The sequence below is a fragment of the Crocuta crocuta genome, unplaced genomic scaffold, assembly GCF_008692635.1.
Source record: "Crocuta crocuta isolate KB4526 unplaced genomic scaffold, BGI_CrCroc_1.0 scaffold118, whole genome shotgun sequence".
Taxonomy (NCBI): Eukaryota; Metazoa; Chordata; class Mammalia; order Carnivora; family Hyaenidae; genus Crocuta; species Crocuta crocuta.
Genome location: NW_027551558.1, coordinates 3,975,072 through 4,047,160, shown reverse-complemented (window position 1 = coordinate 4,047,160; position 72,089 = coordinate 3,975,072).

The following is a 72,089-nucleotide window of genomic DNA, read 5'->3' as shown; positions in this document are numbered from 1 at the left end:
TCTGGGATGCACTTGGTAAACTGTTTCATTATTATGGTTACATATAACTACATGCTGATAAGGAATGCTGGGATTTGGAAGCTGTTTGCCCACCAGAAGCAATAAATACAGAAATAATCAACTTTTGTACAAACATACCCATGGTATAAATAAATTGCTACCATGTATGCAGATATAATATTTCGTATCTTTATAAAATCCATTGAGATAAAAAAAAACTTGAAAATTTCCCATTATGCACATTCATTTTTATCATGCCTATAGAACTTGGCAATTTCGAAACAATGCAGGGCCGTGTTTTATTTATTCCGTGGAAAGTATCTAAAGTAAAAAAAAATGCAAACTTGCAGTAGATAGTAAACTGTTTAATTATTCGCCTCAAGAAAATGTTGGAAGTTTGGAAGCAGGGGTGGAGAAGAAAGGTACTCCGATTCTGTGAAGTTAGCAGCTATCACTTAATACATTCCTTGCGCCCAATAAGTCTGTCCCTTTATGAGTTATTATTGCAATTGTGAAAAGCCTTTATTACTGTTCTCTGAATTTTATTCCACTTGTCAACTCTGACTGCATCGTGGGATACTTGGGGCTCACATATCGAAGTTATGTGTCTTTAATAAGTATCAGTAGAAGGACATAAAGGAAATGGGATAGACTTGCTCTGAGAAGTCCTGCCCCTGATATTTTAGTATCTGTTTTTACAAGGTGTAAATTTCATGACTACAGATCATGGGACTTCTCAGCCTCTAACCATGGAACCAATTCCTATAATAAATTTCCTTATATCTATCTGTCTGTCTATTATCTATCTATCATCTATCTATCTATCTATCTATCTATCTATCTATCTATCTATCTATCTATTTGTTCTGTTTCTCTGGAGAACCCTGACTAATACAGAAAATTGGTATCAAGATGTAGGGGTGCTGCTGTAACACATATGTAAAAATGTAGAAGCAGTTGGAATTTACAATTGGGTAATGTGTAGAAGCTAGGAAAGTTTGGAGGTGCGTGCTAGAAAAAGCTACAATCTTCTTAATACCTAAGTGGTCATGAACAGTACGTTGGTAGAAATCTGGATGATAAATATCATTCAGAGGATCCTTGGTTCAATGGCAAGCTTTCTGGACCCACTAGCATGAGAGCTGGGCTCTCAAGGCTCAAGGAAGTCCTGCCCTATGACTCTGCTGGGTGCAGCCCACACAGCTGTGCCCAAGCAGTGGTGTGCCTACATCTCTCCTACGCAAGAATCTCATGCCTTGACTCTGCAGGTCTGGGTGAGGTTGGCCTGGTCTTGGACATCGCTGGGCTTTGCTTAGTGGAGGATATCTGCAATAGACTCACCCCATGAGCAACCCTCTGCCTGGGTGACATACCTGCCAGTTGGGACAGCCCTGGGTGGCTCCAGGATGCTACATCCTCCAAATTCTAGATGGAGGTAGCTATGCTTCCTGTGTTTTAATAGACTCAGTTATGCCACTCTGGGGGCTTGCTGTAGTCCTACCTGGGGTGGCTGAGGAGCATGGCACTAGAATCCAGAGAGCAGAGCCCACAATGTAAGGAGGTGACCTGCAGAGTCAGCTTCCCTTTGAAATTGTTCTGATTCTCAGACCCTTGTACTCTGGGCCTTGATGAGAGAGACAACCCCACCACTCTCAAGTGCCTTGGGGGTCATTCTTCCATTGTTTTGGACACCAGTGGTTGGTCCTGGCTGAGTAATCTTCCCATTGTTTTGTTGAATAGCTTCTAGCTTCTATTGAGAAATCATACTCATATTCTTATCAAATTTGGCCACACCCTTTCTGTTCTCTTGAAAACAAGCTTTTATGTGACTTTCCATATGGTTAGGCTGATAATTTTGCAAACTCAAATTCTGCTTCCTTTTTGATAAACAATTTCATCTTTAAATTATTTCTCTCTGGTCACATTTTGTGATAGGCATTTGAGAGAACCCAGGTTGTACCTTCAACAATTTGTTTAAATATTTGCTCAGCCAAATAAACAATTTTATTGCCTGCAAGTTTTACTTTTCACAAAAACACTGGACATGAACATAATTCAGCCTAGCTGCTTTCTACTTTTTAATAAGGATCGCGTTTCCTTCAATTTTCAATGACATTTTTCTCATTTCCAAGTCCTCATTAGAACAGGCTTTACCATCCAGATTTCCACCACATTCTGTTCATGGTCACTTAGGTGTTCTCCAAGAAGATTGTAGCGTTTTCTAACATGCACTTCCAAACTCTCCTAGCTTCTACTCATTACCATACAGTATGCATGTGAGGGTATCTTCTGAATTTGAATTGGTGAATTGAGCAAAGCAGTTGGAATTTACAATTCGGTTCTTGAGACTGGGGTTTAGGGTTTGTCCTGTAGGTTTTCGACTTACCTTGGACCCATTGCTAGGTTTTTTTTTTTAATTTACTCCCTTTATTTTTTTTATTTGTCTTTCCTATGCCTACCATTGTATTTTAGAAACACATAACATGTTGGATTTCACAGGTTGGCAACTGGAATGTCACTTATGTCTTAATAATTTTTTTAAAAAATTTTGATGTTTTATTTATTTCTGAGAGAGAGAGAGAGAGACAGCATGAGCAGGGGAGGGTCAGAGAGAGAGAGGGAGATACAGAATCCGAAACAAGCTCCAGGCTCTGAGCTAGCTGTCAGCACAGAGCCCAATGCAGGGCTGGAACCCATGAACCGTGAGATCATGACCTGAGCGGAAGTGGGAGGCTTAACCTACTGAGCCACCCAGGCGTCCCACCTATGTCTTATTTTGATGATATTTAGATGAGGTTTTGGACTTAGACTTTTGAGTTGATGACATGGGAGTAGAACGTGAATTTTGAGGGGCCAGGGGTAGAATGCTGTAGTTTGAATGTCCCGTCCCCCAAATTTATGTGTTTAAATCCAATGCCCAGTGTGATAGTATTAGGAGATAGAGCTCTCAAGGAATGATTAGGTCCTGAGGATGGAGCCCCGGTGAATACTGTTAGTGCCATTGTAAAAAAACAAAAAGGCCCTGCAGAGCTCCCTGACCTCTTCCACCATGTTGAGGGCACAGCAAGAAGGCCCCGTTTATGAACCAGGAAACCCTCACTAAATACCAAATCTTGCGAGTGCAACGATCCTGGACTTCTCAGTCTCTGTGCTATGAGAAAGACATGCTTGCTGTTTATAAGACACCAGTCTGTAATGTTTTGTTATAGTACTCCTGATGCACTCAGGCAGCCCTGTTCCATATGTCCATACTGGCAATGTCTCTACAGCAAAAGGGACTACTTCTGTTTTTGTGCTATCGGTTACAATAACTGACTATAATAATATTTCTTCTTTTCGTCCATTCTTTTCCACTTTCACCATCACCATTGAAGTCCAAAGCCCTATTACTTGGTGAACCATTGCCTCAGATCTATCTGATCTATTACTTTCAGCTTCCTTCCAATCCAATCCAGCTGATCCACTGCAACTAGATTAAAATTTGGAGCAAGTTCTCTCCCACATTTGACTCTATTGTCCGCTGAGGCCTGTCCTTAATTTGGAATGCACACGGAAATAGAGCAGTGAAGGATTCTTCTAAGTGTTTTCATCTAGATTTGAGTTGAAGGAAACCAAGTAGTTCACCTGCATTGTTCTTATTCATCATTTTTATTATTAATTAAATTCGAAAACATATCTCTTAATATACACAACATATGCCGTGCAATAAATTAATTCATGATTAAATCCTCAAATTTTACATTTATTGCCTTGTATATAAAATGACCTTTGAAGCATTAATGTAGCACTAATTATGTTTTTCATTTGATGTAAAGTGCTTATAAACTACCTTACATCACTACAAATTAAACTACATAGTAATACGTTGTATGGTGTATTCTTCTTTCCAAAAGCTCAGGGACCTTTACAGAAATCATTTTATTAATCTTCACACATCTCTGAGATAAGATGGTTGGTTTTAATTATCCTTCCTTATGCGTTTGGAAAAGCTGAACGGATGCCATTTATCATTGAAGTATACAGGCATCGTACCAAGCATGCTATGTTAATACAGAGTCGCATAAAGGCCGAAAAACCATCTCTTTCATCAAATATACATTATTGTTGAAATTTTCAGAAGTTCTGTGCCAGTAGGAAGTGAGCTGCCTTCTGTTATGTTCAGGAGTACCAAACACCTTACCTTTTTTCTGTTCAGTGGTATGATACAGTGATCAGATCTCCAGTGACATAAGTCAGGGAGTTTGGTCATAGGACCAAACTTAAAAGGACTTCTTCTTAAAGTCCTATGACTTTAAGTCATAGGACTTAAGGAAGAATCACCCTTGTGTATCTCTGCTCTTGAGTCCTTAGGTCTATCTTACTTTTACTCAGGTTCAAATTAACATCACAAGCCATCTCTCTGCCATAATTGTAAATTTAGGGCAAAAATGCTACCAACACAAATTCCATAACCATCTTCCACATTTATTTTTCCACAGGCCTTAACAGGAGTAGGAAAGAGCAGAAATGCATTTAAAATTTGATTAGCTGAATTAATAAAGGGATATACCCCCAGAGCAGACATTGAAGAAGCATTTTTATATTTTTCCAGGGAATACACTAAATGAGCACAGATTTTCATCATATTTACACTCCTCCTGTTATTTTATTATGGATCCTATCAAAATGAAGATGTGAATACTCACAGGTACAAAATCACCAGGTTGGAGAAAGAGAGCTGATTGACAACAGGTTGAACAGAGGCAGAAACTCCAGACAATTTTAAATTCATCATTCAATCCACTAAAACTGTGCAGATAATTGACAATTTGTGGCATTTCCAAAGACAAAGGCATAAATGTGTATAAAATAAAGAATAATCAATGAGTTGACTTTAGCAACTGAGGAACAGAGACAAAATGTATATCCTAAACTAAATTGGCTCTAAGTATTATTAGCAATGACCACATAAAAGCATGTAGCAATTAGGAGGCAATTAAGCCTTAGGTGGAGATCAGTTGAAACCATCAGAAGTCATCACTATGCCGAGGAAAGGTATGAGATCTTAAGCCGGTACTTGAGTGAGCCCCCCAAAACTTTAGCATTGGGAAACAACACACATTTATTATTTCCTAGTGGGTCAGGAATCCAGGAGTGGATTAGTTGCATTGTTCTGGCTTAGGGTCTCTTTCTAGGTGTTAATCAAACATGTTGGCCACAGCTGCACCAATTTCAAGGCTCCACTGGTGGAGGCTCTGCTTCAAGCTCACTCACGCCACTGCTGGAGGCTCCCGACTCATGCATGAGGATGTGCCCACAAGGCTACTTCACATGACAGTTGTGTTCCTCCAAAGCGAGTGACCCAAGAGAAAGCATCCATTCCCAAGAGAACAAAACACAAGAAGCCATTGTGTTTTTATAACTACATAGTAAAGGTGACTTCCTATCTCTCCTGCCATGTTCTAATCATGAGACTTGATTTAATATATTTAGCCCACACTTCAGGGAAGAGGATTACATGACAATATGGGTATTGGGGGTACAAGTCATCGGGCATTTTGGACGCTGACTATGGCAAGCCTACTGTTTTCACTTTTGTATATTTTGCCTCTGATAGCTCAAAATTGTCAAAGACCTCAAAACACATTTTCTCATTTGAACTTTTTATAGCAACATTTTGAGGTCATTGGGGTGATGCTTGGAACTTGACCCTTTTCTATCCAAGTGAATGGGATGTGACATTAAGTAGTCTTGTCTTAATGATAACCAGTAGAAAATAAAACTGGATTCAGGTCTTCTAATTCCTAGTCTTTACATGGTTTGAGATAAAGGTCGATGGCCTCCCATCAGGACTTTCAATCTAACGGGAAACAGAATATGAAAATGAAGGTGCCCAGGTGGATGGTGGTGGCTCAGGACTGGGGGACAGGGAGATGGACAAAAGGATCTAAGAGATGGAAATGGAGATTGGTTATTTGATTAGTTTGAGTAAATTGGAAGAGAAAATAATTTCAAATCTATTCTTAGAAAGTTCACATAATTAGATGAAAATGTCAGGCTAAAAATCTTTAATACAATTAGATAATTTGGGGATTATAATGAAGAACCATTTATACAAAGTAGTCAATCAGATGTGTGGACTGGTGGATGATGGTTTTGGTATTTTTTTGCAATTACATTTGTAGGATGTTGTATTGATGTTATGGATTTGGAGTTGAACAATGGAGGTCAAATGGCAGCAGGGGACTCACAAGTATCCTCTCAACTCAGTTTTCTAAATGCCTTTCTAAATATGATACATCCCATGGTGGGTTTGTATAGCACCAAATAACTGGCTGCTTTGGGTAGGGAAAGCTGCCATGATGCTTTGTGATGTGACGTTAGGTCAGGATTTCTCAACCTTGGTACAATTAACATTAATGGACCAGATGATTCTTCATTGTGAGGGACTGTTCTGTGCATTACAAGATGTTTAGCAGTATCCCTTGCTTTTACTCATTAGGATCCTAGGAACACGCCCCTACCCCACGTACACATAACAAAGAAAATCCTTTTCCATGTTGCCAAATGTCACTGAGGAAAGGGGGAGGCAAAAATAATTTCCGGCTGAGAACTACTGGGCTAGGTAAACATAAGGCCAGATAAAAAAAACTGTATGTGATGTCCCATTCATTTAAAACAATCAGATAAAATAATGCTGCCATGTTAAGAATATATTTCTGAATAGTGGAATTTATGAATGATTTAATTTTTTCTCTTGTGCTAAATTTCTTGTATTTGTTTTATAATGAGAAGAATTTAAAAATTGTCAAATTATTTTTATTAGAATTTAAATAATGAACTAAATATAATTTTATTAACCTGAGGTATTAATTCTCAAGTATTTAGAATACTGTTCATAATAACATATCCTTTCATCTTATTAGTTCTGCAGATGTTTACAATAGGCTAGCTGTTTTCTCCATTTGAGTGTTAATTAAATACCTTAAAGAGAGGAGTAGCTTCTATAAGATCCCTCAGCTGGAAGAAGAAGAAGAAGAAGAAGAAGAAGAAGAAGAAGAAGAAGAAGAAGAAGAAGAAGCAGCAGCAGCAGCAGCAGCAGCAGCAGAAGCAGCAGCAGCAGAAGCCGCCGCCGAGATCTGAACTCTGGCTTTCTGCTGTTAGACTTTGTTAAAAAGGAGACTGATAGCAGGTCCAAAATGGAATCACTTAGGCTAAACCCCATGTCAGCAAACCAAGACTTAATACCTCAAACTACTGCAGTTTCAGCCCACTTCCCCCTTCACTCCGAAATGTAAACTTTAACCAGTCAACATGGATCCACTTAATCAGCACAAGTGAGATAACCCACCCAACAGACCCCTTTGGTTCCCCTTAGGGAGGACATCTTTCCTGAAACAATGAATTCTTTGCAATAATTTTCTTTCTCTGGCCCCTTTCCACCTTTAAAAACCTTTCCTTTTCTACAGCTTGGCAGTTTCTCTCTACTTGCTAGATGGGATGCTGCGTGAATCATGAATTGTTCAATAAAGCCAATTAGATCTTCAAACATACTCAGCTGAATTTATTTATTTTTATTTTTTAATGTTTATTTATTTTGAGAGAGTGGGGGAGAGAGGAAGAGGGGCAGAAAGAGGGAGACAGAGGATCCAAAGTGGGATCTGTGCTGAGAGCAGAGGGCCTCACATAAGGTACATAATCATTGTTTCATTCTTGTAAATTTGTCAAATGTTTTCTGTGCTGAGAACTCCGAGCTTTTTACTTACCTTACCTTCATTCACTACCCTAGCAATAGAAGGGAATATGTGTTAGAAGTGGGAAGTATTGTAAAAGCTGGAACCATTTATAACCCCAAGCAACTGCAGATGAGTGCTTTGGGTCCAGACCTGGGTTGTGGGTTGGGAAGGCAATAAGAATTGAGAGGAGGAAGACACCAGCAGATCTCTAATTATGTGTGCATGTTTTGGATCTGGGCAGCATATTATGAGGGAGAGGGCTCTCATGGAGTCCATAATTAGATTCCTTTTTTTTGTTATAAAGCTGATTTTGGAGAACATGCCTTGGGTGTACAGCAAAGTGGGCTTCCCGCTGGGAACTCCAGCAATCACAGGTGGCATGGGTCCCTGCTGGGGATCTGCTCCTGTAAAACAAATGACAGAGGAGAGCCAAGGAGAATGACTGCTTCCTGTGGGGACTTGACTCCAGAAAGGGAAGAGAGAGGGCCAGCCACATCAATGGCACATCTCCAGTCTTGAGTCAGGTAACTCCCTTCATCTCTAGGAGGAGGGGCAGTGGGTGAGGCAAAGGCCAGGAGTGTTTAAGGGCCTTAGCCCTCATGGAAGCAAGAGGGATGGAGAAGCAGCATGTCCTTTCATGTATATTTCATTCTTACTCTCTTTCATGGAGATTTAGCCAATCAATGTAATTTCCAAAATAAATTATATTTTCTTTCTTTCTTTCTTTCTTTCTTTCTTTCTTTCTTTCTTTCTTTCTTTCTTTCCTTCCTTCCTTCCTTCCTTCCTTCCTTCCTTCCTTCCTTCCTTCCTTCCTTCTTTCTTTCTTTCTTTCTTTCTTTCTTTCTTTCTTTCTTTCTTTCTTTCTTTCTTTCTTTCTTCTTTCTTTCTTTCTTTCTTTCTTTCTATTCTTAAGTCCTAGAGTCAATCTCATGGGATTCTTTTAAATAGTATCAGGGCAGCAGTAACCTGGGATAGTGATTCTGTGAGATAAATCATGGTCCTGAAGTTCTTTGGTGAGATATAAAGGAAATGGATAATTAAACATGTCTTTAACCTAAATAGGAGTAATAGCCCAGTGCCATTGGATTTTAGATGATTTTCAGTGAAATATGCACTTTTTAAAGAAATGCTCCTAAGGACCTAAGACCCAATCATGTTAAAGCATTGGGAAAATATAATTTTTAAGATAAAATTATTTACCTCTCCTATTCAGAAAAAAAAAATGGTGAGGAGGTCCTTATAAATAAAAATATGACATCCTCTTTGTGAAGCTGGAAGGACACAGTTAAAGGAAGAACCTGTGATTTGGGTCACAGAAAATCCCTTTGAACAAAAGAAACTCTTCGTGAACACACATACCCTAAACTCAGAATGAACTGAATTATTAAAGCCATGGACAGATGTAGACCAGATAAAACGCCCCAGAATCTGCATCAAAAACATGAACTCCTTGCTATATTAGATGATACTTCAAACTCAGAGCCACTTTTTCCACCTACTATGTCCCAAATGTTTAACAAGGCAATGATTAGAAATTAAATCTGCACTTTAACATTTGTGGTCTTTATTCATCTTGCTAAATTTGGAGGAAGCACGAAACCTTTTCCAAATGCAGTGAGTTGGAAGCCAGGGAGCAAAATTTCTTCTTTTTTTTTCTTCACAACTTCCTCCTCCCCCCACCTAAAATTTTATATGAGGTACAGTGAAATGACAGAAGGTGATAAACCAACTAGAAACAAACATGCCATGGAGAAAATAAAATTTCTTGAATCTGATTAAATGAGACCATGTCTTAAAATGTTATAATTGGTGTTCAACAGTCTTTTGAAGTGGATCAGAGCATGGAGTATCACTGCCATGGTATGCTGTGGCTTTTATGGTAACTAAGGAAATAGAGAGAGAAACTGTGGTGTCCTCTAAATATTTTTAAAACTGAAAGAAAAAACCTAAAGGTGAGGCCAAAAAACAAAAACACAAACACAAAAAGTCCAAAAAACAAAAAGTAAAAAAGAAACAGCAAGTAAGGGTCTAGCAATAGCATAAAGAGTTGAATAGAGCTAAAGTTCTAAGATGTATCCAAGGAACTTTTATTACAAACTAAATAAAATACAGAAAGAATCAAGAAGAGAAGAGGATTCCAAGTGTGGCAAGATAGTCGGAAGCTCACCATGCTGGATTTTTGGCCAACAAGTAGATCCAAAAATTCTATTTACACAATGGTGAACCAGAAGGTGAAGGATGGAGAGACAAGTGATCTCCTGGAGATGGAACAATCTATAGAATAACTACACTTTTAGTACAAAGGTGGCAAGTTGTTGTATCCACCCCGTCTACTCAGAATGCTATGGGGGAAAAAAATCCCTTTACTTTCTACCACATGTAACTCATAGTTCGGTCGAATATCAAATGTGCTCTCTGGCAAACAGCCTGGGAAGTTGTTTTGAAATAAGGTGAAGACTTAGACCTCTGTGACAGGCCTCCTTGCCTTCTGGATTGAGTTTTTCACATGGAGTGGAACTGGATTCTTTTATCCCTCCTCTCGACTTCTTTCTTCCTTGGAAAATTGGCTAGACTATCGTGTATGTCATCTTGCAGGGATTGCTGGCGTTCCAAAAATGATATCCCTTATTTTCTGGACACCACCTGGCTGGGGTGCTCCTTGGACTTTAGCTCACGAACTCTTCACAACAACATCATGAAGTATGTTGTTTTATCCCTCGTATGTATGTGTTTTATCCCTCGTTTACAGAGGAAGGAGTTAAAGATCAGAGACGTTGGGTGAGTTGGCTGACCATTTACAGTTAATTAGTGTCTAAGCCAGGCCTATCTGGCTGCAAAGCTTAGGCCTTAAATGTCATTCATTCCACATAGTTGCTACCTCGAGAAAGGAATTCCTCCCATTCCTGGTCTGGAGGTGTTAGCAATTTATAATTCACCCACAGGGGTTGGAATGCAAGATTTCACCCTGTGTGAGTGTGTGAGAATGTGAATGTGCATGTGTGTGTGCACGTACATATGTTCATTCATGCACATGTGAGTGCAATAGGTTCTGTTCAAATAGCCTCTTACTATGGAGAGATTCACAGCATCATTTCCTCTATGGAACTTCTCTTTACATGTCTAAAACACTCATGTTGGAATTAGCACTTGAAAATAGTTTATGTGCCAGAGATGTACTTTTTTTGTAACCAGATCCACCAAATTCTGTTTCCAAATTAGTCTATGAGAAAGCTTTTAGAAGTTATGGAGGCATGAGACAAAAAGTGAGCTGTGCTGATTCCCGGACTTTTATAGACACTCTGAGTTCAGACCAGCTTACTATCAGCCAATTTGTTATTCTGGCATCGCAATGGAACATTTCTTATTCACCAAGCTAATATGAATTCTCCCCCTTGTTGCTATATACAATCCAGCCACAAATAACTAGATGGCAATACCACCCGAATTAACTTATAAGCAAAGCGATTCCTGCCAAAGAAGAATGTATTGCAAAAATTTCTGGTTTTGCTCCAAAATCTACCCTAATGATTTACAGATGAGATCTAATTTTAGGGTAGCTAAAGTTGTTAGCAACCTGAGTTTGCTAAAGATTGAATCAAAGTTACTTGAAAAAAAAAAAAAAACGGGTTTTTTATTCCCATACTTCTGAGATTTGTTAAGGCAAACATGAATTACTTAGGTCCTATAGTAAACAGGCAACATCTGGTATAACGTGAGGTAATATGTGCAGATCAAGAACACCAAAGTTTAACGGCAGGTATATATACCTTCACATGTGTTCTTTTTGTGTGTGTGAGACTCATCTGACTTAATACTTGGTGCAGGACTTTAAAAATGTAGAAGAGGATAAAGAGAGCAATAGAAACCTTTCTCAATATAAATTGAAATCTTTTGCACAACAGCTTGGCCTGGGCTGATTTTTTAAGAACGACAACAGAAGAGACCAGTGCCCCTGCATATTACCACTTTCCCCATGGATGATGAAGATGAGGAGGAGGGTGGCTGGAGTGACAGGGGTGATGACAACCTGTGACCACAATGATCGTGCTACATTATCTGCTAATTCATGGCTTGTCATTTGCATTATGATTAATTGCCTAGCATGGGTTACCAGTAGGCTGTCTTCAAATGACTCCTTGTGAATTTCAGGATCTTCTCCTGCGAACAGGTATAAAATAACTATAGCTAAGTGTCTTTCTTTATCCTTTAGAAAATGCGTGAAATTGTACATGCGTACTGCAGCTTACCCACACACAATAAAACTGGAGACAGAATTTGCTAATCAAAATCACACCGGAAACCTGGGTTGTATTACTCCAGAAAGCCCATGACCCCATTACTTGCTTTCTCACTTGGAAAAAAATCCTGTGAAAGATGATCGTGAGGTATTTTCACATATGCTGCATTTGACACAAAGATGGGATGCTCTCCATTTAGCAGTAAGAAAAGGACTAAGAAAACTGGGAATTTATACTTAGAATACTTTTTCCTGGTCAAACAACAAAGTGGTATCTACTAGTCTGTGTGTTGCATTTCTAAAGCACATTAGATTTTCACCATTGCAGCGAGTCTGATACCCTGTTACATTTATAAATTGCTTTACTTTTTTTTTAATTTTATTTTTAAGTAATCTCTACAGCCAGCATGGGGCTCGAACTTACAACCCCGAGATCATGCATGCTTTACTGACTGAGCCAGCCACACACCCCAAAATTACTTTACCTTATAAAATCTCTTTGCATACCCTTCCTTGTTTATCTAACAACATCACAATCCTAAGAGATTTGTTTTCATGTTATTTCCATTTTGGAGGTGAGGACAGTGGCTCAGAGTTGGAAGGGCTTGTCCCAGGCATGGCTGGTAAAGGTGTTTTCAAGCTCAGAGGCAGAATTGATGCTTAGTGCTTTTTCTACCCACAGGATCTCATGCCTTGTCTTTGGGTATCTCATTATAGCCTGGAATTGTGTTGCTCCTTCCCTCGACATGGGGGAAATTTCTAGGACAAACATAGCATTAAAAAATACAAGACTTAGGTCTGAAATTCATAAGCTAGATTGGCACTTTAGCTTTTGAACCACCCTTTAAGACTTGGTGTTTTAAAAGAGTTCTCAGGAAGCATGTATTTATGATTATTCAATTAATGCTGACCTCTCAACAAAAGCAAATGGTACCCACTGCGAGATCACACTTACAGTGATTATACTGAGAAAATGTGTGAGAAAACATGGAGTTTGAATTTACCCTCGGCCTACAGTACATTGAACGTGTCAAGTCTGAATTTAAAGATACATAGGGTATAGCACAAAAAATAATGCAATCCACTGGACATGACCTCTAATGAACTTCGGAGATTTTAGAAGTAATCAGAGGAACGTAAGGACCACTGGGGTCTACTTTTATTAAAGTACTGCGTAGTTTTCTATGTTTCCATTTCTTTATTTTGTTTTCTATATGATGCAGTGTGAGTTATTACATTTCCTGTGGGGAAACAGTCACTGTATTAATCATTTCTTATAAAGCCCAAGAATAGTAATCAAAGAAATACTCAAGGAAAGGAAAAATTGGATTATTTTTGTCACACAGCCAATGAGAATTGACAAATAGAGTGATATTGGATGTAAACTTTCTTTGAAAAGAACTGCTAATTTCCATAGCTCCTCAAACTTCCGTTGGCTGGGAGGATTTGGATTTAGGGGAAAAAAACAGTAGAATTTAATATAACCAAGTCTTTGATGTATAAAATCTTTTCCAAAAATGATACACAAATTGAGTACTATTAACCATATTAATAGTTGCAGAATACGTAGGGAAAATACGTAGGGAAAATAAAGAGACGCCTGGGATGGAAGATTGTAAGATCAATAGATCTGAGTTCTACAGAGCATTCTTAGAAGGATTCTTAAATGTCTTAAAAGGCTTTGAGTTCAATACACTAACTGCTTGAGACTTAGGGGGCAGGTTGTATCTCTGGCAGGGTGTGGTGTCCACCCCAGAGCACCAAAATGTCACCAAGGTACTACTCCCTGAAGTAGCTCAATTACAGGCACGTGTGTGCCATTAGTCCAGGGATTCCTTATCATAATTTAAGAATTAGAGCTTGTGTTCCATGGTGGTCTCAAGAGCTGAGAAAAGCCTCGTGGATCTTCAGGGCACACCCAGGGACGTCATGTCAAGACTTCCTTATGGAGCAGCAGTCCTACTGAGAATTTCCATTTGTCACTCTCAGGTCAGAGAAGGAAACCTGAGGCAGTTGGCTCTTGCTAGAATAAGGGCCTTCTTCATTTCTCCATCTTGGGAAGGTGTAACTACATTCTTTTTACCTTTATGCCCTCGGGCAGAGGCTCTCAAAGGGTGGTCCCTGGACGGACAGCAGCACCCAAGAACTTGATGGAAATGCAAATTCTTGGGCTAACTCCAGACCAATTGAGCAGGGAACTCTAGAGCCAGCTGCTTCTGTGTCTTCACAAGCCTTCCAGGTGATTCTGATGCATGCCAACGTCTGAGAACCTCCGATCAAGTACTACCATCTAATGGGTAGCTCTGTCCAATTCTTACCCCCATGCTGTTCTGTGCCTCCATCAGCTTGCTCAGAATCCCCCCTCCTGGATCACCCTCCTTCTCCTACTCACTTAGATCGCTCTCATGCACCCATCAAATCTCAGCGTGTAAGCCATCCGGTAAAACCTGGTAGTGCCCAGGGCCCTTCTCTGCTTCAGTATCACCCTGAGCCACTTGGCAGTTAATATATAGCATCACCTGCACATATTGTCTGTCTTCCCAAGGATCACACTTCATTCAGACAGGCCTGGGTTTAATTCCCTTCCTTGCTGTTCACTAGCTATGTGACCCTGGGCCAGTTGTTTGCACCACCCACGCCATTTTCTCATTCCTTACCTCTCAGCCTGGCTCCAGCGCCAGGATTTCTGATCCCAGCTGAGGTTTGTTCAAAGGAACTCAAATAAAGCAAAGCTAATGGAAATGCATATTGACTGGCAGACCTTAAATGCAAAACTGAGACAGAAGCCAGAGCTCCCAGGGAGCCATGTGACCATGGAGGTGGGTAGAATGTGGAGCATGCACCCAAAGTCAGATGACGATCAGAAAGCAGCGGAGGGACAGCAGCATGTCGTCTGGGCGAGAAAGAGCACTGAATGGAGACTCGTGGGACCAGTGTTCATGCTACCTCTCCAGCATTACTGCTGCATTTAATTCTTATCTGTAGAGTGGAAGATGGAGAGTCCTGCTCTCTGTGACCCTATAGGGCTGAGACCAGAGTGTGGAAGGGCTGTGGAAACTGGAAGGGCTGAAATAGGTAAAAATATGACAGCCAGAGACCACTGTCACATGTGTGCCACACGCTTCACATGGACAGTCCTTCTCAGGACTCAGGAGGCTGGGGCTGTTCCTCTCCCCGCACTGGGAGTTTCAAGGGGGCACTTGGAGGTCCCATACCTGGGAAAGGGCAACAACAGGACTTGAACCCAGAGCCATTCCCCACCAAAGAGGAGATTTTTTTTTTTTACATTAAAAAATATATTTATTTATTTAGAGAGAGAGGGAGACAGAGAATCTCAGGCCGACTCCGCGCCGGCAGCATAGAGTGCAATGCGGGGCTCGACCCCACGAACCGCAAGATCCTGACTTGAGACCCAAATCAAGAGCCACCCAGATGCCCCCAAAGAGGAGCTTTTAACCAGCGTGCTTTACGGCTCCCTTGCGCTCAGGGGGAAGTCTGATTATGCTGGTGTCTGTGCCTGCCGGCAGTGTAGGCGTGGCCCAGGCACGGGGGTAAATAAGCTGACCTCAGTTCCGTTGCTTGGTGATCTGGTGAGGGGCACACGGGCTAGTCCACAGAGGAGCTCACGCCTGCACACCGCACGTGCCACAGCGAGCCGGGGCGTCCTGGCCTCACGGGAGCCCCCCTTCCGGCGAGGGGTGCCTTGTGTCAGCCCAGCGGTAGGAACCAGGACTCCTAACGCCCCAGGCAGGCAGGCCAATCACAAAGTGCCAGGGGGGCGAGCACGCTGCATTGCAATGATGAGATCGAGGGGTGGAAAGGGAAGAAACAATTAAGATGGAGTTTCTGTTTTGAAATTGCATCTCAGACCAAGAATCACACGACACTTGCCGCTGAGGCACCTCCAGGTTAAATGATTTGCCCAAGGTCATACAGAAAGTCAGCGGGGAGAATAGGTTCAACTCAGAATCCTGAAAGTCCTACTTCTTTAAACGCAGCCCACGGTGGCTCAATTTCCGGAATAATTCCTTGCGGGCGAATTCAGCCGCTCACTTGCCCGCAAGGCCAGTCCCAATGGCATGTAGGCCCGTGAACTCGGGATATGGGAAGTTGCCTATTAGGTGGAGGGTATTTTTGAATCCCAAATTTTCTCCGAACTCCACTTTGATAAGAGGATCAGATCTTTGAAATATGCTGTGTTCTCGTGTGTGAGGATTTGCTCTTACTTGGGCCATATGTTAAGGAAGCAACAGCTTAAAAAGAGAATCCCCTTCCCCCAAAACTCCCCCATCCTCACTCAGCCAGTAAAAAAATGGTGGAGTGCCTTATACCTCTCCAGGCTAAAAGAGAGTCGCTCATACAAACCCCATGCGCTGAGCTGATGAAGAAAGGTAAAGTGTGTATTCAGGAATTGTGTCACTGCCTTCCAGAAACCAGAAGGGGCAGTGAGGGAGCCCTGCTGGGAACTAGAGGTGTTGAGCTTCCTGTGTCCTGCAGGCAGGACCCCCGAGGATAGCTGGCTTTCCATAAAATGACTACTTAAACTGTCTTGATTTCTTGGGTCCAAAAATGTATGTCATTGCAAAACGTCCTAGATGGATTTCAAAAGGAAAGTGACAGACACTTCATTCGGGATGGCTCTTTGAATGGTGGTGTCTTTGCTACTTCCGTCTGCGGCTGCCCTTGCGTACATTATTATTACAATGATATTCTGACTGACCTAAACCCCTTGGTCTTGGCTTTGTGCACCTGTGTAAATCTATAAAATATCTGTACAGCTTTAGTCGTCCTTTCTTATTACCTACAGAGGATGGTGTTTCTAAAGTGGCTTTATTTTACATTATCCTTAATTTTTTTGGAAAGAAGTAAGGGAGTCCAGCCGTCTGTAGGAATTGGAGACCCAGGAGCTCTCTGTGGACCAGCTTCTATTTCTGAATCGACAGGGTCATTATGGTTAGGTGGGCTTCATTTCTGAATATAATTGTGTGTGTGTGTATTTGTATCTGTAATAAGTATATAACCATAGAAAGCATATTACTCAGGCAATTATTTAAATAGATTTACATCAGAACACGTTTGTGGCATTTCTAGCCTGCTTAGCATTCAGAGTGATACGGACTATAAAATTATTTAAATCTAATGATTAGTTGTTGCAAAAAGTCAATGTTATTGGGCTGATAATGTCTCCTGAAACAAATAACAGAAGCAGGCAAGCGTATCTATTTCCCTTCCCTCCCCTTGTTGTTTAAGGCTAAGTTTTGTTTTAGGCTTGTGAAGATTTTCTAGGTTTCAAATTCTGCTGCTTCTTTCTCACCATGGACACAAATTATAAATCTGTCATCCTTGGCGTAATTATCAACAGTGGCCACGTTTATTAATTGGCTTTTTTCGGTTCTCTGAACCTGCCCTGGAAATCTTTATTACCTAAAACGTATACACAGATACAGTGAAGATATATACAGGCTAACACAAATTACAGAAACACATCCCAAGTGAAATTAATATGGCAAGGTGGCTTTTTGAATAAGAGAAGAGAGAAACCCTTTAAAGTGCATATACAGGCCTGGAGATCCTCTCATCAAAAGAGTAAATGTAGTTCAGACTCTTCCATCACCATGTTATTGCCATGTTTTTAAAATACGGGAGAAGCACATCGCGGCTTAATGATAGACACGGAGTTCAACCTCACAGGGAAGTCAGCCTCTTCTTGGCAGGGCTGAATTAGGCTCCTTCGCTCTCTCTTTTCGTTTGCATTATTCAGTGGAAAAATACAAAGTGGCATAATGATGGGAATAAGTTATCTTTTATCAAATCTGACTTTAAAATTCAGGTTATGTAAAACATAGAAACTCATAGGAAATTCAATCAGAACCTCAAATCACATTATGTACTCTCTGTTCTTGGGCAGCTGAACACTCCGTGGAGCCCCTTCCTGGGAGCAAGTCCCAGACTCTCCATTCTTGGCTAGAACACCTTTTGCCAGCAACTTCCACCAGGGGAAGCTCTGAGCACGTCAGTGCTTCTCAGGGAACCGGCGAGATTCAGGCAAGACAGGGCCGCAGGGGAAGCTAAGGAAATGTTCTGCAATCGCTTCCTACAGATTAATGAGACTGGATTTCTTGAGGATCATTACGCCATAATTTAACTACTAGTGGTGAATGCGGAGCCTAGTAAATATGTAAACACCGTTTGGAACTAACACCTTCCAGAACCCAACTTCTTTAAAACCCACTTGCTGTTTGCAAACTCCAGTCCTTCAAAGCGCTGAAATCCCCGTTTCACTTCCTCGTCCCTTATCTGTCGGCTATTGAAAATTACTCTCACTCATTTTTCTAGTTCACCTTGGTTTTAAACACACACACACATACATACTCTCTCTCTCTCACACACACACATACACACAATCCCATAAATGATAAATTCGACGTCTGTAGAAAGACAGTCACCTAATTGCACAGTGAAGCAGAAGAAAGCCTTGCAAATGGTATACAATTTTCAAAGTGTTCCAAGCCTTAGGCAAAAGCCTTTCAACTGTGTCTAAAACTGAATGATAAAATATGTTGTACAAATTATCTGTGAACAGGAAACATGTGGTAGTGGCAAGGGACTGAAATGTAACACTTGTAAAGAAATGGGAACTGCCAGTCATTTAGACCTCTCTATCTCTCTCTCTTTCTTTCTTTCTTTCTCTTTCTTCCTTTCTTTTTCTTTCCTTCTTTCTGTTTTTTAGGTGCAAGTTTCATCTTTTTTTTTTCTTTTTCCGTTTCTCATCCGTTGATGTTCAAGTTTATAATCAGACACTTAACAGATCGCACCAGGCCAATGGCAGCTTTATTTAAAAAAACAACAACAAAAAGAAACAGATGAGGCTCAAGCTTTGGTTTTGCACTCCCCCTTCCCCCCACCCCCCAATCAGTAGGACTCCTTAAAATTTCTCATCTCTGTTGTTTGGAGGCCTGGTGGCTTGTGTGTGGAATTTTGAAAAGAACTGAAAATGTTCCGAAATAGAAAACATGCGAACGCTCAGGCAGTCACAAGTGGAGTGAACATTTCTTTAGCCTTCATTTTCACAAGGGAAGGGCACAGCTCGATCACTGCTAAACGCGAGGCAGAAAGGCTTCCACTGGGAAGTGATGTTTCTCTTCCCTCGCTCACTCTCCATGTTGATCTTGGAAAGGCCGGTTGAAATTTCTCTCTTTCAGAGAAGCATCCTCTCCCCCTCAAGGAAACCAATCACAATCGCCTGTGATCCTTACCGATGGGACTGTGATTAGCCCCTAGTGTCTTCAATTCTTGATGAGCTCCCAGCAACCATATACATGGATATTTCAAGCCTTAGGCAGCTATCTGAGGAAAGCTGAAGTGTTAGTAAATTTTATATTTACAGAAAGAGGAAAAGGGAGGGAAGTCTGTTTTGCTACTTTTGTTTTCTATCATGAAGTTACTCAGCTTCCACCTCATTGCTCAGTTACACTCTTATTTTAGCTCACCACTTGGCACGTAACTGTTTAATGACATTAAAAATAGCATACTTAATATTCGGCCTGGTGCGCAGACCCACCTCCTTACGGTTGGGGCTGCTCCCGAATGGAATGCCCTGGGATAGTCATCAAAAATGAAAGAAGAACAAATTGTTTAATTTGCAACCCAAGCTCCATCAGCAACAAGAACAAAGAGTTGGAAGAGTATACTCCTAGTGAAAACTGACAGATACCATTAGGCGTATTTGTCCAGTCAGATACATGCCCTCCATTCCTGGACTGACATCTGCTCTGACAGTGAAAGTTGCCTTTCTTCTTCCTTCCTCCCTTCCCTCGCTTCTTCCCTTCTTTCCTCTGTCTCTTTTAATTCTGCAATTTATTGGACACTTCCGTTGTGTCAGTCATAGCGAGGAGCGCTGGTTTTGACGCAGAGTAAGGTATGGTCTGTCTCAGGAGTTTGTGATGTGCCGAGAAAACTGGAGGAAGTTCATAGACAGAATCACAGCACCAGACTTCTCTTTCCCAACATGCCAGAGTGTGTGTCTTGCACTCACCAAGACACAGTTATCACATTTTGGTGTTCTTGCAATATTGCTTTGGAATGCCAATCTTTCCATCCAATTTCCCTGAATTTCAGCATGTTGCTTAGAGGGCATATGGTTCTCCTTCTCTCCCTCTGCCTTATACAATCATTCCTATCTTTATGCCTTCTTGGTCTATTTTTTTTTAAATCCTTTTCTGAAATGTCCCCTTTTCTCATTTTTATTTAGCTGAGCCCTTCCACTTCTTGTTAGTTCATAGCATACAGCTATTTTATGCGTAACCTCTAACACGGATTGTTTCTCACGCTGATTGCTTACATACTGCCCTATATATCTTACCTGTTTGGTTTCACTTATGCTGTATCATTCTCTTGTCAGCCCAAACAAAAGTGAGAGCAAGGATATATATTATATATTATATTGTATGCTATGCTTTTAAAAACCTGGATAGCATTAATGATAGCACACATTGGCTGAGTATTCATTGCATGCCAGGTGGTATGCTAAGCTCTTTTCACATTTATTTATTTATTTATTTAGCCCATGGGAGCGGGAGAGAGTGGTAGAGGGACAGAGAGAGAGAATCTTAAGCAGACTCCATGCTCATTGCTGAGCCCAGTGTTGGATTTGACCCCACGACCCTGAGATCATGACCTGAGCAAAAATCAAGAGTCACACTCTTAACTGAGCCACCCAGGTGCCCTCCACATATCATCTTATACTCACAATGATCTTATCATGTAGGGTGTTACTGTTCTCCACATTTTCTCTTGAGGAAACTAAGGAAGAGATTTTTAAAGTTAACTTGTCAAACTGGCAAAGTCTAAATTTGAACTCACAGATCTTGGCTCTAGAGCCCATGCTCTTTTATGCTGAGCACCTAGGAAATTTTCAATAAACATCTGCTCAAAGGAACTGAATTGGAGACAATTTGCAAATCGGAGAACCATAGAGAAGCCTGTTACAGAAATGTCTTGGGTGAGTGAAGGGGGCAGGTGGTGAACACTTTTTTTTTTTTTTTTTTTGCCATATTTTGGATTTGGAGGTTTGCATGTATTTAACCTTCACACCTCACAGGTATCTTTTGTCATGTGGATATGCGGAGGAGTCTGGGGAAGATGGGGTAGGTGAGTTAGCAAATAGGATTGGCTGTGTGTGTTGTGACTCAAAAAGAACAAAGAAATATAATGAATAGCCCATTTTTGTGCCAGTGATTTTTCACATTTATTTAATATGGGTCAGGAGCTTCATAAATTCGGTTAACTTGTTGCTTAGATATTTTCCCCTGGCATCCCTCCCTCCTTTCTTCTTTGTCTTCCCATGTCCTTCCTCATTGTGGCCACAGGTGTGAAGGTACATTGTGGCATCCTGGGGATTCTACCAAAATCAGAAATGGAACACAGCCCCATTACTATAATAATGTCACACAGAATCATCTGTTGTTGTAAACGCTCAAGCACTGCCACTGATTTCACAGGCAGATATAGAGAATGCTGCTATCCATGAACATGGGACTTCAGGGGCTCAGTAATAGGGCAGGACATGCTATAACTTTGCACATACTTTCCTGCAGATGCACACTGGTCTCTATGGGAGAAGCCAAACATGAAAACTGTGCCCTTTGTGAGCAGATAATCTAGAGAAGAGTTTAGCACTTGCCCAGTGGTCATTATATAGCCCATCATGTGAAATTTCCACCCAGTCTGCATTTTCATCTTGTGAATAGCTGCTGGTATTCTGAGCAGCAAAGCAATGGATGGGGTATGATTAATCACTGAATTATACAACATGATCACATTACAAATGCCAGTAGTGAAAGGTCCAGGTGCTTGCGCCACCCAATGATATATCCAACAACCTGGTGCACACACTGTGAAGGGCTCCCCCTGTCTCTTGTTCCTCTCCATTTTAGCTCCAGCCATTACTGTTTGTGTGATCAGTCTATTTTCTGGGCCACATTCAGTAGGGTTTGTTTCTGCTTTACTTAACCATTGCTCACCTTAACCTTTTATTGTCTGTAATTACTCCCCTATCATGCCTTTACCTTCTCCACCTGTGCTCTGTTTTTTCACAAGTACTTGACTCCTACGCTGTTTTCTCTTGACCCCCATCTATCAGACTTCTCCTCTTAGCTTTTCTACTCCGTCACCCAGCCTGATCCCCACGATCTACTCCAGCTGCATCCACGGCCATAATGTCCCTGCTGTTTTCTAATAGGATGTACACTCTCCACCCCCCAGACCAGATCATTCAAGGGCTGATTTGGACAACTTTGACCTGCACACACACACCATTTTCAGCCCTACATGTCTCTGATGAACTTTATTTCCCATTTCAAGCCTCTGTATTTCCTCTTGGACATCTTTCCCCCATCTCCCTTCTCATTCTCAAGTAAGGTCAGCCTTGACCCTTCTCTCCTTGACCTTTCTCTGCCTCCTATTTTTTCCCTCTCCCTCTCCCTTGCTCTTTACCTGTCTTGTTTCTCCAATGAGACAGAGGAAAAAGTGCTTCCTATGCTTCTACAAGTCCATCCCCATCTCTTCTCAAGAGCCCACATTTTCATGTCTCCCTTCATGCCTCTCTCTACCAGTTAGCTCCTCTATTTGAAAGACTTTTCACTTCCTCTTTTCTGCTAATTTCCATCGGTTTGCAAACATGCTCAAGCATCTCCCATCATTAAAAATATTATTCATCTTGTATCTTTCATAGCCACTAAACCCCTTCCCTCTCCTTCACTTTGTAACCAGACCTCCTAGGTGGGTAGCCTACACTATCAGTTGCTACTGTCACTTCTTTAATTCACTGAAATCTGCCTCTTGCCCCTATCCTCCTCTGGGACTGCCCTTTTTAATGTCAATAATAATTTCCAGATGCAGAATCCAGTGGACACTTTTAAGTCCTCATGCTTGCCTGATTGCCTAGCAACATTTGGCGTCATTAGCTACTTTCTTCTTGAATTTCACTGCTCTTTTTGCTTCTAAGACACCAAGGCTTTCCTCTTTCCTCTCTGGTACTTCTCATTTCCTTTATTGGCCACAATTCCTCCTACCATCACCAAATACAGGACGCCACAAATATTTCCCTTACATTTCTTTTTATACAGACCCTGAGGAGGCCATTTCATCTACTATCTGTCACTTAAACACCAACGAATTCCATGTTTGTATTTCAAGCCAGATTGCTCTACTATTATTAACACAATGGCTTTGACCACTTACTTTATATTTTCACAGATAAGCAAAGTTACCTCAACACAACACACTAAAGTGTAGTTCAGTGTCCTCCCACACAAACATGGAATCCTTCTATTCCTTCCCTCTCTAAGCAGTTCCCGCACCTGCCCAGCTGTCTGATGTAGACATAAAGGAAACACCTTGGATTCCAGCTCTTCCTCATATCCCAGAACTACATCATTGCCAAGTCTTATGACCTCTAGTTCCTTTGTTTTCATGAATGCACCTTCTCCACCTCCATAGCCATTGACTTCCTTTGAGTGAGTTGCTCACGGAGTGGGAATGAGCAAATGCTTCTCCTCTGGGTGCATTAATGTCAACCAGACCATGAGCTTGCCATATCCCTATTCCCCTTTGTCCATCTTTCCTCCATTGCAACCACCTTCTTCCTCTCTCCTCCCTATCACATTCCTGCTCATGCATCACCTTCTTTGTAATTCTTATCCTGACTCACTCAGGTTGCCATTTCCTTCTGTGTATTTCTGTGATATTTCTTGGTCTTCCAGTGGAGCACTTTTATCATGTTGTGTTATAAATACCTATTTACTTCCTTCAAAATTAGACTGTGAGCTCCCCCAAGACAAGATTTTTTTGTGGCTATTGTTAGATTTTATTTAATATTTTTAGCACCTGTCATAGTGCTGGGCACATGTTTATTGAATGAATATAATGAAGAATAAATAGATTAACATTTCCAAAGAAATTAAACCCTTCATCATAGCTATCTGCCACCCTTGTATTTCAGTTATTTAGTTGGCAAAGAAAGTTAGCGAATCATTGCATACTTTAGTGGAAAGAGCACTGATTACCCTTGAGCAGAACTAGGCTAATCCTGGTAATTAGGTATATGTTTTGGGCAGGGAATAGCCTCTCTGGATTTCTGTTGTCTTATCTTTAATAATAGAAAATAGAACTAGCTGATTTTAAAAAGTACTTCGAACTCTAAAATATTTTAATCTAAAATGCTATCTTCTAAGATTCTATACAAGATGGTTCTTAGACTTAGATCCTTGGTTAGGATTCTTCAGTTCCCATAAATCATGTGAAATTGCATTTAAGTTTATGTTGTTGTTGTTACTCGCTGTGGAAGGGGTTACTCATTGATAACTAATATGTACACACTTCCATGAATACGGTATACAGAGTTTTATTTGGTCACATTCAGATGAGTGGATTCCCAGTCTCCCTTGTGACTGGATGTGACACAGTCACTAGGTTCTGTGTGACAAAAAGACTAAATGAGTACAAGCAAAAGTGATACAGACAACGTATTGTCACATGTGCCTGTCCTCCACTCTTCCCTCTCTTTCCTCAGAATGGAATGTAAATATGATTTTGAACAAGTTTTGGCCAAGAAGGACAATACCTTAGGAGCTGACCGAATATTAAATCAGAATGAATTTGGGTCCTTGAATGACCATATGTAGCTAAAACTATACCCCTGTCATCCTTGACTTCTGTGTAAGAGAGATTCAAACCGTTTATCTTATTTAAACCACTGTTGTTTTTAGTGCTTAATAAAATAGTAAGCTAATGTCCAGCTTGGTACATTTGCATGTGTTTATTTCTAGAAAGAGGGCTTATAGATAACAGTAAATTTGCAAAGGACTCACTGGCCCGAATAGAGTGGCAAATTAAAGATTGTCACAAAGAGGTGGGGGGGGGGTGGTAGGGAGGTGCAGAGAGAGAAGGAGACACAGAATTCAAAACAGGCTTCAGGCCCTGAGCTGTCAGCACAGAGCCCTATGTGGGGCTCAAACCCACAAGCTGTGAGATAATTACCTGAGCTGAACTTGGACGCTTAACTGACTGAGCCACCCACATGCCCCGCCACAAATATTTTGATAGACTTCCCAATTGAGAGGTGGGTTTATGTTCCTTTTCCTTAAATCTGTTACTGATTTGCCAAAATTAATATACTGTGCATAAAGGTGCCAATTTTCAGTCTAGGGCCTTAAAAGAATGGTAGCTTCTTCTTGTCTTTTGGAAAGCTGCCTTTTGGAACCTTACCACCATACTATCAGGAAGCCTCCAGGGTGGATGTGTGGAAAGGCTCCAAGAGCTCTTCTTCTTCTTCTTCTTCTTTTTTTAAATTTTTTTGATGTTTATTTATTATTGAGACAGAGAGAAACAGAGCATGAATAGGGGAGGGGCAGAGAGAGAGGGAGACACAGAATCTGAAGCAGGCTCCAGGCTCTGAGCTGTCAGCACAGAGCCCGATGTGGGGCTCGAACCCACAAACTGCGAGATCATGACCTGAGCTGAAGTTGGATGCTTAACCGACTGAGCCACCCAGGTGCCCCTACAAGAGCTCTTCTTTATCTCCTTTAAAACTCACAACAACACTGTGAAGAATATAATATGATCCTGGAGCACCTAGGTGGCTCAGTTAGTTAAGCATCTGACTTCAGCTCAGGTCATGATCTCGCGTTCTGTGAGTTCAAGCCTCACATCGGGTCTGTGCTGACACCTCAGAGCCTGGAGCCTGCTTTGAATTTTGTGTCTCCCTCTCTCTCTGCCTGTCCCCTGCTTGTGCTCTGTCTGTCTGTCTCTGTCTCTCAAAAATAAATAGAAAACATTTTTTTTAAAAAAAGGAATGTATTATGACCCTGTACTATAGGTGAGAACAATGAAGAAGAAGGACTTTACGTAACTTACCTAAGGCTACTATTAGGAAGTGGTAGATTTCAGCTTTGAACCCTAGCCGTCTAACTCTGAAGGCTGCATGCTTTATCCCCAAACTTTGCTATTCAATAAGACACTAATATATATTTAAAAAGTTATAAAAATATGACTAAATTTGTTATTTGTTAAATAACAAATCTAATGGACCTTTTAGATATTACTATGGTAAGCTAGCCTTCATAGAATTCATTTCTATTTTGTGGATTTCCATGGAGACTCACAATAAAATTTAAAAATATTTTATTGTGATCTTGTTAGCTATTCATCCTTCCCAAGAAAGCCCTGAGAAATAGAACTTTGTAATCTTGCTAACATTAACAGGTCCCAATCATTTCCCCTTCTTTCTTTTCCCAAGTACATATACTTTAAAGTATCTTGGCATTTGAATCACATTCTACAACATGCACCTCATGTTCTAGATTCCTTAGAGGTCATGTCTGACATTCATGTCCCTAAGTTAGCACTGCTTTTTCTGCACAAGAATCCAAGTTCAATCTCTGCTTATGAGTCTCCTTAAGATTCTTTTGGAGCAAGCCCAATTAATGCCTGAGCATGACCCCTTTGTGTGGATTCATGCACAGTTATATGCACAGCCAATCTGCCAGTCTGGACCGACAGCCTCACACCAAAGCCTCCATTTCTCAGCAGGAATCCAGCAAACCAGATGTCAAGTGCATATTTCCCGAGTATTTTATGGGATCCACAGAGAGGCTCTCACAGTATGGTTCAGGCCTCAGTTTAGTGCAACTTGTCAAAATGAATTGTTTCATTTCTGTACCACAAATGCCAGGTTGAAGGGAAAGTTTTTTTAAAACAGAAATTCTGCATTGGAGTTTAGGCTTTCATGTTCTTAATGAAAATCCCATGGACTTGTGATTGGGATAAGGTCCTGAGGCTGGGGGTGGGGAGTGTGAGAGTCTGCTTCCTAAACAAGGTGGAGGGTAGGCCAATGTCATCTGTCTCGGCTTACTCAACTCTAAGGAAGAGGAGATAAAAACTCCTCCCATCAGTTCCATCACACCCCCAAGGGGGCTGGGCAGACGTGTGACATTAGGGCACAAGGCAGAGTTTTAAAGAACTCTCCCTCCTAACCTTGAGAAATGCAAACATTAGGAACAGGTCATGAGATAAATTCCCATTTTCCCTCGGGGGTTTTCTAACCTGGTGTCTACCACCAGGTCCCAAATGGTGGTTCGCCCGTTTCATAAATGCACAGGGAACTCTTTTTCCTGAAGCCCTTGGCATTTACAAGTTAATCTTTCATGAGAAGATGGCTTATGTCACACAATGGTTAAGAAGCTGGCATCTGTATTAGGCAGAGCAGGGCAAAAACACTGATTGCACACTTCTTAGTGAAGAATCTGGGCAAATCAAGGCATAGATTTTCAGATGTGTACATTGTGGACGAGCACTGTACATTCAGTTGTACTGCCACTTAGCTGGGATGTGGTGTGTGCTGTGTTTAGCCCAGTACATGCAGAGTCAGTGCTCCATAAATATGATTATGCATTGCAAATTCTACTATTGATATTGTAATACTAATTATACTTATCGATTCTGATCCATTATGATCCTATATCTTTAATCAACTATCTTATAAGAGTGAGAGAGATCTTCTGGTGACATAGAAATTGTCTGTAGGGGCTCCTGGATGGCTCAGTTGGTTAAGCGTCTGACTTGGACTCAGGTCATGATCTCACCGTTTATGGGTTGGAGCCCCACATCAGCTTCAGACTCTGTGTCTCCTTTTCTGCCCCTCCCCCGCCTGCCCCTCCCCTGCTCATGCTCTCTCTCTCTTTTTCTAAAATAAATAAACATTAAAAAATTGTTTGTAAATTCTCCTTTCTAAATTAATAGTGTCATATTATAGGTACCCCCCCATCCCTCTCAGCTGCATTACATGTAAATTCTGTATTTTCCATCACCAGTGACTTTTTTTGTTGTGCCTAATTTTCTCAGTTATCCAGCAGTTTGCCACACCCTTCCTTTCTCACCAAACTGAGCTGTTGGTGCTGAGTGACACCCCGTCTAACTTGTACTTTTGAGCTGAGCTTGAACAGGCACACTATTTCAGGAGGCTCAGAGCCAGCACCCCACTGGTAGCATATAGACTGAGTGTGGCTACTGTAGATTGGGCATCTGTACTTGGATTATTCTAAGTGTGCACAAGGTCACCATCTTCCCTTAAACCCACCAAGCCACTGTTTTTGCTTTTCCTGTTTAAACCCCTGGGAACCTTGTCTTTATTGTGGGCTTGTCTCAAACTCCAGTTTGTGTAGAATTGGTACTTACTTACTCAATCCCCACTGTCCTATGGACTGATTTCCAAGACCTGTATAAAATTCTAAGAGTCCACTTGATTTCAGGTAGCATTTACCACCTTCTATACATATTCACTCTATCCTTCCTTTGAAGCTTTTTGGCCAAGTCCATATCAAGCCCAACCTATTTCTTCAGCCTTTCCTTACTATTGGAATCATCATTGATCTTTTGCCTCTTAGCATTTCACTTAACTAGGGACTATATTTTCCTTTATGTGTTAACTTGTCTCCTTTATAAGGAGGGACTAATCTCTGAGATTTCTCTGAATCCTCGACTGGTCAGTCCTATGCACAATCTCTGTTAATGGATAGATGGATTAAATTGCAGAATAAAGAAAGGGGTTTCTATGTTCTCATAACTAAAAGTCTTTGGATATTGTCAAAAAGTGAATATTTTAGAGAATGAATATGTTTCAGCTGAAGGAATGCTAACATTAGAATCCTAGGACCCTGGGGGAGCCTGGGTGGCTCAGTCATTTAAGCCTCCAACTTCAGCTCAGGTCATGATCTCAGTTCATGGGTTCGAGCCCCACGTCGGGCTCTGTGCTGACAGCTAACTCAGAGCCTGGAACCTGTTTCAGATTCTGTATCTCCCTCTCTCTCTGACCCTCCCCTGCTCATGCTGTCTCTCTCTCTCAGGAAAAAAAAAAAAAGAATCCTAGGTTCAAGTCCTAGGCCTTCCATCCACTCATGTGTTACAGAAATTCAAATATTCTGACTCTATGTTCACTCATATTTAAACTAGAGATAATGTATCTACCTAATATTTTTTCCGTGAGGATTAAATTCAATGATTTGTGTGAAAATGCTTTGGAAAGCATGACGTTATCATTACTGGAAATCCTATATTTTACAAATAACAGCATCAAGATGAATTTCTGGTATACCCTTATTATGATTCTATTACCAACATCCTATATCGTAACCAGGTCATGTTTAGTTTTGAACAAATGGTTTTGCTTCCAACATTTGGGTACATTTACGGTCGTCATCTGCAGATGTATTATTGGCTTGATGCTGTTCACCATCGGTTGGCTGTCATTTGAGAAAGTGATCAAGACTGTCTTACTCATATGGCCGGATTCAGATCCCACAGGGAAAGAGAAGATAACTTCTAGAAATTTCTGACCTCAAACACTAGGTCAGGAAAAGGGAAAATTCTTTTAAAAAAATAAAAATAAAGAGACAAGTGCAATTCATTGGTTCTACTTGGACCAAACCTTCACTGTCATCAATGCTTAAGTTGAGCTCATGTCCCCTATTCACCATGGGTGGGCTCTGAGAGGAAGAGAGCACTGGTGTTTAGAAACCCCTCAATGGTGTTGTAAACAAAAAGGAAAGAGGCTGGATTTGACTTGGTTTTTCTCTTGAACCAGTTACTTTATCAAAGCCAATTACTTCCAGTGACTATTTGTCTTTCCCCTCCCACAAATTTTTATTTAGATAGACTTCATAAACAGTTCTTTGGAATTCTGGTCAGGAGGATGCTTTGAACATCCAGGGTACAAAATTCCTTTATTAGTCGTACCCTGCACATCTCTAATCAGATCCCATTACACAGAGTCCTGCAGGCTCTGAGCTCAGGCAGCGCTCCTGTAAGAAATGATGAGCTGTGTGGCAAGGTTAGAAGCAGTGTGCCACTTAAGTGGCTTCTTTTAAATACATTGAGCAAAGCCTTTAGTTAACATGGTTGCTCAAGTACAAGTGATGTTGCATTTCTCAGACTTCGTAAAGAAGAGACGTTGGGCTGGCAAACAGAGCTGGTGGGATTTACCTATTGACATAGACAGCTATTTGAAGACATGGCAATGTCATATGCATCATATCACAGCGTCTGGCAGAAGGTATACGGTAAATGTCGCTAAAATAATGATTCCATGGAGAGAGTCCAGCCTCACATGTGATATTTACATCCTGTCCATGGCATCCTTGCCAGATAAATAGTTGTTCGGCCTTTCTAGAATGCTTCCACTGACAAGAAGCTCCCCGATTCTGGACATAGCAAACAGGATTGAACCAAATCAGAATTCAAGTACTAGTTTTTATCTTCTCATTCTGCTGCTTGCTTCCATGATTTTCCCTCCTTCCTAAACCAACTTGGTCTAAATTCTCACAGCATGCCTTCTACCCTATCAACATTTACTCGTAAGAAAGGCTTTGATGAATCCTTCACCCAAAGGTATATACAAGCAGTAGTAGCTCAGAATATTACTTCCTTAGGGACAATTTGCATTTCATCAGAGCCTAGATCTTTACATTTAAACAAGTAAATCTCTAAGAGTAAAATTTCAGGCTTCTATCAATGGCTGGAAGAGAATTCCTCCATTCTTTATTTGCCAGCCACCAGGCCTTGCAGGACCCTGAAATCTTTGTGCAGAATCTAAGAAGAAGCATAAGCAAGCATCACAGAGTGTTATGGCCTCAAGGTTAGCAAACTCCCATTTATTTTTTCCCAGGAATTTGCATTATCCTTTCTGTTTCATCAGTGGCAAAATATTTTCAATCTCAGCATACTGGTGTATTTTATTATTTTCTTAGCAAGTAACTTTCTATGATTTTGGAAATAAAAAAGAACTGTCCTGTTGCTAAAATTTCCCATCTGTTTTTTTGATACTTTCATTTCCCTAAGAAAATAGAAACATTTTTGCATTAAGGGAACTATTTTGTGGACACTCTAACCGATCTTAAAGAAAGACCCCTCAGATTGAGGGGGCAGCCAGAACACCAAACTGGAAAGCAGTCTTAGCACCAACCCCAGACCCGGGGCTGGCAATTAGCAGCAGCCCTGAGCATACGCCTGGACAATGAAGATTTGTAAACCAGGTCCTACTGGCTCCCCAGTCCTCGTGAGGCCCATTCCAGTCTGGGGAGGGCTTGCAGTGATTTTCTTCCCTGCTCAAAGATCTGTAGAATCTGCCAACAGACTGAGAGAATGGTAGAATTAAAACAAAAGAACATGTACATCTCTCTTGTTGCCAAATTGGTCCCAGTACATGGACCTTTCCCTTTGAAATCATGACAAGGAACCATCCTTCTTAAATGGAGGTCTTGCATGAGACTGGAGGGTGACCTGCTACCATTTCCATGAGGGGAGATGCTGAAGGGATATATTCTATTTACAGCTCATTGCTCCCAATCAGGATACAAATACACAGAGTGCAAGGTAACAGTGGGAACAGCAAAACAAAAGCATGAAGGTGGCAGTTTGGGTATAAAGAACAGAGATTATTCCAAAGGAGTAAAGACAGGCTGCTGACTATCAGGGCGCTTAGAGAGATACAGATAATAGCAAGAACATAGTTCCAAATATGAATAGAGGACAAGGATGATTGCTGTTCATCTGAGCTGAGCATACTGAGCCTGAAAGCCCTTTCTTACTTGCCATGGCAAATATTTAAGGGGAGGGAAGCAGGCAACATATTTCCCATCCTTTGCATAGTGAGTGTCTAGGATCATTAGGACCTGAAGTAGAAAAATGGAAATAATTTGACAAAATGCCCAGAGGCACCACATGATATAAAGCATGACATTTTTCACATATGTGTAGGCTTGTTTCAAAACGGGCATTGCTTCTAAAAAGGAGAGCTTTGAAAAAATACAGATACAGAGTCAACTTTTAGTTGTCTGAGCTAACACAGTTGAAGAAGATAAGCAAGGAAAAGAACATTTTTTTAAAGGCAGATAATCAGAAGCATGCATGCCTGGTTCCATGGGGCACTGTGTGTGTGTGTGTGTGTGTGTGTGTGTGTGTGTGTGTACAGATTTGGCATTCTGTGAGTTGCTTAATATTAAAATGAATTTGTCTTCTGTGCATATAATATAAGATGACTGAAGGAACATCATTTTAGACCTGATTTCTAGTTTCCATACTGCTGGGTAACCCAGAAGAGGTCAGGTAACCTTGCTGGCTGTCATTGACAAACTGAAAGAGTTGGTCTTCCTATCCCTTTAAGGTACTTACCAGCTATAAAATGTAATAGTTTTATTGGTTAGAGTGTCCAGTGTCCCATGATAGGGAAGCCATGTATATCCAGAGAGAGCTGGTGGGCAGATGGAAGGGACAAGGAAGAGGAAAGCAATGAAATCAACCTAGTGATGAAAAGGAAAATGAGAATTTGAAGGCAGAAAAGGTTTGAACTCAGAGACAGTTACTGCAGTTACTGACGGTAGGTCTAACGATCTTTGCCACAGGTACTAGTTCTGTGTGCCTCGAGACTGGGCTCTGCATGAGCTGGGACTCTGCTTCTGCCCACAGGAACTGGGTGACCCATTGTCCCTATGCAGAGTGGGGTGGGCCGACAGCACAACTGCAAGCCACAGTGCGGGCTTTGGTCAGTCCCCTCCTTGTGGCCTGAATTGCAGAGTGAGGCCAGCTCCCTAACCCTGCCGGCCAAGTCTGTCTCTTCAACCACAGGCACCATCAGAGACCCTCATGGTGGTACCGCCCAAGTGATGGTAAAGAACAGAAGGCGGTTTCTAGGCATGTGAGAAAGGGACCAGGTGGGTAGAGGGTAAAGTTACCATTGGAAGGTTTTTTTTAAAAAATAAATCCAATATTTTGCAAATAGAATGATTGCCTTCTAATTCTTCCCTTCATATTATGTGTCCTTATGGCTATCTAGTGCTGAGGCTGAGATCTGAAGCTCGTGGCATAAGGGAACAGCCTAGAGGAAAAGGCCACTGCTCATCCATAGTCTCAAATCTCACTCCCTTGGCTTTCTCAGCTAAGCGATGTTTTACAGAAGTCAGGTTTTGTGGAGAGAGGGAGGGATTCCTAAATGACTAAGAGCGACACAGCGGGAGAACTGGTGGACTCCATCTTAGTTTTACCATAGGTCAGAGGCTGAGGGAAGTCACAACCGGAAGTCATGGGGGAAACCCTCTCACTGGCCTCCCGGAGCTGGGGAGTAGTGCAGGACAGAGAGGCCCAGATAGACCTGCCCTAATCTCCCGTCTTTGTCATCTTCAGGTGTCCAGGGACTGTGAGAAGTTTCCTACATTCACCCAGGGGAGGAGGGGACATTTCCCTGTGACTTCGGCTGGGCGAATGGGTCCAAGGTATCACAGGGGAGCAGAAATTGACCCGGAGTTGAGGGCTGCCCTTGGGCCACTGAACAGGGTGACTGGGCCCCTAAATCCCTTCCATAACATGAGTTTTAATGAGCCACATGCTATTCCGCTGCAAGACGTGTCCTATTTTTATTCAAAAAAGTCTCTATTCTTATGCATTAGGGTATTTCCAATTTCTTTACAAAATTACACTTTAAATCAAGAACACCAAGGCAAGCCCTTGGAAGCATTTAATTTTCTGTCTCTGTTATCAGTGAAGTAGTTATTCCATTGGAGCGAGATATAGCTCTGTGGCCTCGATCAGAGGAACATAAACACAAACCAAAACAAAACAGACGCACTGCACCGGGACAGCCAGAGGGGAAGTTACTCAAGGGTCCGCGTGTTTAAAAGACTCCATGGGTAAATCTGGTGGGCATCCAGCTTTAAGAACCAGTTTACTAACAAGGCCACTGAGATGTCGTTTTCTATTTTTAGATTTAAGAATCAGCTTGTTTCTGTCTATTCCCCCTGGGGTGTACTCTTAGGTAAGGTTCTGAATTCCACTAAGAAACAAACAAAGAAAAAAACAAGTCTGGTGGTGTTTGCCGGAGAAGCATGAATTTTCCCCAGTGAAGCACACAGTTGTGTTTATGCTTCAACAGGAGGATCTAGGAGCTCTCTTCTATAGGCTTTACAGGGAGATGATGCCATTCGTTTTATTTTCCATGTGAGGGGAATATCCAGAGAGTCGGGTAGGTGAAAGTTTAAAAGCATTTCCCAAACCAGGCTACATGGAACACTCATGTGTGGAGAGAGATGAGAAAAGGGTTGAGGGGCAAATTAAATGTGTAAAATGAAGCATATTTTCTCTCACGTGAAGGTCAGAATTGGCATCAGAAATGTTTAAACTCATGAGAAATCCTACAGGGGGAAGGATTATTAAGCTACTTTTTTGACCAGATGATATCCTTCATCTTACCATTTTGTGGGACACTGGTGTATTGTGGAAACGCTGACCTATGACATCCTATTGGGAAGGCTTAATGATTAGCTCTCCAGTTATGATGGAAAGAAAATGACTGGGAGCGCCTGGGTGGCTCAGTCGGTTAAGCGTCCGACTTCGGCTCAGGTCATGATCATATGGTTTGTGGGTTCGAGCCCCGCATCAGGCTCTGTGCTGACGGCTAGCTCAGAGCCTGGAGCCTGCTTCCGATTCTGTGTCTCCCTCTCTCTCTCTCTGACCCTCCACTGTTCACGCTGTTTCTCTCTCTCTCTCTCAGAAATAAATAAAAAATATTAAAAAAAAAAAAAAAAGACAATGACTTATCTCCTGGCTGTATAAATGATTCTGGTCCTTCATTCCATTAATGCCACTGACTTACTCTTTCTGAGCCTCAGTGTCGCTGCTTCTAGAATAGGGGCAACATGAGAACCAAGTGAATTAAATCCATTACGGTCCAGCCAAACATCTGCCATAGTGTGGATGCTTCCTTGGTCCTTCCACCTGGTTATATCTCCAGAATTTTCATAATAGTGGCCGAATTTATGCCACGTAATCAAGTACAAGATTGGCCCATCTGCCTGCCTTGGTAAAGGCTCAGACATGCTCATGTCTACTTAACCTGAACTTGTTCTCCTGATACAGGAGCCCCCTATGCTTCAAGCTTTTTTGAGGCAGAAACTAAGCTTCATTGATCACTAAATACCAAGGGCTCTCCTGGTCTTCTCAGAGCTGTGTAATGAGGCAGCCCTGCTCCAGACTGTGTGATACATGGTAGGAATTTGGGGTTTTCTATCCTTAGCTGTTACACTGGTAATTTGCCTATTCGAATTAAATATTTAGGGTTCTCCCCTCTCAGTGAAGATGAAGTTTAGCTCTGGTGCCCTTCTCCAGGCTCAGGAGTAAGAGCTGATGAGGGCTGGCTGGTAGGTACTTCAAGTTAGACCAGACATTGCACCTCTTTTTCTACGACGCTGCAGTGTCTTCCTTCCACGTGTACATTCTGATGCCTGCTCGGGATTCTCTGTCTCCCTCTCTCTCTGTCTCTCCCTTGCTTGCTTATTATCTCTTTCTCTTTCTCTAAATACATGAATAAACAAAAATTTAAAATTGTTAAGTATAACACAAATCAAGAAAAATGTAATAATCACAAATTCATCGTAATGGATTATTAAACAACTAGCACTGTGAAACCACCATCCCAGACTTGAAGGAGAACATTTCCAAACTCCAGAAACCTCCATCCCAACCTCAGGTCACCCAAGGAAAGGGTAACCATGCCTTCTTAGGTAATCTTCGTTTTCCTTTATGGCTTGTATGTATCTTTAACCACAGTGATTTAACTTGTCCTGCTTTAAGAACATGATATTAATGGATCATATGGAATGTTCTGTTTTGAGTCTCATTTCTTTCAGTCAGCAATATGGTTGTGAGATTTGTCATACTACCACATGCATTATTTCTCTTCATTGTAGGATGAAAACTCATCCCAGTTTCTCCAGAACTGCCCTTTGCTTTTTTATCTAAGTTAACAAATTTTATTTTTAGAACATTTTAGGTTCACAAAAAACATGAGTGGAAAGTACAGGTATTCCACATAACTCTGCTCACACACACTCACATACCTGCCAATATCCTGCACTGCAGTGGTACATATGTTATAGTTGATGAGCCTACAGTGACATGTCGCTGTCAACCAAAGTCCATAATTTACATTAGAGCTCATTTTTGGTTGTTGTACATTCTATGGATGTGGAAAAATGCAGAGTGACATGTATCCACCATTACAGTATCATACAAGGTAGTCTCACTGGTCTAAAAATCTTCCATGTCCTGCCTGTTCATCCTTCCCTCCGTCCAACCCCTGGCAAGTTCAACTATTGTATTATCTCCATAGTTTTGCCTTTTCCAGAATGTCAGATAATTGAAATCACACACTATGTAGCCTCTTCAAATTGGCTTCTTTTACTTAGTAAAATGCATTTACGTTTTCCCATATCTTTACATGACTTGATAGCTCATTTCTTTTTAGCGCTGAATAATATTCCATTGTCTGTATGTACTACAGATTATTCGTTCGCTTACTGAAGGCCATCTTGGTTGCTTCCAACTTTTGGCAATTATGAATAAAACTGCTATAAACATTGTGTGCAGGTTTTTGCATGGACAGAAGTTCTCAACTCCTTTGGGTAAATACCAAGGACTGTGATTGCTCGATCATATGCTAAGAGTATGTTTAGCTTTGTAAGAAACTGCCAAACTGTCTTCCAAAGTGACTGTACACGTTTTCATTCCCACCAGCAATGAATGAGAGTTCCTGTTGCTCCACATCCTCTCTAGCATTTGGTGTTGCCAGAGTTTTGGATTTGGGCCATACTAATAGGTGTGTAGTGATATCTCATTGTTGTTTTAATTTGCAATTCAATGATGACATATGATGTTGAATGTCTTTTCATATGCTTACTTGCCATCTGTATATCTTCTTTAATGAAGTGTCTGTTCAGGTCTTTTACCCTTTTTTAATTGAGTTGTTCATTTTCTTATTGTTGAGTTTTAAGAGTTTTAAGTATATATAGGATGAGTCCTTTATCAGATGTGTCTTTTGCAAATATTTTCTCCCTGGTCTGTGATTTGTCTTCTTATTCTCTTGACTTTGACTTTTGCAGAGCAGAAGTTTTTAATTTTAATGAGTTCCAACTTATTTTTTTTTCTTTTATGGTTTGCAATTTCAGTATTGAATTTAAAAATCATCTTCACACCCAAGGTCGCCTAAATTTTCTCCCACGCAATCTAAGGATTTTATAGTTTTACATTTTACACAAAGATGTGAAGTCAATGTCTAGATTCATTTTTTACATGTGGATGTCCAGTTGTTACAGTGCTGTTGAAAATACTATGTTTGTTCCATTTTGTTGCTTTTGCCACTTTGTCTAAGTCTAAGATCAGCTCATTCTACTTATGTGGGTTAATTTCTGGGCGCTTTATTCTGTTCTATTGATCTATTATGGTCTATTATTTCTCTAATAGCACACTATCTTGATTATAGTTAGTCTTGATTATAGTACCTCTTGAAATCAGGTAGCGCCAGTCCTCCAACTTTGTTCTTCACTATTGTGCCGGCTCTTCTGGGTGTCTTGCCTCTCCATATACACTTTAAATTTTTTTAAGCTTATTTATTTAGAGAGAGACAGAGAGTATAAGAGGAGGAGGGGCAGAGAGAGAGGGAGAGAGAATCCTAAGCAGTCTCCCCACTGTCAACACAGAGCCCAATGCGGAACTCAAACTAACCAACTGTGATATCATGACCTGAGCTGAAACCAAGAGTCAGATGCTTAACTGACTGAGCCACCCAGGCGCCCCTCCCCATATGAACTTTAGAACCAATTTGTCAGTATCCACAATAACTTGCTGGGATTCTGATTAGGTTTGCATTGAATCTAATAGGTAAAGTTAGGAAGAACCAACGTCTTGACATTATTGAGTCTTCCTATCCAGGAATATGAAATATTTTCCATTCGTCTTTAATATCTTTCATTGGAATTTTGTAGTTTTCTCATATAGCTCTTGTAGACTTTATTAGATTTATATATAAGTATTTTATTTTTGGTGCTAATTTATTTATTTAAAAAATTTTTTTTAAATGTTTTATTTATTTCTGAGAGAGAGAGAGACAGCATGATCAGGGGAGGCTCAGAGAGGGAGACACAGAATCCGAAATAGGCTCCAGGCTCTGAGCTAGCTGTCAGCACAGAGCCCGACACAGGGCTCAAACCCATGAACTGTAAGATCATGACCTGAGCCAAAGTCAGACACTCAACCAACTGAGCCATCCAGGTGCCCCTTTTGGTGCTAATTTAAATGGTAATATGTATTTATTTCAATTCCACTTATTCATCATTAGCATACAAGAAAGCAATTGGCTTTTGTTTAATAGCATTGTACCCTGCACATTGCTGTCATCACTTATTAGTTCCAGGAGGTTTTGTTCTCAGTTCTTCCAGATTTTCTATATAGATGATCACGTCTGAGATTAAAGAGTTTTATCTCTTCCTGCCCAAACTATAGATGTTGCATTTCCTTTTCATGTTTTATTGCATTAGCTAGGACTTCCAGTACAATGCTGAAAAGTAGTGGTAAGAGGGAATATCCTTGAGTTGTTCCTGATCATAGTGGACAAGCTTCTCATTTCTTGCCATTAAGTTTGATGTTAGCTGTAGGGTTTTTTGGTAGATGCTCTTTTACCAAGTGGAGGAAATTCCCTCTATTCCTAATTTGCTGAGAGTTTGTATCATGAATGGGCGTTAAGTTTTGTCAAATTACATTTATGCATCTCTGGATATCATCATGTGATCTTTCTGTTGATGTGATGGACTACAGTCATTGATTTTTGGATATTGAACCAGCTCTGCATAACTGGGATCAATTCCACCTGGTCGTAATGTATAATTCTTTTTATTCATTGTTGGATTTGATTTACTAATATTTTGTTGAGGAATTTTACATGTCTGTTCCTGAGAGAAACTGGTCTGTAGTTTTCTTTTCTTACGTTGTCTTTTTTCTGGTTTTGAAATTAGGGTAATGCTAGTCTCATAGAGCAACTTAGGAAGTTTCTATTTCTATTTTCTGTATGAGATACAGAGAATTGATGTAATTTCTTCCTTAAATATTTAAATTCATCTGTGAATTCTGGGTATGAAATTTTCTGTTTGGGAGAGGTTATTAATTTTTCATTAAATTTCTTTAAGACCTATTCCAATGGTTTATTTCCTCGTATATGTGTTTTGGAAATTTGGGTCTTTCAGGGAATTGATTTTCAAGGAATTGATTCATTATGCAATGAAATTGCAAATTTCATTTCGAATTTGTGGGTTTGGAGTTCTTCATAATATTTGATGTTTGTCATTTTAATATTCATGGGACATGAATTCATTTCTAATACTAGTAATTTGTTTCTTCTTTCTTTTTCTTAGTTTGGGAGAGACATTGGTTTCATTGATCTTTTTAAAGAAATAGCTTTTCATTTTGTTGATTTTGTTTTAAATTTCATGGATTTCTGCTCTAATTTTTGTTATTTCACTTGTCTTGCTAGTTTGGATTTAATTTGAGGGTTTTTTGGTTCTAGTTTTCTAAGATAGAAGCTTAGATTATTGATTTTAGATCTTCTTTTCTAATATATGCACTCAGTGCTATAAATTTTCCTCTACACATTATATTTATTGCATCCCACACATTTTGATAACTTGTATCTTCATCTTCACTTAGTTCAAAACAACTTGATATATCTTGATATTTCTTTTTTGACCCATGTGTTATATAGAAGTGTGTTATTTAATCTCCAGATATTTACGGGTTTTCCAGCTACCTTTCTGCTATTGATTTTTAGTTTAATTCCATTGTGGTCTGAGATTTGATATTTTATAATCTAGTCGTTGAAGATGTGTTTTGTGGCTCAGAATGTGGTCCATCTTGGTAAATATTCCATAGAAAGAATGCATATTCTGCTCTTGTTGGATGACATAATCTACACATGTCAATTATATCTAATTGATTAATGATGCTTTTGCGCTCAATGGTGTTCTTATTGATTTTCTGCCTGCTGGATTTGTCAATTTTTGATAGGGGGATGTTAAAGTTTCCAAGTATAATCTGGGATTTATCTGTTTCTCCTTGAAATTCTCTTCAGTTTTTCAGTTTTTTCTTTTCAGTTTTTGCCTTACGTATTTCACTGTTCTGTGGTTAGGCAAATATACATCAAAGAATGTTATGTATTTTGGAATATTGAACAATACATATATTTTATTTGTATTATATGTATTTTATATATATATATATTCTCTGATAAATTTCCTTGTTCTGAAAACTGCTCTGTATGAAATTAATAGCCACTCCTGCTTTCTGTTGAAAGCAAGTTGGAGAGGGGCAGAGGGTGGGAGAGAGAGAGAACCTCAGGCAGACTCCGCACTGTCATCACAAAACCCAATGTGGGGCTTGAACTCATGAATTATGAGATCATGACTCAAGCTGAAATCAAGAATCAGAGGCTTAACTGACTGAGCCACCTGGGGGCCCCAATGTTTATATTTAAAGTGGGTTTCTTATAGATAATATATAATTGGACTTTATTTTTTTATCAACTTGGACAGTCTCTAGTTTCAATTAGTGTATTTACTTAAAATGAATATTGATATAACTGGAATAATATCAACCACAATTATTACCTTTTTCTATTAGTTGTCTTTGTTCTTATTCCTATTTTTGTCTTTCTTTTCTTGACCTTCATAGTTTTAATTAAGCATTGTATATGATTCCATCTTCCTTGCTTTCTTAGAACACCAATTGTCCTTATTTTTCTTTTTTACCATTTTTTTAGTGGTAGCCCTAGAGTTTGCTTATACCTTTATGACTAATCCAAGTCCATTTTCCAAAAAACTGTATATTGCTTCATGGTAACACAAGTACCTTATAATAACAAAATATTCCAAATTCTTCTATCCTTTCTTTTGTATCATTTCTGTCATTCATTTCACTTACACATAATCATACATGAGCACATATGTATACTTTTGTATATGTGTATGTATATACATATATATGCAAAGATAATCAAATACATTATTGCTATTAGTATTGTGAACAAACTATTATTTTTATATCAATTTAGAAAAAGAAAAGTTTGTATTTTACCTTGACTTACTCATCATTTGATGCCCATTCTTTCTTCATGTAAATCCAAGCTTTTCCTTAATTATTTTCCTATTCTCTGAAGAATTTTGTTTACCATATTTTGCAAGACAGGTCTACTGGCAACAAATTTTCTCAATTTTTGTTTGTTTGGGAAAGTCTTTATTTCACTTGGAAGGCTAATTTCTCAGGGTGCCGAATTCTAGGTTGGTGGTTTTCTTTTCTCAGTACTTTATTTCTTTCTACTCTCCATTTAGTTGAATGATTTCTGAGAGGAAAGTCAGATTTGATTCTCATCTTTGTTACTCCATAAGTAAAGTGTTGTATTCCACTGACTTCAGCCAAGAGCTTTTTATCTTTAATTTTCTGAAGTTTGACTTAATTTCCCTGAGAAGACTGATTTGACCTTCTGTTTGTTTTTGCCCTTTCTTTTAAACAGTTTGTTTGAGAGAGAGAAAGAGAGAGAGAGAGAGAGAGAGACAATCAAGAGTCAGGTGCACGACTGACTGGGCCACCCAAGCCTCCCTGTTTTTGCCCTTTTCTGACCGACTTGACCAACTAACAATGTACCAAGCTTCCCCTTAGCCACACCTGCTTTTCCTTGTGCCTCATTTTTGATATCAGGTTGGCAAGGAGAGGTTGAGACTCCGTGACTCCCATTGCTTGAAAATGTGGTTTGTTCTTTGTGACCCCTTCACAAATATTGAGCCCTGCTTTGTTGACTCAAGAAAGAATCATGCCTCTCACCCTTTCAGGAAGAGAAAACATGGACAAAGGCAAATGTCCAGAGACACTTATGGAGGGTGGACTCATTTTCAGGGCCACGGTCTTCTTAATCCTCTTCCTAGATCGGCATGGAGGCACGTTCACAAACCGTTTTCTTACAAGAACTAGAGGGTAAGCAGAATTCCAGGACTTCCAAGGAAAGAAACAACTCCCTCCACTGTTCCCATATAATCCAAATTCAAATGCTGTTTATGATTTTATAATGGTATATACAATCACACAACAGAAAAGTGCCAGCAAGGGCTTCTGGCTAAGAGAGACACCCACAAAGTGAGGCATTTGTTTGAAAAACTTCAGGCTCCTTTCCCCCAAATCCTCTCCTCTGCTTAATATCCAGAGAGTTGGGAGAAACACAGATACATGTTTTATCAATTGTCCAAGAGCCCTGGATACCTTGCCCCAGCTGCATCCTCCGCCTGAGCCCGTGACACTGATCCATGAACTGCCTTGTCCCCTCCTGAGAGTTTTTGCTCACTGCTCTGAAGAAGAGGCTTCAGGGTCATCCCAGGCCACTCTTTTGCTTGGAGCGGAGGTCTACACACAGTGGATTTGGCTGTCTCGCTGCAGCACCAGCTGGTTGTCTCTGGTAGGGAAGAATTGAGAGAGTATTTTACACCATGGAAATTGTCTTCCAGGCCCAGATGGACCGTCGCTGTTCTAGCTTTGACAGGCCAGGATAGATATATTCAGAAAGCCTTCCAGCTATTTAGTTCCTCTTCCAAAACACTGTCAGCACCCATGCTAGGAGGCAGGGAGTGGGAAGGAAGTCTAAGTAGGGAACTAAGCCTAGTTAGTATATATTTGCATAATTATCCTGCAGTGAATGGATGTGTGACTGGCGTCAGGGCGGCGGTCGCCCGTGGACACTGGAAACCAGGAAGGAATTGAGCCCCCCTGGGCCCCAGCACCTGGGACCCCTTCAGCAAACTCCTGTGCATTTGAAGTGTCAGGTTAAAGAAAAAAAAAAAAAAAAGCAGAACGCATCCAAGTCAGCTCACCTGGGAGCTGAAGTGAGAAGTTTGGTCTCCAGGCCCTTGGATATCCTTCCTCATTCTCTCAAGGCTGAGGGTCAGCCTGTGGCCGCCCCCTACCTGCAGGCTGTCCTGGAGGTAGGGAAGAAGTGGGAAGGGCAGCAGGATCTCCCTGGTCACTGGGGAGCAAAGATGCTATGCAAAAGCGAGTATTTTATAAGAAAGATTATAGAGATACTATAGCATTCATGGCAACAGCACCCTGAATTTATATATAGCTCTGTGACTGTTAGCAAAATGATGTGGTTACGAGCTGACTATTAATATAGCTGTTTGCCTGAGACAGACAGAAGGGGGGGTCGGGTGGGGAGAGGGGGGAGGGGTAGAGAGTGGTGAGGGAAGGGGTGAGAGAGGGACCTTCACCTGAACTATGAAAGTGCATTTAATTTTAGGCTAAATATGTCCCTTTTGGGAGTAACCTTCACTTTTGTTTTGTTTTGTTCTAAAACTTCTTGAATTGGAGCTTCCTCTACTTTTTGAATCAATCAGTCAGGGAAAGCAGGGGAAGGAAAGTCAGAAAGTAGTGGCCCTGGGCTGCCTCTTTTACCCTACAATTCTTGTCCCTCACAAAACAGTTTCTTGGGTTGCAGAAATTCCTAAAATGTCGAATATTTCCCCCACTCATGTCATCGCAATTTTGGAATGAAATCTCATCAAGCTCTCTAGATCCACACATTTGATAGAAAGGCAATGAGTACAATTCTTGACGTGAAATTTAGTTGTAATGCTTTCCCATGAGATAACCTTGAGTGTTTTTTTCCTGTGTGTCTGCCTGTCTATCTATCTATCCATCCACCCATCCATCCATCAACCTAATGTTTTGTTTTGCATCAGTCTCTAAAAACATAGAATTAAAAACTCTGGTGTCGTGATAATCTGTACTTCAAACATCGCTTGTAAAGTATTTTTAACCACTTTACCATTTTCACTCAGCACATTAAACAAGTCACTGCTCTCTGTAGATGGGAATTACTAATTGTGTTTTGACGGACCGGTGAGTAATCACGGGGCTGTTCACTGCCTTACGTAACGCTATTAATGACCCTACGATGGCTGTTTATGAATAAGCTTGGAAATAAACTTCCTTAAAAGAACAGCTCTGGACGGGAACAGACTCTCTCAGGTAAGGCAGCTGACTTATGCTTGGTGCAGTAAATGACTCTGTGTTTTAAGTGAAACACCAGACTGTTGGCTATTAGCCAGCTTCATGTAAATAGGAAAAAAAAATACTCTTTTCCTGTGGCAGTATTTCCGTCACTTCTCTCATTTAATGGCCCAACAGGGTCCAGATTTTGCCCACGATATCCATTAGAGGGGAAAGGAAAATACGAATATTATATTTTTTACTGGAACCAAAATTAGGTGACTTAATTGGCCTGGCTTTGAAGAGCCACAACTACCCCCAGTATTCTTTTATGTTTTAAGTCAACATTGCTCTGACTACTACAGATGAAGTCAGAGGGTACATGAAGAAAAATAGACGTTTCCTCTAAATAAGCAATCCAAAATGAGGTCTTCCCTTGCCATTACAGTTATGAATCATAGGATAAGTTTTCAGCTAGCTGCTTGAGTCAACTGAAATCATTTCCCCTCATTCTAATCAGTGTTCATATATGGAGCACTTACTTGGGAGGGGTGCGGGGGGGTGATGGAGAGAAAGATGTCTGTATCTGAGCACTGCCTCCAGGTGGGATGTGAGCACCCAGGGATTGAACATGACCTACCAGAGAACCACTCCTTGTAGGAGTTTATATTTCTTAAGAATTTTCCATGGTGAATTTCCCCTCAAATCATTCCGCTGAAATTTAATGTATCATCTGGAATGCCGAATGTATAAATTTCTGAAAGAGATCAATTCCTGAAATTCCTGAAAGTATAAATTTCTAGGAGACAATTTGCCTAATTTAGCACTGAAATGCCCTGGGCTAAATGGTTTTCACTATCCATGTGAAATTTAATATGAATTACACTACCTACTATACTGAGAAATGTTGGGAAGGCTCTGATCATTCCCATACAACACTCATGCAAGCTGTAAATGTATTTGACCCCTGAACAACACAGGGGGCTAGGGGGCACTGAACCCCATGCAGTCAAACTTAACTACCAATAGCCTACTTGGGACAGGAAGCCTTACGGATAACGTAGTCAATTAACATATATTTTGTATGTCATATGTATCATATACTGAATTTTTAGAATAAATTAAGCTATAGATAAGAAAATGTTATTAATAAAACATAAGGAAAAGAAAATCCATTTATGATATGATCCCATATTTATCGAAAAAATTGTGAGTATGAATGGATTTGAGTAGTTGTTGCCTCTGTTGTTCAAAGCCACTATTTTTGTGTGAGACAGACTTATGTTCCTTGTAGGTCTCATTGGTCGTTTATTGGTATTCTCTACAGAAAACACCATAATGTGTGATTAAAAAATACTACCCACTGAAAAAGCCATTAATATTTGAAGTTACTTCTCTAACACTGGACTGTTGAGTTTTTTGTTTTTTTTTTTTCATTTTATTCCCCTTTTCTTCCTTCGTGTGTTCAACGTTTTTTGACCTTACGTTCATCAAAATTATTGCACATGCTCTTCAGGACGATCATCTTTCCTACAAAGTATTTTGCAGATGAACATGTCAAAAAATGTGTGTTTGAGCAAAGCCCTCCCCATATTTGGTTTTGACTTAAGTTCCAGTTATGCTAATTACCGAAGCAGAACTGGGATTTCCTTTTCTCATTATTAAAGCATACAACTCCAATCATAATGGGCTACATGATCCTGCCACAAAGACAGTGATTCCCAATTGCTTAATGCCTTGGTCAGAACTTATTAGCCTCTTGCGAGTGGCTCCTGGACAGGCAGGGGCTGCAGGGAAGGAGAGGTTGCCAGAGGGCTTGATCTGCATCCCCAAATGAGGGAATGAATGATGTCATTCCAACTATTTACAGAAAAAAGATTGAAGAAAAGAGAGAAAGAACAGAAGAAAGGAAGGAAGAAAGACAAAGACAAAGCAAAGAAGAATCACATTATTATCACAATGTTCCCAAACACCAGAGTCTCATTATGATAATGCAGTTTTCCTCCATCTGCATTTCAAATTTCACCTGAAAAACCCTTTATGCTGTCTTCCATTTAAAGTTTAAGTTAAAACAGAATCTGGCCAATGTCCATCAACAGGAAGGAGGCAAGCTGGGAAAATGAGCATTCTCCTCAAGAAAGAGGTGCTGCTGCCTTGCATGTGGTTTGTTTGTTTGTTTTTGTTTTTGAGAGAGAGAGAGAGAGAGAATGGGGAGGAGAGGAGGCAGAGAGAGAGGCATAGAGAGAATCCCAACCAGGCTCTGCATTGTTAGCGCAGAGCCCAACGTGAGGCTCAAACTCACAAATCATGAGATCATGACCTGAGCTGAAGTCCGACGCTTGACCAGCTAAGCCACTCAGGTGCCTGCTACCTTGCACATTAGGAGGAAAAGAGGCAGCAGGATTCTAAATATTTTTTAATGTTTTTATTTATTTCTAGGAGAGAGAGAGAGACAGTGTGAGCAGGGGAGGGTCAGAGAGAGAGGGAGTCACAGACTGAAACAGGCTCCAGGCTCTGAGCTGGCAGTCAGCACAGAGCCCGACGCGGGGCTCGAATCCACGAACCGCGAGATCATGACCTAAGCGAAAGTCAGACGCTTAACCGACTAAGCCACCCAGGTGCCCCATGATTCTAGCAATTTTTATTTAGGACACTAGTCTTTATGACTCCTGTACTTTCCCCAGAGCGTTTATAAAGACAGAGTCCAAGGTCCCAGGAGTGTGCTGGGGGCCAACTTACTCCTGGTCATACCTCTTTCCAAGCCTGTGCTCCCTCATCTTGGGAGTTTGAAACCAACCACAAGGGGCGGGTTTCCACCATAAAAGTCAGCAAATGCTAGGAGCCAGGTGTTCTTTCCTCCATTCAGAGCTGGTTCTTATGCATTTCCCACATACCTCCTGGAGGCGAGAGTGGAGAAAATAATGAACGACGAGAATGTGATAAGTCAGGTGACGATTATACTATGAAGATGAACAAACATGGCAGGGGATAGATGGAGTGATGGATTGGAATGCCTGAAATATTGTACCTTCTGTTCATTTTTGGTGTTGGTAGATAACATTTAAGGCAATATGGTTTGCCTGAAAAGGTCCTGGAGGAGGGGAGAGGGGAGGTCTGGGTGCTTGCCCTTGTAATTCTGTGATTTTTTGCAAGTCACTTAACCTTTCTGAACCCTAGTATTCTCATTTATGACATAACTGGATTGGACCCGATGCTCCCTAAGATTGCTCCCTCCCCTGGCATTCTCTCCTGATTTTTTGAAAAGGAGGAGGAGGTAGACTGTCCTTAGCTAGACCAAAAAAGTTATACAAGGGCAGAAAGAAATAATATTTAGAAATCATATTTAGAAAAAAATAATAATTGGGACACCTGGGTGGGGCAGTCAGTTAAGCATCTGATTTTGGCTCAGGTTATGGTCTCATGGTTTGTGGGCTCAAGCCCCTCATTGGGTTCTGTGCCAACAGCACAGAGCCTGCTTGGGATTCTCTCTCTCCCTCTCTCTGTCTCTCCTCCACTCATGCTCTTTCTCTCTCTCAAAATCAATTTTAAAAAACTTAAAAAATATTTTCTCTCTTTCTAAAAAAAGAAGAAGAAAAGAAAAGAAATCATTCTCAGATTCACTACAGGCCTCCCGGGACATAAAGACATTTATGAAAGAACAGGGTCTTCGGAATCAAGTGGAATCGGGTGCAATTGCTCTCTGACGCAGGTTACAGAGTAAAAAGGGGCATAGACACTGTGAAAGTGTTACCTGCAATATTTTTACAGAAGAAAGGTCTGTGTGTGTGTTTATAGCAGGGAAATGAATTCCTTTGAAAAAAATATATTTTTTAACATGATGAGTTCCCTAGTGATGAGCAGGACCCCAGGACGCTCCAAAGTGTTCCTGTGACCAAATTGCCCTGTGGCCCCTGTTCCCCATCCTGCCTTTGTGAGGTGACCAGAGAGGAGGCGACAGTAGTAAAGGAACATGTCCTCCTGACCAACGACGGCCTTCTGGAAGGTCTGAAACGCATCTCCCTCCTGCTCCAGATGCGTGCCACGCAGCAAGGAAGGTGTCTCTCCTGACCCAGGAGGAGCAGCCTGCGGGAAGGGATATGGTGGAGAAAGCGGCGACCTCAGACTTGAAGTCACAAATTCAAGTTCCCCTTCTGCCACTGACTAGCCGTGATGCATTAGACACATGGGTTAAGTCTTCTGACTTTTTTTCATCCATAAACTGAGAGGGCTCATTGTCTTCTACAGCTGCTGTAGGGATTAAATGGTGATAAAATATACACTAGTGCTTCGCAAACTGTGTAATTATTAAGTATTATTACCATGACATTTCCCCCTAATTAGTAGAATATTCTTTCTTGATAGGGGTTCCCCATTCTGGCTACAAATGTATCTGATGCCACTTAGATCAAGTTCTAAAAGGAAGCTGTCTTGCTAGTTTTCTGTGAGAGAGACATTTTGTAATGGGCATGCAATGGTAACACAGAGAGTTGAGGAAAGAGAGAAGGGAACTCCGATTAGCTGGGCTTAACCGAACACCGAGGTGGTGTTTCAAAGCTTGGAATAATTATAGTTGAGATCCCGAACCACAAACAAACATATTTCCAATGATGAAAATAAGCCCTGTGGATGTCTGGATGTAGTAGTAATTCTTTTCTTTACAACTTTGGAGCGCTCGGCTCACTGAAAAAAAATAAAAGGGCAATAAAAGGGAAACATGAATATGAAAACCGCCTTCGTTCCCATCTTGACTGTTTTTTTTTTTTTTTGGTCCAGAAGTGTACTGTAGCTGCATACTGTCCTCTCCAGCATCACTAAAGCTTTTATATGACTTTAAATTTCAAAGCTACAGGTGGCCCACAAGTGCCACACTTCAAAGACAGTTTTGATTAAATGAAACAATATTTGTGTAATACAGACCTGGATCTTTGAACTTTTCCTGTTCAATTCATCCTACAAAGGTTCAATCAGGAGAGATCAGAAGACACTGCGCCCTGAGCCATTTCCAGCTGTCACTCAAGTTTGTCTTTTCAAATATCTTTTATATCAATCCAGGAACAACAATTTATTTTGAGGATGTAATAATCATAATTCAAAAGCCACTTTCAAAGAGGCAATGTCTTTTGCTCGCAAGTGCGGTGTAGGCCCACATACGCACTATTTGAAGTGAAATTTTAAGCCTTGGCAGCTTTGTGATTCCTCGTCATGTTACAACTTGTCTTACTATTGATAACTTGCACTTACTGCCAACAAAAAAATCTAGCCCAAGAGACCCAGCGTTTGGTGAGCCTTTGTATCAGTGACTGCAGCATATTTCACTTCTGAATCTTGTGGTTTTGCCTTCAGTGAAAGAAAAACTGATCCTAACAGTTTTAAACTTGTTAATTCAAGCCATATGTCAGAAACCCAGTCTCCATATGGTGCCATACCACCTTATATTTACAGGGGCCTGCTTTTCAAAACATTATTCTAAAAGCTATATTTGCCCCCAAGTTAATATGCGCCATCCTGTGCCATTGAGCACTGTTTTTAAATATCACAGCCTAGGAAGCTGCATGCTGATATAGCAAAAAAAAAGTGTGTGTGTGTGTGTGTGTGTGTGTGTGTGTATATATATATATACTGATTATTAAAAACTAATTACTGGCTGTGTTATTGGCAAAAATGTGCTAATCAAGCCCTTGAGTAGGAAGCATACTGAAAAGAACACCCTGCCAATCCTCTCTCGGCAAAGATGGCAAAAAGAAAAGAGGCGCCCGAGAAAGGAAAATCATAACCTTGTTGATTACAAATAAGACTTGAATGTTTCGGCGCAAAGGTGTCCACGGTGGAAGTACAGTTACAGCCACGAGGCACCATCTCTTTCCGCTCTCAGCTTTGAGGAGAAGGTAGAAATGAGGTGGCGAATCAAAAGTCTGAAAAATCCAGAGACTAGCGAGTACCTCCTCTGCTCCATTGCTTTTAAACTGGGGTCTCTCGCTGGCAATCCTACGGACCCAAAATATTAGGGAAGAGTCTCCTACAGACTATGGAGTTCACTTTTCCAAACACCTACAAGGAGACTACAGATGGATTAGAGCATAATTATCTTCAAACAGCTTTGTTTGCTCTGCAGCGTCCAAGCAAGCACGGTTTTGATTTGAGAGATGAGCTTTTGAACACAGTTGGTGCTATATAGGCAGTCAGTGCATGTACAACATATAATTTCTTTCTTTTTCTGGATTAAAAAAAAAGTGTTTTCCTTGTGTCTGTTTCCTAGTGGGCATTCGTATCTCTGTCTTACTTTGGAGACTTGCAAAGTTCACTAGCAAGATTCTTGCACATGGAGGACTGCTTGCTCTAATTCGATTCATTCCTGAGTCAGTTTCTTTCTTTCTTTTTTTTTTTTGTTTGTTTGTATTTCACACATTACTCCCCTGTTCCTTCATATTCCTTCTCTTGTGTAACTCCTTACCTTCCTAGATCCTTCTCCTTCCTTTCTCATTTCCTTCCTTTCCTTTCCTTCTTTTTCTCTCTTCCTCCCTCTCTTCCTTTCTTCTATCCTTCTTTCCCAATAAATCAAACCATGACATGAGATTTTTCTTCAAAACCTACAAAAGGATTCCAAGGCATTTTCTAAACCATAAACACAGTATCAGTTATAAATATTGTGATACCTTTAACACTTTTTCCATGATGATATAAAGTTTGTTACACACATTGTTTCTGAATCATGAGCAACTAAATCCAGAGAGACATCATCTGAGACTCCACCTTTTTCCTTAGGCCTCAACAAATATGCAGACCAATGCTTCTTCTACTTTAAAAGCAGGACAGGTCTGTAGTGGGGCAAGAAATGATGGGTGCATTCAAGGGAATGATGGGATTTCATGACGTAGTAACTCTTAATGGTTTTCATCACATCCTCACTTCTAAGAACAAACCTTCGCAGTTTCCTGAAATGAAAAACACATACACATGGATGGTCTGGCTCAAGGATGGATGGAGAGAAGAAAAAACAATCCATCCAGGACCTTCCCAGTTAGTTTAAGCTCCCAATCAACCAAGTGGGCAGGGCGCATAACCCCCTTTACCATTGCTGTGCAGGGAAGGATGGCGTGCATCAGAGCACTGCCTCTCACCCTGAGTCCCTGCTGGATTGAAAGGATTCAGCCAGCCACGCAGGGCCGGGCCAAAGGGAGAGATTTAAGATTTCTTTAGATTATTCGGTAAAACCCAGCCCAAATAACCCACTATTGAATGTGATGCTCTGTTATTTGCAGCTGACATTTGGTTAAGACATAAATAATAACTAAGTATGATATCGGATAGCAGATTAGCCCGATCACTGTTTTAGTCTAGGAAAGATGTCCCAGATTCCCAGAATCCCTGCAAATGGAACTTTGTCAGGCATCTGACAAAGACTGCATGAAGACTACATGAAATCAAGGTCCACAGACCTTCCAGGGCAGCCCAAAGATGAGTCCTGATGGATGTCAGTTACTCTTACCTCCTTCCCACTGGCAATGATAATCAGTCACTCAAATTTCTTGTGCTATGGAATGAAAGTAATGTCCAGAAGTAAAATTGCTAATGGTTACCCATTACCAAGGTGTAAAACTAATATCTGGGTCACCTGGGTGGCTCAGTCAGTTAACCATCTGACTTTGGCTCAGATCACGATTTCATGGTTCATGAGTTCGAGCCCCATGTCGGGTTCTGTGTTAACAGCTCAGAGCTTGGAGCCTGCTTTGGATTCTGTGTCTCCCTCTCTCTCTGTCCCTCCCTGGCTCACACTCTGTCTCGTTCTCTCCCTAAAAAATGAATAAACGTTAAAAATTTAAAAGAAAACTAATATCTTTCTAACAGGCATTTCTTAAGGATCTCAAACTCTAATTGTTTTTGTTGTTTATTTTTTTTCATTGTTTCCCTCCTGCTTATGTCTCTCATGGATACTCATGCTCTAATACTAAGGCTATTCGTGAAACCTGTAGATCTCTCCCCCCGCTTTTTATTTGGCCTTATAAGCAAATTCTGGTTCTGATATACATTCACTTTCTAAATCAGAAGAGACACTTTCTGATTGATGCCCACAATAAATTCCACATGAGATTCTGTGACGCTGAGGGCTCTCAAGTTATAACAACAAGGAAGCTTTGGTCTTGGAAGATTGAGATGTGTTTGCATGGTTTAAGAATAAAAACATATTACCCTGATAGAGGCCTGTAATTGTGCATTCTTGATATGCTGCTAGCAGGAAACACCTGGCACTGCCATCGAGGATTTATGTAAGCGCTACCTGAGCCCAACCTAGTATTTAATCGAAGCCCGCACTGTTTCTAGCATGACTCCCATAGAACTTTCTGTGGAGGATGGCAGTTGATAGAATTTCTCAGGGAGCCAACTGCTGGACGGTTACTAAATTCTCTTCTAACAAGCTGAGTCACTCAGGACATATTAGGTTAACTGACCATCAGCAGTGATCCCACAAGATAAATTACACACAGTGAATGGCCCCCCAGGCTGCTGCTTCTGATACATTATTAATGTCACAGAATCAAAATGATTAAGTTGTAAACAACATTTTTTTAACCAAGGCTATTTGAAATATTCTCCTTTTTTCTTCACATTTATCCTCTGATGCTACCACTTCCATTGTTTACAATAAGGATAATAAAACATTAATCAGATCTTTAAAGCATAAATAAGTAATGGTGTCTTATTGAAGTAAATAACAACTAGAGTCTGACAGTGGCGTTTCTCCTTCCTCCATATTAATTATAGTTGCCTTTTAGGAATTTTATGTTTCATTATCTATAAATGAGTGCATTTACACATTGTCACTGCCATCTAGGATTTTGTTTTCAAAAATACATAGTTCCAGGTCATGGCCTTTTGAAATAATGGTGCGACACAGATGCCATGGAAGGAAACTGATGTTTCACTAGAAATAGAAGGCAGTATGTGTAGTAATTACATTAATCATCCCATTTTCTTAGTATAAGAAGCACTTTGCATATTTCCAAACTGCAGATTAGAATGTGTTGGTCTGGAACAGGCATAATTTAATTTTAAAGAAAATAGAATCACAAGTCCTAAATTACATTTTCGTATCAATTGCCTTCTACCTGTGTGGTCCCAGTCTTTGTGTTATTTATAAAGGTAAATACAGATGTTTGAAAATGATTTTTTTTGTTGTTCTCTTCCCTTATTCAATACAGAAACTTACACAAAATTTTCAATGGAGCTACTACACCTTGTGAAATAACAACTTGGTTATTGATATGCAGAAGTTTAGGGGTTACTCAGCACCCATCCTCCCTTACCCCACCCCAGGAACCCCTGCAAATGGAACTTTGCTTTGTCAGGGATCTGGCTGAGACTACTTGAAGTCAAGGTCCAGGTCAGCCCAAAGATGAATCCTGTGGATGTCAGTTACCCTAATCTCTGACTGACCAGCAATGTCTGATTCAAGAGTAGGCGTGTGTGCATATACGCTCAGTACAATCAATGAGACCTAAAGAGGGGTTCTACTTGAAGGTGACGGACGGGGACAGGGGTGTGGGACAGGAGATGGATAGGAGGTTTCTTTCCTGAATGGCAAGACAAAATCTCTTGAAACAAACTCCTCTTATCCTCCTGTCTGTCACATCCTTTTGACCTTAAACATGAATGTGATGCTGGAGATGCAGCCACCCCTATCCTTTGACCTCTGATGGCATCATGAAGTCTGGAAACCTAGATCAGCATCTGCCTTCCACTGGGCTTCTTGTCATGGAGAGAAATAAGCTCCCGGCTTTTTAGCTCACTCTACTTTGGTTTCTTGTTCTTTGCAGCCAAATGTGGCCCAACTGATAAAATTACTAGGAGATCTTGCTCTTCGGAAATGAGACCAGCCAGTGTACCCATGTCCAAAATCAACTCGTGCGATGGTTTTATAATTGCTTTTCCAGTAAAGTGACTATTTTAAAGGATACTATTTTTGTATAATTTCTCTTCTCTAATAAAAAAAATGTGTTATTCTGAAATCTGGGGTGATACTTCCTGAATTAATCCCAATTAGATTTATTAGTAGAAAATGCTTGCTATGTCAAAAAAAAAAAAACAAAAAAAAACAAAGCCACAATTATTTCCATGCCTTTGAGGGACAGAAGGGCCTTTGTCAAACTTTCATCAACTTCTTTTAACTCATTTGTTTGAACCCAGATGTCTGGATATTCCCCAAGTCTTCATGCCCACTAGAGTAATGCTGTCCTTTAAGAATTAGGGAATGCTCTAACACTTATCCCATATGTTGTAGGAACAGTGTTCTCCCTGGCTTGTGGTCGGTGATGTTACATTAAAAAAATTTTTTTTATGTCTATTTATTTTTGAGAGAGACAGGGAGAGTGCGAGTGGGGGAGGGACAGAGAGAGAGAGGGAGACAGAGGGCCGGATAAGAAGCAGGCTCCGTGCTGATAGTGGAGAGCCTGATGCGGGGCTCAAACTCATAAACTGGGTGACCATGACCTGAACCAAGGTCAGAAGCCCAATCAGCTGAGCCACCCAGGTACCCCAGTGATGTTCCATTAATCCCAATGGCCTCTGGTCTGATCTCTAGCTCCATTTATTGCTATTTCCTTCTCTCCCCCATAGTGTTGACCCAGGCATAAAATGCAGTTAACTTTTCCTGGCAGACATTTATTCTTTCTAAATATACTTTTTAAACTTCCAACCATGTGGATAAAGATTAATGTTGCTGAGATCAAATGAGATACTGCATGGAAAGTGCCTATCACCAGTGTGCACATGAATATCTTACCTTTCAAAGCAGAATCATGATTACATGCACAAACTCTAGATTGATAGAACTGGATTTCTGCCCTTGCTCCTTTTCTGTTTGACCCTTGACAATATATTTGGTCTTTATGCACTGTAGCAAAATGGGACCCATAGTAACACTTAATAGTTATAGTAGCTGAAAGGACCAAATGCAATACTGTAAAAAACTACCTGGCAAATACACTATTATTATTATGGTTTTGGCATTTTTTTTTTCTCCCTCCAGCCTGTCTTTAACAAGTGCATGCCTGATACCACTTCTTCCTTTCTTCTTATCCATTAGCCTTTGGATATCAAAATAGCAGTTATAATGAAAACTTACCCGGGAGTTTAGGTAATCCACAATGCCATATATGATTTATTTCATTAAAACAGAACCTTGCTAGGTATTGAGGATTTTATTTGATTTTTGTTTTGTTTTGATGTGTGGACTACACATTGCTTTTGATGTCTTTAGTGCTTTTATGGGCTCATTTGATGGGGGCTTGTATTTGAACTGGGGCTTTTTCGTTCCTGAATCTCAAATGTGTTTGCACAGAGAGAAACATTTATGCTCTTTACTAATCCTCTCTCTAAACAACAGAATTCATGGAATACACCACGATGGTCTGTTTTGAGTTCAAAATTAGCTTATTCTCTTAGTCCCTTTAGAAACTGGAAGATTCGATGGCCTTCAATAAACTCCAGGGTTTTGTTTTGTTTTGTTTTGTTTCTTTTTTGTCCTTTAGCTAAAAAGAGAACATTCTAAAGATAATGAGTTCCTTCTGGGAGAGTTTTATTCATCGTGTTATACTCAAGTCAAAAATAACTGTCCGAAAGGTTTTGATGGTCTAGTACATTCCTGCTCATTTGAGTAAGACCAACGAACTCATTGGAAGATCAATTAGTTTCTATCAGTGGGGTAACACACAGATTCCTAGGTGACTTCACAGAGAATATTTTACTACAAATGCTTTATTTTTGTTTCTTTTTTTTTAAAGAAAGAAAACAAAATGCCATTCTCCACATAGGAAAGGTGACATTTTTGAAAATCATTGACATTTTTCTGTATCCTGGGCTATTTCAAGCAGTGACATTATTAAATTAATTCAGCAGAAGTAGAAAAATTGCCCACAGAGTATTCAGCCAAATAGAAAGTCCAAATGTGTAAATATGATCAACTGCTGAAGAACTCACATATTTAGAATCACCCTTAATTTCACAACCTTGAGTCTCCTCTCATCAAGCTGATAAGACTAAGCAGCAAGGATTGGATTTGAATTTGTGCATCACATTTTAGTCCCATTATTTCTGTTCATATAAACATTTTTGTATATAAGAGTATCAGTAAATCTGCTTAAAACAGCTATATTTCTGAAAAATTTGTCTATAAAGTGGAATTTTGTATATGAAACCCTTTAAATGAATTTGAAGTGCTCTATTTGTGGATTATAAAATCACAAGTGATTTCTTTGTTGTAATCTCAAAAATAGAAACAAACAAACAAAACAACAACAACAAAAACCCCTCAGATATTGTTAAGTCCAAAGGTCTTCAAGTGAGCTTTGGGAAGAGAATGCAATAATTAATTTCTGTCTATATTTACTTAGATAAAAAAAGAATTTGAGTTTTGCTAGTATTTAAAATATGAACTATATCACCCTCTCACCCGGTTGAAATGTCAGAGGGTCAGGGATGTATCTTCCAAATGTGCACTGACCACTCACAGCCATCAGGAGGCACACCAGCCACAGAGCTGCAGGTGTTAATGTTTAGATGTTATATCTCGGGGAGATATGAAGTCTAGAGGTAGAGTCAGGCTACTAGGTATTTGGGGAAGCTCAGGGCAATGGCTATTTACATCCAGAGTGAAAGTGCTTTGGTTCTGTATTTTAACAACCACTACTGCATTCCACCTGTGTATTGATCCCACATGAGTCCTGTATGGTGTCCACAGTACACTGGACATGGTAAACTAGTCCATGGTAAACTGGAAACCCCACTTTCATGTGGAGCCATGGACAGGACAGTTTCCCTCACACAGATGCCCAACGCATCAGTACACAGCACAGTGCTTGTATACCTAGGTAAGCAAATGTAAGGAATGGATTCTGTAGTTTTGAGCAGATTGCCCAGCCCAACATGGGCAAATGGTTTAAATTATTCCTGTAAAGCAACCTCTGATTTGAGATACAGCTGGTGACAGAAGCCCGTGTTCCACCAGTCAACGGAAGAGCTGGGATATGCCACTCCTGGCAAAGACCTTCCTCAGTCACATTGTGACATTTAATGTACTTAAGTGGCAAGAGGCTGAAAAAAGGAAACACGTAAATGGTCAATAATGTTTAAAACATGGATTTATATCCAGTATGAGTAATGTTGAACTGCACTGTGTGTCTTATATTTTAGATAATACAGAATGACACATTGTAGTTAAGGAGACATTTAAAAATAGTGTTTAATATCATCATCCCCTACTCAAGCTTTTAAAAAATATAAATTTTAGAAACCTTAGTGCATAGAACTGGATTAATTTCATTTTTTAATTATTCCCCATCGACCTTGCAAGGTCCCCTTTTGTGTAAATTGTACTTTTTCATATGCCATAAGAAGCCTCCACGATTCATGAGTATCCATGAATCCCTCACCCAAGGCAAGAGCTAATGTTACTGGTAATTTACATATGTATATATCCCAGGTTTAAAATGTTTCTATTTTGTATATGGGTATATGTTTATAATGAACATAATATAGCAATACACCAGTACTCTCCTTTTTATTCCCCCAGGCCTTTTTTTTTTTTTTTTTTTTTGCAATAATATCAAACCACCCATTTACAAATTTTCTTAAGCTGCTGGAATTAAGTAGTACATCTTTGGGATCGTGTAGCTGTTTTTATCGACTTTGGTGGGTACAAGAAGGGCCAAACCAACAGCTAGAACAAAAGTGTATCACACACCCTCAGCTGGAATCCAGTGGCAACACTGGAGGAACAGGCCACACCGGAACACGTAAGGGGGGGTGGAGGGAGGGGGTGGGGATGGGAAGAAGAACTGCTCTTCATTGGTTTTCAAAGAGAATTCACTGGAAAAGTAGTGAACAAATAAATGGTCATCATGAGTCAAAGTTATTAATCATATAGACCTTCAGCCTAGGCAAGTTTTTTTTTTTTCTAATACCCTCCCCTGAAATAAATTTACCAGTGATCCCAAAGATTGAGTACAATGAGGATAATTCATATTTGCTTTCTTTTCTAGAATTTGCCAGTGTCTTCAATCTTCATGGGGAACTGTAGTAATTCCTACAGTAATTTGGGGGTTGAGTGTTTATGAAAATTAGCCCTTAGGTCTATGAGTTTAAAGCAATGCAAATTTTAGCACACATTGGCTGTTACAGAATTTTTTATCCAAAATAATGCCAGTTTAGTGCATGCGTGCATGTAAGCACATATAGATATAGATATAGATATAGATATAGATATAGATATAGATATAACCTTAAGATAGAATCCACCCATCATCAATATAATGAAGCCTATTAAAGAACACAGGAGCTATGTCTCTTTGGCTTATTATTTTATCCTCGGTATTTAGCAGGGTAAATGGCACATGCTGGATACTTACTATATATTGAATGAATGAATGAATGAATGAATCTAGAAAATCTTTCTTTGTTGACAAATTGTCTTGAGGCATATGTGTATCATGTATGCAGTTCTGAGCTTCCAAAAGCTTGGCTTCAAAGCCCCTTCTCTGACTCAAGAATCCTCAGTCTCCTGAGTGTTTCCGCCATCTGCAATCATATCTGTAAAGAGCCATGCAGTCACAACTGGGAGACTGATTCTATAATGCAGAGGTATCTGAGCCATTCTCAGTACCCACTGTGGGAGCTTTTCCCTTGAGGTCACTTAACAGTTTGCTTTTTCATTCTTTGAACGAAAGTTCTTAGGAAGGATGTTCCAATTAGAGGTATTATTATTGTTATTTCTCATCAGTGTATAAATGTATATGCCACATATTTACCACAATGTCCAGTCTTGAAGAGAAAACATGAAACTTCTCCCCAGAGTCCAGACTTCCTGCCTCCAGGTATAGCCTCATGTTTCTGATATTTTCCAAGTTAAAAAAAATATACAAAAAGCAAAACAACCACAAATATGTTGTCTATAGTTGTCATCTCCGTTTTCTTGCCTCTTATTCTCTTTTTAATCCATTCCACTGATGATTCTGTCCTTACCCCACCAAACTCCCCTCATCTGGGGCATCATGCAGTAAGTCCCTCAGCAACAGGTTGGTATGTTGGCTCACTCCCTCTGTCTTCTCTTCACTTGTGTCATGATGTGACACTCCTGGTTTTCCTCCAAAGTTTATTTCTTTTCAAAGGAGAGAGAGACAAAGAGAGAGAGAGAGAGAGAGAGAGAGAGAATCCCAAGCAGGCTCCATACTGTCAGCTCAGGGCCTGACATGGGACTTGAACTCACGAACCATAAGATCATGACCTGAGCCAAAATCAAGAGTTGGACGCTTAACCAACTAAGCCACCCAGGCACCCCTCGTACTGCTGCCCTTAGCCTCCTTTACCACTTTCTTCCTCCCCGATGGGTCCCATTTTGTTGAGAAGCTACACTCTGCATTGTAGGGACTTCCAAGCAGTTCCACAAGTATATATGTCTTCTAAATTGCAATAACTCCCAAACTTAAAATTCCTAAGTTCTTCCTTAACTCTCCAGGGTCACATATCCAACTATCTACTTGAAATATCCACTTTGATATTTGCATCTCAAACTTTACGTGTACAGGGTTATCTGCGTGGCTCAGTCAATTAAGCATCTTACCCTTGACTTCAGGTCAGGTTATGATCTCATTGCTCATGGGTTTGAGCCCCAATCTGGTTTCTGTGTTGACAGTGTGGCACTTGCTTGAGATTCTCTAGAGCCTGCTTGGGATTCTCTGTCTCCCTTTCTCTCTGCTCCTTCCCCACTCATTCTCTCTCTCTTTCTCTCTTTCTCTCTCTCTCTCTCTCTCTCAAAAATAAATAACTAATTAGAGGCACCTGGTGGCTTGGTTGGTTAAGCATCCAACATTGGCTCAGGTCATAGTCTCATAGTCCGTGAGTTCAAGCCCTACATTGGGCTGTCTGCTGTCAACACAGAGCCTGCTTTGGATCCTCTGTCCCTCTCTCTCTCTCTCTCTGACCCTCCCCTGCTCTCTCTCTCACTTAAAAATAAATGAACATTTAAACAAAAATAAATAAATAAATATAAATAAACATTAAAAAATTTACATATACAAAAGAAAGATCCTGATTCCTTACTCCCCAGAACATCCCTCTTTCAGCCTCCTCTGTAACAATTAAGTCCACCACTAACAAGCAAGTCCTCAAGTTGGAGCCCCAGATCATTCATGATCTTTCCTTTCCCCACATCTCTCCACATTGAACTCTCAGCAACCTTCTGGAAAGTGTCTTCAGAATGTAGCCTGAACTTATGACTTACCAACCCCATTTCTATCACTAGATAGATGCCGTTATTTTTGCCTCGATAATAGACAATAACCTTGTAACTGACTCCTTCTTTTACTTTTTCTTTTTTTGCTCCTCTATAATTCATTTTCTCTGGTAAAGTCAGAAGGGTGTTTGCATACATGATTCATTCTCCTACCTAAGACTTCCTGCATCTCACCATCACACTTCGGATTATACCTAAACTCTTTTACAGAGCTTACCACCTAGATTTGACTCATTATTCATTATCTCCTACACCCCAAACCAAGTACAGCCTTCACTCCACACAGTGTTCTTGGTGCCTCTGAATTCACCAACATATTTTTCCCCAGTCTCTGGGCCTTGGAGCCAGCTGTTCCCTTTTCTTAGGAAAACTTCTGTCCAGATATTCAAGGGGCTTATTCATTTCTGTCATTCAAGTCTGAGCTTAAATGTCATCTCCTCTGTCACCTTGTCTGAAGATCAGCCATGCAATTGTAGCTGATAGATACCCACCAGAAAAACGAATAAGCACATATATTTTATATCCTATCCCGTTGCTTTCTTTTTAGCACTTTTCAATATGTGATATTATCTTTGTTTTTACTCATTTATCTTCCCCAATGGAGACAATGGTCTGACATGTGTGTTGGATGAATATTTGTTAAAGCAATGGCTGGAACAAGAGAGGGGAGTGTACTATTCCATCCAGGTCTTTTTAGAAATATAATTTTTTAATTGAAAGTATTTATTTAAAAAAATTTAATGTTTATTTATTTTTGAGAGAGAGAGAGAACACAAGTGGAGGAGGAACAAAAAGAGGGGAGATAGAATCTGAAGCAGGCTCCAGGCTCTGACCTGTCAGTGCAGAGCCTGATGTGGGGCTCGAACTCAAGAACGCTGAGATCAGCCCGAGCAGAGTGATTGGCTGAGCCACACACAAGTGCTCCTTAATTGAAAGTATTTCTGAGGCACAATAGATACACAATATCAGGCTGCTTCCTCAACATGGATATCTTATTTTGATATTTGAAACAAGGAGTCTAGCTAACTTCCAGTGGGTGCCTATGGGTTGCTTTCCGACAGTTGCTCAGACCTAATGTAGCAGGACGGTTCCCCAGAGTCAGCAAACCTGTGTAAAATTTCTCCAACTTTCATGTATATCAGGGAAGTCCTATTCAGGAAAATCAGCTGCAGTTATTGGCATCACCATGTCCATACCCAATTTTAATTTTTTCCTAGCCATCCTGCTAAGGGATTTTGGAGGGTAAACAAGCATGAAATGAATTTTCCATAGTAATTTAGTCATTTAAGGAAGGCTCAGGTCTGGGAACACTTGGAGAAGTGGTGCCAAGTTCTCGACTTCCTCTTTTCATCTTTTAATACTGATTTTAGTTGGGTGAAAACACCAAAGGCGACTAATGCATTACTAAAAACAGCTCTAATATAATTGTGTTTCTTCCTTAGTAACTCTATACAGTTTAAGGTGGTTTTTTAGGGTTGAGTGCCCTGATAATAAATTGTCACAGCTGACTGAATGATGCTGGCTCATTCTCTGCGCCAGACGTGGCTTCATTACTAGCTCCAGCTCAGGGTTTTTCTAATATAGAAAATTAGACCTGAGGAATTGTACATGAATTATTTCTATTAAATAATCTGTGAAAAACTAGAGGGTGGGTCTTACCTATCAAAATTAGAATTCAAATGATCTTTAAAACAGCAGTTTTACATTATCTAGAGCTGGCACTAACCTACCTCCATGAATACCCTAGAACAAATTTCTGGGCCATGGATCTTACATGTTTCTAATGTGACACATTTCTATTTAATGTTAGTTCCCTCCTCAAGTTCTTCTAAATGTACTGCCATGTTCTCTTGTTAGCAAAATGGAAGAATGGTCCAACTCTTGCTGTCAAGTGCTTCAAGTCTACTAGAAAATTAAAGGGTGAGAGAGCCTCTGATGAACAAAACCATTTCCTTTAAATGAGGAAAGAAGAAATAGACAAGTCAAAACCTGAATAGTATTAATAAATTATTTGAAAATGTATGTATTAGAAGAGAGATACTTAATTAATTATATAAATAAAAAAAAGGGACAAGTATAGCCAGCAGGTTTGTAATGAATATTTCAAAAGCCAGTGCTTAAAAAATATGTTTCTTAATTATGTTAATTTACAGATTTCTGAAAGAAAGGGTGTTAATGGGATAAAAGAATTTCAATACGTAATATAAAGATGAATCAAAATGAATTGTGAACCAAAAAAAAAATGGGAGCAGATGACACACAAATAGGTTGTAAACATTATGGTCTCTTTTCTCATGCATATACACTGATATAAAATGTTCTCTTTGTCACTTTAGATTTTAGAGATTGAAATTTAATAAAGTGTTAGACAAGGAGACAGAAACTGTAATGGCTTCCAATTGTTTTGTATATTTACTTCTAAAACCTGGATTTCTTACAAGACAGTACTGTGTAGCCCAAGATTAAGATCAAATTTTACCTACAAAGCAAATAAACAAACAACTCTTTAACATTTGAGGAAATAAGGGTCGGAGAAATCCATTCAGGGGTGGAATCTATCAGTTGCAAAGTACAATTGACTGAAACTTTGACTTCTATTTTCATATTTACTTGAAAGCTATAGTCAAAATTATTAATATCAGGGATTATCTATGGACTTGAGCTTTGGTTGGGCACCCTGATTTGCCTCCACTGGACCTTTTGAGGTATTCTATTTGTTTTAATTCAAATGAGCATCACAGAATGATAGAGCTTAATTCAAATTTAGAAATCACTGAGCACCACTCCACCCAGCCCCACCTGTGGATAAGAACTTGGAGTTCCTGATAGTATAAGTGTAGTTCACACAGTGAGTCAGAGAATGAGCTTATGGAGGTATTAGGGATACCAAATCCCAAGCCTTTCATTGCCCTTCAGTGAGAGAGGCCAGCCCAAGCTTAGGGCAATTGTCACAAAGAAAAAAAATTCAGAACTCTGTTCAAGGGGCCACCATGCTGACTTGATGGTCAAGGTAGACTAGGAAGCTTATATCTTCAGCTCCATGGACAGTCTTGTGCCTGTTCTACCAAAAGGAGCTTCTGTTCTGGGTGCCCTTCATCCTACTTTTCCATCTTTACCATTTCTCAGAGGACATTTGAAAAGCATCACATTCTAGCAATAGAAAAAGAATCACGGATTAGAGATTAGTGATTTGAAAACACTCCTACAGGGGCACCTGGGTGGCTTAGTCGGTTAAGCGTCCGACTTTTGCTTAGGTCATGATCTCGCGGTTCGTGGGTTCGAGCCCTGCGTCGGGCTCTGTGCTGACTGCCAGCTCGGAGCCTGGAGCCTGTTTCAGTCTGTGACTCCCTCTCTTTCTGACCCTCCCCTGCTCACGCTGTCTCTCTCTCAGAAATAAATAAAACATTAAAAAAAATTAAAAAAAAAGAAAAGAAAAGAAAACACTCCTACAGCCATTTAGCAGTGAAGGAGACAACCAATCCTGCATATCTTTCATTTTCAGTAAGATATTCCCTGAGAAATAGACACTATAGTCCTGGAAAGGTCAATTCCAACAAACACCCAGGCTGAACTACCTCACATTTTAATTAAATATTTTTCTGGCGGTGTTTGGAGGTAATTCCATTGATTTGCTCCATGTAAAAGAATTTACCCAGCAGGGTTTTCTGGAGGTGGTCTGGCTGAGTCAATTTTCTAAATATAAAGAAATATAAGAGTGTAGCAAATCTCGTTGGTTGTGAGGCTCAGTGGAACTCTGCCTTTTTCTTCCATTCTAAGAAAGCATCAATTTCACTCAGGGTCTCTGTCTTTCTCCTACAGCCACAGGCTTCCCTGGGCCAGTCACAGAAGTCCCACGGACCCTCCACATGCTTAGTTTTGGAACAGTCGTATGGCGTAACTCAGGAGGAAGTGTGAGGAAGTATCTGCTGAATTACATTTGAGAAAGGGTCTCTTCTTATAAAAGCCATAGTGAGGAGGGCATTTATCTGCTTCCCGTGGACACTGTCGTGCGTGGATGTCACATCCGGGTTGAAAGAGCCATTTTGCAACAGTGAGGGCAGCCAGCTGGAGATGGGAGCCAAAACGTCAGGGAGGAGAGAGAGCAAAAACAGAAGGGAGACTGGCTCTCAGTGACATCACCGAGTCCCTGCTGTCACCAGCCCTTCACTACGATGCCCAAGGCTTCCCGTTACACAAGATAATACCATTTTCCTCAGTGTTTAAGACAGCTAATTGTGAGTTTTCTGCTGTTCTGCAGAAAGTCCTAGTGGACATACAAAGCATACGGAAGTGGCCTTTTTCTCTGATATTTTGCTTAAATGTAGTGACCCCTATCAAGGACTTCTACTTCAGCAACATACCTCCATCACTAAAGATGCCGCTAAGAATATATAGTTGGCTAGATTACTATCCCCAGTGATGGAATATTCAAAATCTAATCAGTTTTCAGTTCAAGGAAATAACCGCTAATAAAAAAAAATGCTTTTGGATCATTTCATGAGCTAGAGTACTTTATTCCATATGGCATCCTGCACGTCCATATGGCTTCAGGAATTAGAGAGGTATATTTGTCAAAATATTCAATCAATTGCAGCCCTTAAAGTTGATAATGTTATGTGTTTGGAGCATACACCATCTCTTGAATATGGGGGAAAGTCAAAGGAGCAAATGCCAGCCAAAGGAAAATCATAGTGAGTTTATATTCAGCAGAGAGAGAAAAGAAAGAAAAGAGGCCCGTGCTGCTGTAATTTAATCTAAATCATGTGAACGATATTGACTCAATGCTGCTATAACCTACTCACGGGCAAAAGCAATGTGTAATAAGGTTTATTCAAATAAGAATGGGGCAGGAAATTCTGATTATTTTACATTTCAATTGGCATAATTTCAGAATTTCAACCATATATAAAGCAGTTACCTTGGAGAAAAAGACTTGTAATAAGCAAACTTAAATACTTTCAAAATATTTCAGGTTTTTTTTTTTTTAATTCTTCCGTACCACTGATCTTCCCAACCAGACTTCAAAGAGTGTTCTTAACCCCTTCTGGCCGTGGCTGCCTGTAAACTGTTTCAGTTGTGACTGATTTGTGAAAGCTTCTGCAAATTAGGCTTTCCAGATATAAGGCTTAAGGCAAGCAGCTGCCCGTGGAAAATACACCACACCACAGACTCTGGTCATTTTTATGTACTGCCATTTGAGCCCAACGTCTCTCAGAGTGACTGGGGCAGGCCACTCAGTGGGGCAGGCAAAGTTTCCTGGGCAACAAGTCCTTTTTGCAGGGTGAAAAAGAAAAGCAAAGGAAAGAAAAAAACAAGGATTAGCTGGAGCTGTAATGCACCGAAATTCTCCCAAGGGAGTGAAGGCAGAGAAAATGTAAGATTCCAATGCTATGTAGAAAAGAGAGTTAGCTACCAGAGAAACAAGGTCAGTTCCCCCAGATAAAAAAAAAAAGAAAAAAAAAAAAGAATCAAAAACATCAGTTAAGAGATGGGCCGAAAAGTCTGCAAGGGCCACAAGGCACAAAGAGACCAATTTTCTGAAATGCATTTCGTTTGGAATTAACTACTCTCACATCAGGACGCAGAATAGACCCAGCACAAGTTAGGTGAGTAAATTGCAATGTGTGCGGCAGTGTGCATGCGCGCGTGAATGTTTATACAAAGGCACTTCTACATGACCAAATTCAAAATATATTTCATTTCATCAGAGAATTCTCCTCCAGATATGGTAGTGAAACTTGAACGCCTTAATTAGCACTAGCTAATTCCCTTCATGTCAGCTCGGATCCAGTACTTCTCAGTCATCAGAACCCCAGGAGTGCCCACCTCTGGGGTTCACCTTACAAACTGGCAGGACAGTGCCTTTTGAATAACATAAAGAAACCACCAAAGTTGAAACCACTGCAGGCATGGACCCATTAAAAAACAAACAGCAGGGGTGCCTGGTGACTCAGTCAGTTGAGTGTCCGACTTTGGCTCAGGTCATGATCTCACAGTTTGTGGGTTCGAGCCCCACATCAGGCTCTGTGCTGACAGCTAGCTCAGAGCCTGGAGCCTGCTTCAGATTCTGTGTCTCCCTCTCTCTCTGCTCCTTCCCCACTCATGCTGTGTTTCTCTCTGTCTTAATAAGAAACAAACATAAAAAAATTAAAAAAAGAAAAAGAAAACCAAACAGCAAACCAGGGTATGTGGAGTCTAGTGAACCTGTCCTGTGATACTAGGATTGACAGCACTCTCCTTTCTCAAATTTTTATCGAAATTCTTTGACGTGCAACATATCACATCCCCCCACAGTCGGGCTATCACAAGCTCCTACAATGTGAGCACCTTGAGAGCAGAGCAGTGCCTGGTGTCCCTCTGGCAAAAAGACAGGACTGAAGGCACCCTGGGGTTCAGCTCCATTGGTGAATGTATCCAAATTCTCTCTTCTCTGTGCAGACTTTCCTGATTTCCACAGATCCCACTGGTTCTTCTTTTCAGGAACCTCTAGTCCAGTAAAATTTAGGTTTTCATAGCATTCTTAGGTTTCTTCCTCCTGCCTCATCTCTCCAAGTAGTTGCAAACCCCATGAAGAAAGAACCATGACTTTTGATCTCTCAGCTCCTTATCATCAGCGCTTGGCATGGTGTTGAGGATTTGTGAGGGTGATTGATTTGGGGGTGAAGAGAGAGGGGATTTTGAAAGCACTAGAGAAGGCCTACAGCTCAGTTTATGCTGACCCCTTGCTCGGTGTGAGCCTGTGCCAGGTATGAGGCATCACGGCCTTAAATGGAGCCACAGTGACATCACTCTGACTTTCCTCAGAGGGTGGCTCCAAGAGAGTAGAAGCGGCAAGAATTTGGAAACAGAAAAATCTGGGAAATCAGTCTCTGTGTGTTTTCATTATTAGAATTCAAATAATGCAACTTTCTTGCATGTTTTAGGAAGTAGTAAATGAGGTAACGCCTTGGGTCAGACCTAACACATAGGGGCAGAGTGCTGTTCTGGTCATTCCCTTCCTGCGCTGGTAGCCAATGACTTTTTTTCCCCAAACTTCTCCCTGGAATGAATTTCTGTTATCTTTGATGTTACCTTTTTGAGAAAATACCTAAGGAAGTTCCTGTGAGGAAAGTCAGGGGATTCAAATGGCCAGAGGAAGATTTCTAAGACTCCCTGCTTATTATATATATTCTCCAGCAATTAGTGCTCCTAGTCATACCTAAACACACACACACACACGTGTGCACACACACACACACACACACTTTCAATATATATTTGTATCTATATAAGTAGCCATAAACGGTTGTATTAGTTTTTTGTTGCTGTCACAAGGATTCCCGCAAATTTGAAACAAGATGATAATACAGATTATGATCTTACAGTTCTGTTCACATGGGTCTCACAGGGCTAAAATCAAGGTGTTGGCAGAAAGCCGTGTTCCTTTCCAGAGGATCCAGGGGAAAATGTATTCCTTGACTTTTCCAGCTTCTAGAAACTGCCTGCATTCCCAGATTCATGGCTTCTTCCTCCTGAAAGCCAGCAGTGGTGGCTTTCCATCCCACGTGGCTATCTTTCTGGTTCTTCCACTATAGCCACGAAAGGTCTACTTTTCAGGATCCGTGTCATGATATTGGCCCACCTGGATAAACCAGAAAAATTTCCATATCGTTAACCTTACTTACATCTACAAAGTCCCTTTTGCCACATAAGGTAACATATTCACAGGTTGGCAGGGTTAGGGCATGGGCTTTTTCTGACTGGTGGGCACTTCTGCCTACCATAATGATGAGGCACGCATTTCAAACCTCAGGCATGCAGAATGCACACATTCCTGAGAGTTCCTAAGCCACCTCAGTGTATAAATTAATCTGTCTCTTCTGCAAACTTCTGATACTTCAAAACTGCTCAGGCTGATGGGTCTGGCCTCCTGGGTCCTCAAGACTTCACTGAATTCATTAGAGGCCTCTATGCAGCTACTACAAAACCAAAACTCTTGGTCCCCTATTTCTGTCTGACCCACTACTTTCTCTGCCAGCTCTGCCTTTGCCCCTGGTTGTTCAAACTGGGGTCTCTACATCACACTTCCCGAAAGATTTAGGATGGGCAGAACTGTTGGAGACCTGACTCACTCCCTATCGTTCCCATCCAAGGTATTCTCACATTCCCAAATGCATTCTGATGTCTCCAGGGCAGAAGGAGCCCAAGAAGAAGGTCATCCTGTTTTCAGGAAGTTGCCATCCTATCTCTCATTGTAGGGCTATTCTTGCACGGAGCCCCACCCCCTACATATCCTCATCCTTCTTCTGGTCTCTGCTCACTACCCACTAGTGCTCTGATGGTGGGCCATTTCTTCTGCAGCTCTCATCCCATCCATGCCCCAGCACCAACATGGACTGCATGCTCTGCTAAACTAGTACTCTCCATGTTGGGACAGGGATAGGCATTTGACCTAATTTGGTCCCATTGCAAGGAGACCCAGGCTTGAATGGTGGTCATAAGGAGGAGATGCTTTCGTTCCCTGTTTGTCTTGTCATACGGAGGATGGTGTGAGCCTAGTGCTATCAGTAACTGCCACATGCAACCTGGGATGAGGCCAACATAGCAGAGTCAGAGAAGAGATGACGAGAAGGTAGGTCCTATTGGCTTTGATTGACATTCAGATTCCAACCGTCTCTGAAATCGAATATCCAAGAGCTTGTTCTTTATAGGTTACATTTTTTTCTTTTACAGTTTATTGTCAAGTTGGTTTCCATGTAACACCCAGTGTTCATCCTAACAAGTGCCCTCCTCCATGCCCATCACTCCTTTGCCCCTTCCCCCTGATCAACCCTCAGTTTGTTCTTAGTATTTAAAAGTCTCTTATGGTTTGCTTCCCTCCCTCTCCTTAACTTTTTTTCCCGCTTCCCCTCTCCCATGGTCCTCTGTTAAGTCTTTCCTGTTCCATATGAGTGAAAACACATGGTATCTGTCCTTCTCTGCCTGGCTTATTTCACTTAGCATAACACCCTCAAGTTCCATCCACGTTGCTACACATGGCCAGATTTCATTCTTTCTCATTGCCATGTAGTATTCCATTGTATAGATAAAGCACATCTTCTTGATCCATTCATCAGCTGATGGTTACAAAATTTTTAAAAATGAGTTAGTTTTAACTAGATTACTCCTCACTTGATTTTTCTCTCTTGAAAATGTAGGTAATGCCTTCTCTCACTTGGCCTCATGTCTTCCTAAATAATATTATTCTGGATTATTATCTTGTATAATATAGTCTGGGCAGGCACAGCTACTCTCACATTTATTTATTTATTTTTAAATAATAACATTGGTGGGTGATTAGACCATGTTCTTCTAAATCAAAACATACTAATGGAATCGACAAGTCATTTTTTCCTCCTTTAGAACTATTGTCTGTCTGTCTGAGTCTAAACGTATGAGTATTATCAATAGTCAAGTTCCACATTATGATCTTGGGCTGAAAAATAATGAGAAAAATACTTTTCTTAATATTTTCTAATAAAAGCTATCTTTGCATTTTGAGCCATGTAATGAAATTGAACGATAATGAAATTGAAGACTTTATTTCTCTGAGATATAATTATATCTTGTCTCTTGCTACAGTGAATATTTTCAGGATCAAGTGAATATTTTTCCTCAAGTTTGGCCCAGATGGGTGTTGACTGGATGAAACAATTCGCATTTCATTTGTTTGTCCCAACTTCTTTTTCAGAAATGAAGTAGATAGTATTAAAGGCATATTAAGTTTTTTACAAAAAATCAATCTGACGATTCCTATGCCCAATGGAAACTTATTTTTTCCTGGCTAAAAACCCAAACAAAACAAAGCAAACCAAAAAGATCATTTTTGAATGAATATTTTTACAAAACATATATGTTTGAAAGGGTTTATACTGAGAATACATGAGGGACTTGTGTATGTCAATAATAACGAGAAAAACAGCCCAATAAGTGGGCCAAAGATTTGAAGAGAACAGAGGGGCAAGGAAGCACACAAAAGGATCTCACCCTCTCTGATCACAAAGGAAGTGCAAATTAAAGCATATATTATACTCCTCTGTATTCACAAGAATGCATGAAGTTTAAAAGGCTGACAAGGCCATGTATTGATGAAGATATAAAACAACAGGGACACTCACATATTGTCAGCAGGAATGCCAAATGCAACTACTGCTTTGGTAAGAAGTTGGACGGTATCGTAAAAAGTGAAACATAGTTCTGCCATATGACCCAACAACCCTATTCAAGGCATCTACCCATGACAAATGAAAGCACATGTCCACACAGTTACTTTTACACAAATGTCTGTAAGAGCAAGATTCATGATGGCTCTTAGCGCTCACAGCATTCATCAGCAGGTGCAAGTCAGCAAAATAATGAAGTACTGATAAATGCAACACAACGGATGAACCTCTAAAATAATGTGTCAAAATAAACATCAAGGACTATATGCTTTTCTTAATCTGCTTCATCTACTGTAACAAAAATACAGCAGACTGGGTGGCTTATAAACACAGGAGATTTATTTCTCTCAGTTCTGGAGGCCGGAAGGCCAAAGATAGGGTGCCAATATGGTTGGGTTCTAGAAGAAAGAAGCCTTCTTTAGAGTTGCAGACTGTCCACTTCTCACAGCGTCCTCATGTGGTAGAAGGAGCCAGGGACCCTTGTGGAGTTTCTTTATAAGAACACCAATCCATTCATGAAAGCTCCATCCTTATGACCCATATACATCTATCCCAAGGCCCCAAATTCCTAATATCCATTGTCTTTAGGGATTAGGATTGGCCAGACCATAGCAGTACTGTATATTCTTTTTATGTGAACTTCAAGAAAAGGCAAAACTCTAGTGACAGAAAGCAGAGGAGCAGTGGCCTGGGGTTGGGGGTTAGGAGAGAAACGATTTAAATGAGCTGTGAGGAGCTCTTCGGGGCCTACGGAACAACATCATGTCTTGATTGCAGTGGTGGTTACATGGCTGCAAGCGACTGCCAAAATTCATCAAATTGTACACTTCACGTGGATGGATTTTATTGTGTGTGATTTGTACTTCAATAAAGCTGAAAATAAAGAACTAATCCCAATAATACCATGAGGTGAATAGGAAGGCGTTTAATAAATATCTTTATAAATACGTACTTGTTGAAAACAGTAATTTGTCATCATGGTGACATTATTTTGGGGCTGCCATATCACTTTGGCTTCATTTGGTCTTTAAGTAGAATATATTTGCTAATAAAAGTTGTGCTGTGTAAGATCACGGGAAGCAGCCCCACAGCAGCAAACCTTATCTCTACTTAACTTTTTGAGATACTCTTACTGGAAGCTCTTATTTTTGCCCCCTCAGTAATGTCGAGGGCAATGGAAATTCTTAATGGCACAGGGCTGTTTCATACCACTTTAAAATGGCAGTATGGACGGCACTTTGTTCTCGTTCCTATCTCCCACAAATGGTTGGTGCCATCTCCCGGGAAGGACTGTCCCTCTTTAGGTTCTAATTGTACGCACAGCCCTCTTTACAATGGCTCAAATGCACCTTTGAAATGTGGCAGAGCTGGGAGTCTGTACTGGCCACTTTACCTCTGTGATACATTAAAAGGTGTAATCCAACTGAAATGTAAATCACTGTTCTTGAAAACAAATCACAAATGGAGATAACAGGGCTGCAGAGGCGCTTTAAGCTTCCGAGGGCCCACCTATTTCTTTCAGGTATAAATTGCAGCCACACTGCTATCAAGGGTAATAAGGGGTTGCTGAGGCATGCTGATTACAAGGTGATGGTAAACAATGCTTTTAAAAGCAGTGCCTGAATAGAAGAACACACAACATTAATCACCTGAATTCAAAAAGACTCACAGGAGGAAAGAGTGGTTTTCCTGTGTTATAGCTCTAGCTGGCCCCTGTAGACGACCTGCGAGGATCCTTTGGTAAATAGTAGTTTTTATTCCTTCATAATCATCACCAA